This window comes from Dendronephthya gigantea, unplaced genomic scaffold (assembly GCF_004324835.1).
Source record: "Dendronephthya gigantea isolate DGI-Jeju-01 unplaced genomic scaffold, DenGig_1.0 000001F, whole genome shotgun sequence".
NCBI lineage: Eukaryota > Metazoa > Cnidaria > Anthozoa > Malacalcyonacea > Nephtheidae > Dendronephthya > Dendronephthya gigantea.
Window position 1 is genome coordinate 1,821,134 of NW_021163011.1, and position 71,731 is coordinate 1,892,864.

At 36.8% G+C, this 71,731-nt stretch overlaps 8 protein-coding genes across 10 annotated transcripts; 5 read left to right on the top strand and 3 right to left on the bottom strand.

The window, feature by feature from the left end:
* Positions 1-20,534: 20,534 nt before the first annotated feature.
* LOC114524261 (nuclear factor interleukin-3-regulated protein-like) lies at positions 20,535-22,007 on the top strand. The gene has a single exon (XM_028545410.1). The coding sequence runs from the start codon at positions 21,059-21,061 to the stop codon at positions 21,662-21,664; it is 606 nt and encodes a 201-aa protein (XP_028401211.1). The 5' UTR covers positions 20,535-21,058; the 3' UTR covers positions 21,665-22,007.
* Positions 22,008-34,879: 12,872 nt separating this feature from the next.
* On the top strand, positions 34,880-37,058 carry LOC114528631 (collagen triple helix repeat-containing protein 1-like). Of its 2 annotated transcripts, none has more exons than XM_028550304.1 (4): positions 34,880-35,008; positions 35,375-35,518; positions 36,355-36,475; positions 36,561-37,058. In XM_028550304.1, the coding sequence occupies exons 1-4, from the start codon at positions 34,892-34,894 to the stop codon at positions 36,782-36,784; spliced, it is 606 nt and encodes a 201-aa protein (XP_028406105.1). In that variant the 5' UTR covers positions 34,880-34,891; the 3' UTR covers positions 36,785-37,058. The 2 variants fall into 2 exon arrangements, with proteins under 2 accessions (XP_028406105.1, XP_028406113.1); XM_028550312.1 differs by having other exon boundaries at positions 34,927-35,105; positions 36,561-37,057.
* A 1,493-nt stretch (positions 37,059-38,551) lies between these two features.
* Positions 38,552-39,592, bottom strand: LOC114530698 (free fatty acid receptor 3-like). The gene is made up of 2 exons (XM_028552308.1): positions 39,366-39,592; positions 38,552-39,299 (listed from the first exon to the last, which is right to left on the bottom strand). The coding sequence occupies exons 1-2, from the start codon at positions 39,590-39,592 to the stop codon at positions 38,648-38,650; spliced, it is 879 nt and encodes a 292-aa protein (XP_028408109.1). The 3' UTR covers positions 38,552-38,647.
* Positions 39,593-42,068: 2,476 nt separating this feature from the next.
* On the top strand, positions 42,069-43,222 carry LOC114528370 (alpha-1A adrenergic receptor-like). Its single transcript, XM_028549990.1, has one exon. It carries the CDS (start codon positions 42,080-42,082, stop codon positions 43,046-43,048), a length of 969 nt encoding a protein of 322 aa, XP_028405791.1. The 5' UTR covers positions 42,069-42,079; the 3' UTR covers positions 43,049-43,222.
* A 956-nt stretch (positions 43,223-44,178) lies between these two features.
* LOC114527626 (NTF2-related export protein 1-like) lies at positions 44,179-46,233 on the top strand. The gene is made up of 4 exons (XM_028549329.1): positions 44,179-44,210; positions 44,303-44,389; positions 45,141-45,285; positions 45,827-46,233. Exons 1-4 carry the CDS (start codon positions 44,190-44,192, stop codon positions 45,982-45,984), a joined length of 411 nt encoding a protein of 136 aa, XP_028405130.1. The 5' UTR covers positions 44,179-44,189; the 3' UTR covers positions 45,985-46,233.
* Positions 46,234-46,703: 470 nt separating this feature from the next.
* LOC114530056 (histone-lysine N-methyltransferase SETMAR-like) lies at positions 46,704-51,470 on the bottom strand. Its single transcript, XM_028551640.1, has 3 exons — positions 51,423-51,470; positions 47,497-47,668; positions 46,704-47,422 (listed from the first exon to the last, which is right to left on the bottom strand). Exons 1-3 carry the CDS (start codon positions 51,426-51,428, stop codon positions 46,815-46,817), a joined length of 786 nt encoding a protein of 261 aa, XP_028407441.1. The 5' UTR covers positions 51,429-51,470; the 3' UTR covers positions 46,704-46,814.
* LOC114530063 (EF-hand calcium-binding domain-containing protein 10-like) lies at positions 51,227-54,045 on the top strand. Of its 2 annotated transcripts, none has more exons than XR_003687734.1 (4): positions 51,227-51,530; positions 52,487-52,651; positions 53,067-53,163; positions 53,694-54,045. XR_003687734.1 is itself a non-coding variant. In XM_028551652.1 (4 exons), the coding sequence occupies exons 1-4, from the start codon at positions 51,870-51,872 to the stop codon at positions 53,740-53,742; spliced, it is 435 nt and encodes a 144-aa protein (XP_028407453.1). In that variant the 5' UTR covers positions 51,539-51,869; the 3' UTR covers positions 53,743-54,045. The 2 variants fall into 2 exon arrangements, 1 of the variants encoding a protein (XP_028407453.1); XM_028551652.1 differs by lacking the exon at positions 51,227-51,530 and adding an exon at positions 51,539-51,993.
* A 5,560-nt stretch (positions 54,046-59,605) lies between these two features.
* Positions 59,606-68,899, bottom strand: LOC114528118 (zinc metalloproteinase nas-1-like). The gene is made up of 7 exons (XM_028549717.1): positions 68,712-68,899; positions 63,086-63,232; positions 62,629-62,752; positions 62,009-62,184; positions 61,289-61,528; positions 60,717-60,845; positions 59,606-59,877 (listed from the first exon to the last, which is right to left on the bottom strand). Exons 1-7 carry the CDS (start codon positions 68,854-68,856, stop codon positions 59,867-59,869), a joined length of 972 nt encoding a protein of 323 aa, XP_028405518.1. The 5' UTR covers positions 68,857-68,899; the 3' UTR covers positions 59,606-59,866.
* Positions 68,900-71,731: the final 2,832 nt, after the last annotated feature.

Genomic DNA, 71,731 nt, shown 5'->3' on the forward strand with positions numbered 1-71,731 from the left:
ACAGGACTAAGAACGTGAAAGTAATTGATGAAATAATCTAAATACTTCTTTTGATCCTTCACAACGAGTGGTAATATAAATTGTGTATCGCAGCCAGCCATGCAATGATCTGTATTAACAGTATTATTATACATTGTAGTTGGTAAAAGCAACTTGATTGGCTAATAGTTGATTGGCTAAAAGCAACTTGATTGGATAATCTGCTAGCAGATAACTGAGTTATCTGCAAATGAGCCTGCGGTGGTTACCAAGCGGTATTTATTTCCCAAAGAAACAAAGGAAAACAATCGTAGAAAAAGCAAATATGGATAGATTTTCAAGCTTTTCTATGTTTATTATTCTTCAAATGTATAATAAAACAATTATTGAATTCGGATTTGGTTATATACGGAATTATCAACGCTTACCTCGACCTTGATAATTTCACATATCACAAAAACGTCATCCAAAAATTGTTTAGTAGTGATACACCATTTAGATTATGCATTTACAAAATTTTAATTTATTAGACCATTTCTAAAATGTATATATTTATAGTTAACATTTATCATCCCGTTTTCTTACTCTACCTTTTCTCTTCCATGCATTAGTGTTAATTTGATATTATTATTATTATGATATAAACACCGCCCAGAAGCTTTCTGAGTCGACTAACTCGATCAGACTTCTCCAGCGCCGCGATCCAATCCCACGCGCATACTCCACAGACCTGGGAACCTGGGAACGAGACTAATGCCTGTATTTTACTGAAAGCTCACTCACACTCGAACTCATTGAGTGGAAGATCTTAATCTTCTCATAAGTTTTCTATGATGGTATTCTCAGTCAAACAATAGCTTAATTTCCAATGTTTGACCTTAACTCTTTTCATTGACTAAGAAATAACTATCTCATTGATCAGTAAAAGCAAAATTTCTATGTCACACTCAATGAGTGAGAGTGAGAGTGAGCTTTTTCAATACAGGCGTAAGATTCGCCATCTTCAACCTGACTTCGGTATAACTCGGAGATTTATAAACGTAAAAGAAATAACGAATCATTTGATTATATAATATGTAATTGGTTCTGCCCTTAGCTCCTCCTGAAAGAGATAAGAACCACAGCTTTTTTAAAAGTTCCAACACCATTTAAATTTGTTCTGCTTTTGACTTGTCTAATATTACTTTGACTAATTTCATCGGATTCAGCAGAGTTCAGACCATGTATACCGTATACGTTGTTGACCAAAGCATTAAGAATATTTGTAACCAAGCACGAGTTTGCACCGAGTTTGTAACAGAGCAAGAGTCCGACTGTTAGGAGAATTCTTATATCAAAATCTTTGATTTCCAGATTCTTCAGGAAGGAATTCTCCACATCTTCTGAGCATTACCTTCATCGACTAATGAATGCATAATAATACCATATGCAGTCATTATTTTCGCTGTCAATAAATGGTCTTTTTAACGACACGTCGATTGCGTGTGCTGGGAAAGAAATTCCCAGAATTTTCAATTGTTCTTTGCATTGAGAATGTTTGTAATTAACTCCGATAATTACTCCTAATGCGCAGTTAAATCAATCGCAAAAAGCCCGACTATTTTATTTCCATCCATGATTGGAAGCCTCTGGCGGTGTACTAACAGAACCCACAAAGAATACCACCCACATGAGTCAACGTTTTTACTTCAGCATGACAAATAGATGATTCCAGAATTGACCCCCTCGTTGCCCTATAAATATTTGGTGTGACGTCATCAACCAATACCAGGGTACGTCGCGCAAATGTGGGCGGAGCCAATAACTGAGCCAATGACCTGTGGGCGGAGCCAATTAGGTTGGTCATTTATTATATGGTCATTTACAACAATTTACTTGGTGCCACCGAAGAAATAACAAACTATGAAACCCTGTTTGATACAAGTTGCTGGTTGCTATAAGAGAGCTAGTTTACTCTGGCAAAGTTTGTTAGACTGATAAAAGTGTAACCAAAATATTGGCAGGTGCCATATATTAACATTTTAATTCCATTGCGCAATTTTAAAGTATTCATAAAGAGCTACAAGTAGCTCAACACTGAGTATGAATAGATACACTAACCATAGTAGAGCACACAAAATCAAAAAAGGTTTCTTTAAACATATATTTCCCTATCTGGAGAAGCATAAACACATTTTTATTGCAATATAAAACGAAAAATTGAAAGCATGCTTATATTCATGCATCTTTAAAATAACTCAAAACTAATTACTTAGTATGTATTAAGCCAAGTTGAGGAAACTTAAGAAATTTTTGATGGCCTTTCGAGTTCTTTGCCTTTAATACACGTATGTATTAAAGGTACTTATCAATTTTGAAATTTGGCTTTTCTGGATAAGATATAGTTTCTTTCAGCAATTAAGAGAATATATTAAGTTAAAGGAGGCAGCTTTCCTGCGCCACACCGGTATATCACGTTCGATTTTCCCCATGGTATTGACCAGATGTGACAGTCACTTTGAATTCGAAATCCAAAAGAATTTACATGTGTAGGAGCTACAGCTCTAATTTGCAGGTCAACAGTGTGTGCAAAGCAAGTTGGTCGGCGTTTCTCATTCTTAGGGCTGCTTTCCACCGTCGCACGACACGTACACGCACGTACACATACCGAATCATCAACAAAATCCAACCTTTGCATCTACTCAATCGTTGATCTCATAAGTATCATTCAATACATTTTAAATATTTTTACGTGCGTGTACTATGGTACGTGGCGCGACATTGGAAAGCAGCCAAGTTTCCTATACTCAAGTAACAACCAGTATACTGTTACTACGCAACATCTGTGAGTAAAGGACCTACCTATGCGCCTTCTCTCGAAGTGTAATAGGTCACGTTTTTTTCTTTGACCCTCAATAACCTCGCCATGCAGGCTATTGTAAAAGTCTAAATCCTAATACATGTTACCTTTGAAAAAATTAAGTGAATAAATCGAGGGAACTTAGTTTTCTGCATATTTTAGTATGCTTATTTGACCTAGATGTTAAATAATAAAAATTTTAAAGCATTTAAAATTTTCCGTACGTGTACGTGCGTATAAAAAACGCGTAAGCGGTAAGCAGTCTCAAGTGACATTTTAAGGGTAGAGAAAAAATTATAAGTGCTTATACCTTCCTGCAAAAGGCGAGACGCGATGACACGAATATATTATGATTGAATATCAAGCGAACTTCCAACTACATAAAGTTAAATGACAGGGGTGAAAATCATAGTGAACATATAAATCGCATGCAATGTGGGCACTGAAACCTTCCTTTAAAGCACGTCTAGCTCGGACCAAATATGTCGGTTTATCGACAATAATGAACTTCATCAACAATTTTCAGTGGTCAATACAGATCTAGATTGTTGTTCTCTAGCGACCTTTCGCTTAGTGTCAGATTTAGTGTTAATTATGACGGATTTCCATTTAGTGCAAAATATCAGGCAATCGACTTTTTTTGCGGTCGCTTTCTTTTGAAATGTGTTCATTCAAGCCCATCTAGTGGGATCGGTCGGGCCCGCCTGACTGTCCGCATTTCAAAAAAAAAGCGATCGCAAAAAGTTCATCGCGCGACGTTTTGTATGCACTGAATGAAAATTCTCAACGGAACTCAAAATGAGTCTGAACAGCTTACATTTGGATATGCAGATTACGTTCATAAACAATTTCCGTGACATTTTTATGCGACTGTTTTACCTCAAGATGATAAAACAGTCTCACTCCTACATTCCATTTATTTAGTCTGTCAATTAAAATAATATCCAGTACAGATAGTTATTTATGTTGACGAAATCCAGCAACATTCTGACCTCAGTTCAAAACTTCAACCGACAACGGCGATGAGACCCAGGTTTGACGTAGGTTAACCGCGGTTAACATACTGAGGCCTAGACATCATGGCGTATGGACGTGTATTTGACAACTCCGTTATTATTGAAGATCATTTTAGTTTTAATCAAGAAATTGATGAACATAGTATGGTGACATCAACACCTGCTAAACAATCAAATCTTATCGAAATAAATGACGAATTGGTTTGGAATGGTTCGTATGAGAATCTGAAATTGTTTATACAATCCGACTTGGGAATCGAAGGGCAGTGGAAATCTACCGGCGGAGAAGTAAAGAAATTCACAAGTAAAAACTATGTATTGAAGTGGCATAGTAAAACGAAGCAAAAGCTTGTGGTATTTCAAGACGACGAGAATCAAAGCCTTCGACAAAAACTTGTAAAATTCGCTTCGTTAAATAAAGCCAAGAACCGTGACGAAGATTATCATGACGAACATCTATCGTGTAGCAAAGCCGAAGAAAACTCAAACCCGGTCAAAATCACTCAAAATCCATCGACCAATGCCAACGAGCATGAACGCAAAAACTTAAATAATGCGGACAATTTTTCAATCGAAACGCCTCATGCTAAAAGTGGACATAAATTCGACAATTCTCAGTGTTATTGCTGTGACCTAGCGCTACAACTCAAGCGTATCGAAAGTGATATATTACAACTTAAAAATCGAGCAGACGAAGATACACAAGTATGTAAAATTAGCGCGTGTGAAAACGAAAAGGTTCACCTGAGCAGTGTTTCCACATCCAAATTTAAGAAATCCTTCTTTTGATCCCTAAAATTCCTTTTTTTCTGCAGAAATTCCTTGCAGGCACAGATAAAAATTATTGCGCATTTTTCGCGTTTTTAATACACTTTTGTTGACTTTTATTAGTGGATATATGCATTACACATATAACATTTAAAAAAGTTGCATTTATATAGTGCTATATAACTCAAAATAGAATATATATCGCAAAACGTTGACCCAAAAAACAGGTTCCACCTTAGTACCTTACATGCTCAAATTTTACAAATTAACTAAATAGTTCGTCCAAGTATTTCCTTTTTAGGCCTTTTGCTTCTGCATCAGAAGCACTGGATTTCATTTTAGAAATCAGTTCTAGTGCATCCTTCGTGGGAGTAAGGTTGGCTGCATTATATCTGCCATTCTTCATTGCCAACTTACACTGTAACAGAGAAACCAACGATGAAGACTTTAGGCGTGTCCGATCATCGGTCTTGATTCTCTTTAACAAACTGAACAGCCTCTCAACAGCTGCGTTCGAGAATGGAAATGAAGCCACTACTTCAACAAACTTTGTTAGATTTGGATATTTTGGCTCCCCTGACGACACCTTAGCATCTCTAACAATACGCCAGTATTCCTCCCATGTGAGGTCAGCGTTAAGCTTTCCTTCAAACACATGCTCTCTCCATTCCCCGTCAAGCTTCTTTGTATCTAATATGGTATCCAGATACGGTAATTTCTTAACAACATTAGCAAGCGAAGGAGGGGCTCGGGCTGCAGCTCTTTCGGGCAAAGTGCACTGGGCTACATCATGAATTTCAGCGTCTAAATCAAATCTTTGTTGGATCTGTTCTATACTTTCAATGAGAAAGTTCTTGCAATTGACCAAAAAGTTATGCAGGTCAACATCATCTATGCTTGTGTCTTCCTTTATTTCGTTTATGGTTGCAGTGGCTGCCACACCAAGGTAGATTTCATTCAAGGGAACATGGAAACTGACATTTTTTGGATCAATGTCCTTCGGGTTGGTTTGCTTGACATGACGGACCTCCATAAAATCAGCAGAAAGAGTCCTTATAAGTCCTTCTACTTCAACTTTGAGGCTTTGCAAAAGGGGCCTTTCACCTTGAAAAAGGCGATTGAAATCATTAAATCGCGAGAGTTGGAAACTTAAAAATTCAAGGTAAGCCAGGGTGTACTTGTTGTGGAGTAACTTCACAATGCGGTCAGTGGCGTGTGTCGGATCTTCACTAGTAACAAGAATAAAATAGTGTTGTAAAGCCACGTATTGTTCCAAAATGCGATTAACGCATGCCTCCAAGGAAAGCCAACGTGTTTGACCTGGTGATAGCAATTGGAGGGGGTCAACACTAAAAAACTGTTGGAACTGGCGGTAGGTATCTTGTCTTTTCGATGAGCGACTAAAATGCGAGAACACATCTCGACACAAATCTTCTAAGCCTTTCGGCAATTTAAGGGCTGCTTGAGATGATGCCAAATGGATCAAATGACATGAACACTTAACTGTGACCACATTTGGGTAATCTGTTTTCAAAAGTTGGGCAACAGAATTGAATTGTCCGAACATAACATTTGTCGTATCTGAAGAGTAGCCAATTATATTGCTCATTGGAATATGGAGATCAGCGAATGATTGCTTTACTGCTGAGTAGACGCCTTTAGCTGTCCCATCTTCGACTTCAATCATGTCAAGCAAGAACTGCTTTGAATGGAAACCTTCCATATCGAAATAGGTGGCGAGAATTGCAAGCTGTTTAGCTGTACTCTTATCGGTTGTTTCATCGATAATGAAGCTGAACTTTTTAGAGCGCAAGGTAGATACTGCTTCCTTTAAATAATCAAATCCGAGGACCTGTCGTATCACATTCGTTGCCTTCTGCTTTCCGAGAGTAATATTCTTGAGAGTGTTATCAAGTGGGAAAAGTGATCTAAGTAATTCCAGCATATCATCAGACAGAGATATTGGTAAATTATGTTCAGCCAGGAATGCACATAACTTTATTTCCATTGAACTTATTTCCTCTCGATTTGCAGCTTTGGTGAAAAGGCTAGTGATTGTGCCTGTATTTGCAATAGTATTGCTCCGAGTCTGGTGCAAAGAGGTGGCTACGTGTCGCTTCAAAGCCGTCTTTGAGCACGACAAAAATTTATCACAAAACTTGCAGAAAGGCTGGGGAGTGTTATCTCTTCCAATTCTTTTGCACAGCCATACGTGTGAATTGTTTGTCAGTCAACCAGCTGTCAACAAAAGCTTGAACTTGTTTTGGTCGTTTACGTTTGGTCGTTGAATGCAGGGCATCGCTGCTATTTCCTACTTCTTCCAAAGATGAATCGGAATCATCCATATTCATGACATGATTAAATCGTTTGTACTTACAGTGTCAGAGTGTCAGTGAAGTGGGCAGCGAAAGTGAGTGGACTTTGACCGACCCCCCAACACACTGAACTATATTGAACTATATGCAGTTTGCACACGGGAAAACACGGGAATAATCAGTAAGACCAAGTTAGAGTTACGTGTATTGTGCGTATTAGGATTGTGATTCGTGCTTTTGTTCCGAAAGCCGCTCATATTTACAAAAGCCAGTTTATGTTACGTTACTTTTTTACTATTTTACAAGATATTATTAGTATCCTTGCAATATCCCTAAAAAAGATAATTTTTCCTTGCAAATTCCTTGTGTTTTTCAATTCCTTGCATTTTTCCTTACAAAGGGCTAAAATTCCTTTTGCATGGAAAAATCCATGCAAGTGGAAACACTGCACCTGAGAAACAATTTGGAAAAAGTTAACAGTATAATAAAAGACCTTAACACCAAAATTATTAATTTAGAGCAAGAGAAAACCGATCTAGTCACCGCTCTGACGCTTCAACAAAACGATTATCAAGCTTGCCTGAATAATTTAAATCAAAAGAATACTAATTCAGCTGAAATGTCTAACAACTTTCAAGTTGTACAGAAGGACAAAAACTGTAACAGAAAGCAGCAAGCAAGTGAAATCTCATCAACTTCCCACACGCTCAATGTAGATAATCGATTTCAAACCTTAAGCGATATATCGGACAACGAGACGCAAACAGAGATTAGGGCTGGCAATTATCCCAAGGGTAACGAAATAAACCCTACAAATGACCAAGAAGAATCTACCAATGTGCGCCAAAAGAAGGGAAAGAGTCCTGAAACACACGAAATTGGATTGGATATCTTAATTATAGGAGACTCGATAATTAAAAATATCCAACCTAGAAAGCTTTCAAAGAAGAAGGTGCATAAGTTTACTTATCCAGGAAAAACTGCAGATCAGATTGAAATGGAGATCAACTTTGATAAATTAAAAGCAATCCCGTCCCATGTAATTTTGCATGCTGGGACAAATAATCTCCCTTTGGAATCCGCTGCCGAATGCTCTCAAAAAATTGAAAAGCTTGCCACAAAAGTAAAATCGCAATTTCCCTATTCGAAAATTGGTTTATCAGGTCTAACAAGTGCGACACGACCTCGCTTTGTCCAGAAAGATTGACGAAGTCAACAAGGAACTTGAGCTCATTTGTACGAAAAACTAGATATCTCATCATTGACAACTCAACCATTGATGACACATGCCTAAATGGAAGCAAACTTCATCTAAATGCGAAAGGCTCGGCCATTTTAGCCGTTCATCTTATCAATTTTCTTAGGGGAAGCAGTGGACCAGCTTCATCCCAGAAACAACGTTATCAGGATTTTCAGAGTTCCACGATTCAGAAACTTGGAGAATTGTTGAAAATAATCGTACAACCACAGAAGGACATCCGCAGAAGGAAACGTTAACTGATTTAACGTGTGGCACAGCATCAGGTTTTTGATCATCCATTGCATGCAATAAGCAAATTAAAAGGTATTAAATAGCAAGTTTGAATATAAATAGCCTACTAAAACATATAGATGAGCTCCGTGTGCTTTTGACTAATTCTTCTTGGATATTCTTGCAATTAATGAATCAAAGATTGATGATTCAATAGCAGATAATGAAATTAATATAGCTGGATATAACATGATCCGCAATGATAGAAATAGATCTGGGGGTGGCGTAGTCCTTTACATTAGAGAAAATATATCCTTTTCTGAAAGGAAAGATCTCCTTCCAGAAACGCTTGAAATGATATGTATTGAAGTACGTAGACCACATAGAGTGGCTTTCTTAGTAAGTGTTTGGTATAGGCCGCCTAATTCCAATAACGACGCCTTTAATGAACTCGATTTATTTCTGTGTAAATGCGATCTCGAAAATAAAGAACTAATGATTGTTGGAGATATGAACTGTGATCTTGTTAAAGCAGTTCCAGACTCCCATACGCGGAGACTCCAACTGTCATGTTCTTTATACCAATTGGATCAATTAATCACTGAACCAACACGAGTGACCGCAGAATCGGCAACTTTAATCGACCTTTTTTTAACAAACAGATCTGAAAATATAATAAATTCTGGCGTGATCCATCTTGGAATATCGGATCACAGTTTGATTTTTGCAGTTAAAAGTATTAAAGTACCGAAATTAAGGCACACTTATAAAGAAACCCGAGACTACAAAAATTTTGTTGAAAGCGATTTTATAGAAGAAATATCGCAAATCCCTTGGGAAATTGTACACCAATTTGACGATCCTAATGTATCCTGGCATGTTTGGAGATCCCTTTTTCTCGAGATACTTGATAGGCACGCGCCTATTCGGTGCAAGAGATAAGAGGCAGCTCGGTGCCTTGGATAACATCTGACGTTAAACGATTAATGAGAACCAGAGATTTTCATAAAAAGCATGCAATAAAACATTCATCTACGGCACATTGGAATAAGTATAAATCAGAACGGAACAGGGTTAATGCTGCAATGAAAAGCGCTAAAAAAACTTATTTTCGAGACAAAATTAAAGAATGCTCACATAGTAAAGATGTTAAAAAAAGTTGGAATCTGATAAACACCCTATTAAATAGAAGTAAGAAATCACCCAATGTTAACGAACTTCATATCAATAATTCAGTTATCGTAGACGACAAACAAATAGCTGACGCTTTTAATGAATATTTCGTACAAATCGGTCCTAAATTAGCGGCTGAAATGTGTGAACCTACAAACAGTTTAGATTCTCAGGATTGCTCCGATAGTTTTTCTGGCCCTCGATTTGCTTTTTCCTTAATTAGCCCAATCAATGTTGCCATAAGTCTGAGGCAACTCAAAATCTCAAAAGCGACGGGTTTGGATAATATACCTGCTAAAATACTTAGGATATCCGCAGATATAATAGCACCATCATTAACCGCCATCTTTAATTTATCTCTCAACACATGTACTTATATTGATGCATGGAAAATGGCTAGGATAACACCAATTTTTAAATCTGAAAACAGACAAAAGTGTGACAATTACCGACCTATCTCAATTCTACCGATAATAAGTAAGATATTTGAGAAGGAAATTTTTGATCAGTTATATGACCATTTATCTCAAAATCTCTTGCTCTCCAAACATCAATCAGGTTTCCGGCCAAATCACTCAACCATGACAGCACTGATCCAAATGTGCGATCAATGGTTAGAGAATATGGACAATGGCATGCTAAATGGGGTTGTTTTTCTTGATATCAGAAAAGCTTTTGATTCAATTGATCACTCTATTTTACTAAAAAAGATGAAAACGCAATTTGGAATTCATGGAGCTGAGCTAAAATGGTTTGAATCTTATTTGACAAAGAGAGAACAAGTGTGCCTTGTCAATAGTCAGGTTTCGTCACCTAAACAAATAATATGTGGAATTCCACAGGGCTCAATCCTTGGCCCGTTGCTATTTTTATTATATATTAATGATATGCCAAAGTGCCTAAAATCTACAACTCCCTATCTTTATGCTGACGATACTGTAATTTCTGCATCATCACATGACTATGATACTCTTGTCCAAAATCTAAATGAGGACTTAAAAAACTTGCATAGTTGGCTTTTCAAAAATAAGTTACAACACCACCCAACTAAAACCAAATTGATGTTTATTGGATCACCGTATAACCTTAAAAATAAGGTTGGTGAAAATGCTGTAATTTTTGACGACAAACCAGTACCATTAATTCATTCTTTTGAAAGTTTAGGAGTAGTAATTGATGAAAATCTAAGTTGGGTAAAACATATTGATAAAATATGCAAGAAAGCAAGTTCTGGTATCGGAGCTATAAAGCGCGCTAAACCGTACGTCAACACCAATACGTTACAAACCATTTATAAAGCACTGATCCAGCCGCATTTTGACTATTGTTCTACCTTGTGGTCAAACTGCGGTAAATTGCTTCAAGATAAACTGCAGAAATTTCAGTCCCGCGCAGCAAGGGTGATAACTAGTGCCACCTACGATGAAAGGTCACTAGATATTCTTAATACCTTGTCCTGGGAAACACTCGAAAATAGAAGGGAAAAATCCAAGGCTGTATTTATGTACAAAGTATTAAATGGCTACGCCGCCCCAAGTCTAAAAGAATCTTTCTGTAAAAAGAGTGTGAAACAAAATACTTATAATCTTAGAAGCAGTGAAAAGGATTTAATTCTTCCAAAACCCAGAACGGAATATCTAAGAAGAAGTTTTAAGTACAGCGGCGCCATGCTATGGAACAACCTTTCACCTGCAGCTAAATCGGCAGATACTTTAAACTGCTTTAAACGAGAAATAGCAGTAAACTAGTGGAAGATGCTGTGCCACACGTGTCAAATACGTTTATGTATTTTATATTTTTAACTCTATCTTTTTTTAAAGTACTTATACTACATTGTATTATTTGTGTGACGCCCCTCGTGGAAATCAGCTATATATAAATATGCTGTCGAGGCTAGCGTGGGTAAATAAAGTTTTTAATAATAATAATAATATATTTAGTTTGACGTTTTTTCTTCAACCGCTAACTGCAAACCGCGGCTTGACGTCAAAATTTTGCCGTTTGATGTTGGCGGTTCACGCTTTCATGGCGCTGAATTGTCATTGCAATAATGTCTCTTTTCACGTATAAACACTCCTAGTACACATATTGGATATCCAAATCTTCTTTGTGGTAATTTTCTAGCCTATTTACAATCATGCATGAGTTTACCGATTTTTTTATGAAAGCAGCACCAATATTCAATAACACGATTGGCAATAATGCGGTTTACCTTGATATCGTTGGTCGATAGTCAGTTATAAAGGTGGCTCGATACAGTTCCATTGCTCATCACTTCGACACGTTCAAATAACGCATTTTTATGATTTATTCCAGTGATATTGAGGTTTTTATATATTTTGATGTCTCTACTTTTGAATCGTATTAGTTTTAGTAACAGATCGTCCGTTGCGACATACGTGTACAAAATTCACTCCAAAATGACCAATTGCTTCGAATAGTGGGAAAAGAAGCACGGTGACCCCCAATTTTTTTTCGTGCATTATTTTACTTGGAAGAAAAACTAACAATCAGCAAAATATTAAAAATACTATAATGCCACATTTTTTAAAAATGCAAAAATGAAATTTTTTTCGATAATTTTTTTTTGCCATTATAGAATTTTTTATTTTTTGGTATTATGAGAGACATGTTTAGTACAATACAGCATGCAAAATTTCAGCATAGGCCACCGTACGAAATAACGAGCTATAGCGCGCTTTTTGGCCAAAAATGAATTAATGACGTGTGTAATTACACGCGCGGGGTCCAAAACACGCAACACGTGAAACAATGCGCGTGCATGCTGTTCTGATTGTTCTGATTTTGATAGCAGCATTTATGTTTATGTTTTTCGCCTGTTTTGGCAGTGCGTTCGTAAAAGTAGACGGAATATTCAATTTTTCCAGGTGTAAACGACATTTGATTTTAAAAAATTGAAGCATTAGAAATAGCTAGCAGCAATTTAACTGTTTACTGGATGCCAATTTTGAATCGTTCTAACATAAGGTTTAGATAAATGACTTGCAGTCATGGTTTGCAGTTTTGATGTAAACAAGAATATGGTTAATCATGTTGCAGAGGGTGAAGTTACTGTAGCTATTATTAGTACCAGAGAGGCCTAAAAATATATCAGAGGTTAAATTTAAAAGAATACTCGAGTGATCGATACACTGATACACTGATACACAGCTAGTTTACATGCAGCGAAACGTTCAGCTAGTGTCTAAAGACATTCACATGTCCTTGTGATGATTGGCCGATGTAAATCATGCCCTTATTTTTAATGTTTTCTACACATGAAACTGATGAAAGAGAGTTTCTTTGCCAAATTAGTCTCCATCGTTGCTAGCATATATATTAGCCCGCAATCAGGCCTCTCTTTTCGGCAATTGTTTGCATGGTAGTTGTTTTCGGTGATGTCGCGTCAAAAATTATTATTGGACGCTGAGCGCTGAGCACGTCAGTAGCCGTAATGAATACAGAGTATTGAGAAATGACCGGTGCATTCTGACCCATCAGGAACGACAATAAACACGAAATGTATGATAATGTATATTAGCCGTATTTATGATGAATTTAGGTATTATGGTATTAATAACTGTCTGTGTAGACAGTTAGGCGATATTAAATCCACTGTATATTTTGAATATCCTGGATACTTATGTTTATTTCTTTAAATTATGTGGTTATATCCAGCCCACCTCCTGAGTTCTCCCCCGTAATTGATACCACAATACGTACTCAAAAACCACTTCAACTTCCTTGCATTAAATCAAAAGGGTTTGCTGATTAAATTATTCCTAATTGCTAAATATGAACATGTCACCATTAGACTAGCTAGACCACGGTTACTAAACGTTAACCATACATACATATATATAGCATGAATAAAGAATAAAGCCGTTGCAAATGTACGTGCTGCCTGATATAGAGAGAGGCGAAGATAATCAGTAATGATGACAAATATGTATACTGTGTTGCCAAATTATGCAGGCCTGATGAACCTGAACTTATAATCACAGCGATGGATTCGCTTTGTCTCTAACGCAAAATTAAATTTAACCTTTCCTCTTTTCTAAATGCTTTCTCCTGTTTGCTCTCGGGTGCCCTGTAACGCTGCTTAAAAAAACTCTTTCTTAAATAAAAGACTTGTCGACTGATTGAATTAAAAGTTTAAAATAAAAAAGACGAGTTTGGTCACGGATATTTCAGTAGAAAACAACAAATCTTTACCTGGCTAATTTGACTCTCAGCACACGGAAGTTCAAGGTCATACGGAGAATGAATTCTTTATTAGCCAAAATGTCGTTTTCAGCCCGTTTCGATACACGCGTATCACAACAGCCAAATTTACACACGTCCTCTTATCTTCTCATGATCAACAAAGGCGTACGCTATAAGACATACCGATGATAAGATTTTCCCGCTTCTTTCTTCACCCATTCTCACCTCTCCAGCGGTGGCCCGGCTCTGTTGTGAGGATTGCAAAAATTAAAATATTCACCGCTCTAGCGGTGAATACGAGGAAGGCGCTGGCCAAAAGGATGGCAGAATGTAGTATATCTACTAGTAAACACCGTAATACCATTATAAAAATGATCTTCACGTGGCCAAAATAGGGCATTTTCATTGGACAATTTGAATTTGAATATATAAAATTTTTGAATATAAAATAATTTATATAGTTTCCTATATATGTCCCCCTCCCAAAGAAGGCTGGATATAGCGCTATCCACCGAATAGTGATTTTTCCGCCTTTCTAAAAATGCTTGAAAAGCAATAGAATTTTAGCTTTGGAACCAACAGTTATTAAAAAGAGGATCCTCAATTTAGTATTACTATTTACTAAGGTTTAATCAAAGGGCGATTTTAGAGCGATTGAAAAATCCATTATCCGGTGGATAGCGCTATCCGGCTTTCATACAACCGGCCCCAGAACGTCACGAGATCGTAAACATGTATCGCCTAGTTAACCCGCTCTGAAACCAACAAACATAACTCTATCAAGATCTAACTATGAAACTTCGAAGTGGGGACCGAATGGGACAACATCATGGGAAGCCAGATGCTATATACTGCTGCCACAATGAGATAGATTCAGGGAAAGTACGAAACTTATCATCATTTGAATCATATTTTATGTTATACGCGACGCATCCGCTAATTTCGATTCCATAGACAGTCGAACTCATCATTGATGGTCGTTCTCATAATTTAACTCGATCCCAGGTTGCTAGAACACTGCCAATATAAATGACCAACGCATGCAGTCCAGTGGTCAAGGGGCTTGTTCTTGTGCGTTATACTTGTGTTCGACTGAAAACTTCGAATATGCTGCCTATCTAGCCACTTTTTTCGTGTTTGCAAAGTCCCTAATTGAACCGGTGAAAATACCTTTTGAGGGTTTTTTTATTTTCTGTGTATATTTGCCGTTAATAAGAGTGTGAGCGCGTGTTCAAGCAACCTGAGATCGAGTTAAATGATGAGAACGACCATCAGTGATGAGTTCGACTGTCTAAAGTAAAGAATCGAAATTTGCGACGCCTCCATATTCCCTACTTCAAATAGTTCATTCAGCGTTTTGTGATGAACAGTATATCAGTTGTTCTAAATGTAAACCACTTTTTATACTACTCTATTTATATATTTGGGCTTATGTGCTAGCGTGTTCTTACAATATTGTTGATGTTCGATCAACCAAGAAAAAACTATGTAGCCGGAACTTGGAACGAAGAGTGTATGTAGGTCATGTTGGGAAAACCCACTGATATTTTGAAATCTGCTGAAAATACGATTTTAGTGCCATATTCATATATATATTGACAACATGATAAGAGAGAAAAAGACCTAGAACGTTCATGTATCTGTCAATATTACAATCTGTAATCTTACAATCGCCGGTCTGTATCTATAATATTACAATCGTCTATCATTTAATTAGAGAGTCTTTGTTACGGCCCTGCCCAATAATCTAGGAATATTTTATAGTCCTACTGCTGTTGATGGCGTATATTTGCTGTCGGTATCTGGTATATCATTCATCATGATCAGAAATGCATGTATAGATATAATACATGTATAGATAGATGAGCTACATATTACAAATATATAGTGATCAGATTGAATGGAAGTTCAATCCGAAGGTGGAATAAATGGAATGGGTTTAAGAAATCCAGTGATAGGTCGAATTATTTGCCTGTTGTCGACCGATTGGAATTACTCGATTCGATGGAATTAGCAAGTGCCGAATTTTATCGACCCAGGCGTTATTTCCGCGTATCTTGTGACGTCATAGGTATCAGCGGGGGTTAACTGGAAATATCGAGACACAGTAGGTTAATTGCAATGGGTTAGTGCGTATTCTACTTCGTTCTTAATTAACAGAAAATATGTGCAATTATAGACCGGATGACCGTAAACGGAATTGACATCAACAATTTGGATTCAACGTTTCCAAGTCAATCAGCGCAAACAGTTAAATTTCCTTTATAAAACAAGCGTTGAGTTTGAGGAAGAGACTCAGAACTTCCGTCAGGTCGAACATTTGCTTCGTACTTATATATATTTATAATATATACTTTGTTCACTTTTGTGCAGCGTAAAAAAACACAATCAAACATTTGACGCGGACCACGACTCGTATAAATTATTTGATGCTTATAATGAAAGCGGAAAGCCTCACTATATATCTATAGACTATAGCTATTTGCTTTTTATATCACTCTACAAAAATCGTTAATATTCTTGTTTTAGGCTTATTGCTTGTAACTTCCATGTTCCAACCAGTTGCGTATGGTAGGCTAATTACTATTTTTAGATTGAACAGACTCAGAACCATGGTCTATCTGCTAAACACTTCAAGTTCGCTTCCGTGGGGAGTGTTAATTTGAAGTTTGCGTGTTCCTTAACTATGGGAATTCTCTCAAATTATTTAGAAGCCGCTTCGGTTCTTTGCTGGGAACCGGCAGGACAACGATTCTACACAAACAACGCTCTTTCATGTGTTCAATTTGTTTGTGTTATCGACGGACCCCATGCACGCATATATACTTGAACATTTCACAAAGTCAAAAAACACCCATTATACAGTGTGCATTTTATTTGTCGTACAATTTAATTTATAATCTGGATAATACAAATTATTGCAATGCAATGTAATCTCGGAAAAATATAGTAAATGTTCCCGGCTGAAGCCTTGTTCACGGCGAAAACAGTTGGCAGTTGACAACAATCAAGGCTCAGCCCCCAAGTTGAATAAATTCATTACGTGTCACAGCTTGTCCTGTTTAATATGAATTGCGTCGGAAATTCCACGTTGGCGATTTTATACAGTCCACTGATAAAGTTTGTTTGGGCTAAATTGAACCAACGGTGCGCCAAGCAACTTGCTGTCTTTAGCTGTTCTGATAAACACTATTATACATATTACAATATAAGTCAATATTGTTCTGTGTTTAATGATAATCAGTAATACTATTATTTAGCTATGATTATACCCGATTATACCCGTACTCTACACTAAGAACGAACAAAGTTGATAAGTATATTGATATTCTCATGCATGTGACATCAGTTGAATGTTGGCAATGACATTTGGAGATTATAATTACCTCCGACTATGCCCAAGTTGAACCACTTGAACCTCATACATCAGTTAATCGGACTGCATGCAAATGCTCCAACCAAATATTGAAGCTCAGTTAAAGATATTTTTCATTTTAATCGATCGTTGCGTCTATATGCAAAGACAAGTGGTGTAGATTCCAAATAATCTTTGACTGATCTAAGAGATATTATATAATATACGAAAAGGATATGGTATATAGCGAAAAGCGAAGACTAAATAAAGACGACCTTTTTTAAAAATTGACTAAAACCGATCGGCAGTGATTACTTTTCAACCGATCCTATATAACAACAGAGACGTTTCAGAATGGTCGCGCGAAATACGTTAACTACGCAAAATACGGTTAATTTTTGTTGCCTTGAAACATTTAAGTTTTTAAGCTAATAAAATAGAACGTCATTCAAAAGCACTGATTGAACTTGCGATATATCTATATATATATATATATATATATATATATATATATATATATATATATATATATATATATATATATATATATATATATATATATATATATATATATATATATATATATATATATATATATATATATATATATCTATATCTATAGAAATATACCTTATTTCTAGCTTTTTTAAAACGTCCTGTTGCTAGAGCAACGTCTGTTCAGAAGAAAATTGTTTCATGAATTTTGGCTAACGGTGATGTTTCTTGAAAGACACATCGAGTTTAATTTAGACTTGCCGCCATACGTTTACTCGGATGCTGAATTTTCCTATTGAAATATGCGTTTAACAGTTTTAAAAAAAAATTAAAGAACCACCTGAGTTACCTGACGGTAAAGAAAATGATAATATACTTTATATCTGGACTTTATATCAAAAGACGCTGTTTTTACTTGATATAGGACGAATATGGGTATTGTTAACATCATATGACCGGCCTTATTGCGCTGGAGTTATAAAGCGGATGACCGTACACGGACTTGATATCAACAATTTGGATTCAACGTTTCAAAGTCAATCAGCGCAAACAGTTAAATTTCCTTTATAACAAGCGTCGAGTTTGAGGAAGAGACTCAGAACTTCCGTCATGTCGAACATAATACGCCTTTTTGTGTTTTCGAGGCGTCGCCAAATGAGGTAAACATGCACAACGAAGAAACAATATCATTTACGTTGGGGGGGGAAGTTTTTTCTGAGGATTGAGGGGATGTTTTTAGTTTTCACCCGGCCTTATACGGTGCGTCTATCACTGTCATTGCCAACAATTGCACCTCAACCTTGAATTTAGACACAAACGTAATTTAGCTCTGGCCGAAATGATCTCTGAACTAACACCGTCGGTAAAACACGCCTGGAAACTTTTGAAATAGTGCGGAAACGAATCCTATATGATATCGATCGCGCGTGGGAGTCAAAACTTGTTTGGCCAAACAAATTTATATTCTCCTTTTTTGTATACGAGGTCGATCCTTTGATACAAATGAAAAAATCGGAGTGTCGTGAGCCTTGCGCGTTCAGAAGAACTTTGGTCTCTAATATTCAAGCACTGTTGTGTATTTTTATGTAGAATGTGGTAGTAACTCTAATAATGGGAAAGCAGGCTAAGAATTAACCGTGGTTAGATAAATCTCTCTACAAACTGGGAAAGTATTTAGTATTTTTGCTAACTACTTTGGGCGGCAGTATCCCCAAAATTAGAGACGTTTTATGTCAAAATCATCCATTTCTCATACCACCACTCCAGTAATGCTACAAGTATATACCTGGGTTTGCAAGGACTGCCGTTCGGCAGGAGAACGGACAGAAAAGTCTGGAAATTATATTTAAAAATAGGGCACTTACAGACACGAACGGAAATAGTACTAGACCGATGTGACGCGAAACGGAACCGGCGCTTTTAAATACTGGGACCATTGGGCAGTCATTTTTTGTGCAGTTGGCAACAGCCAAACATACGCATATACTTAGAATACTGATTAAGGGGCAGGGCGTGTTGTATGGGTAATAAATGCATGGATATCGATATTCATCGATATTCATACCTTATGCAAGCTAATATCACATTTAATCCTAGTTATACAGTGTGTACCCGATATACGATATGAAGTTGAGTGTTATTTCCCGCCCGGCCTTTTTAGTCGTTTACAAAGATCTCTCTTTGGGGAAGTCATATGGCAGCAATGAGAAACCATTTGTGGCGATTTGCGACAAAACCTTATTTACAGTGATATGAATTACTAATTTGTTCCCTGCACGATCATCTTAATATATATTTTCTATAACAAGTGGGTGAAAATTGACACATAATGCATCAAGAGGTGTTTTTTTTGTTTGTATCACAACACGATTATTAAACTCATATCGCGCATATTTTAAATGCCCAGAACTCCAAGGTAATACGTACTATCGTGACAATAAAAAGCAAAACTGACTGAAGGAAATTTAGAGGAGATATCGTTCTGGCTTTATAGCCGTCGTTCACGTAACTTCAAAATCTCTTCCGTACAAACGTGAACTGATATAGACGTGTTGCTGAGCGCCGCTTTCCGTTGGCACAATCGCAGCACACGTCATTACGGTTTTTCATATGATATTTCTTGTTAAAAAAAATCGAATGAAAACTCGTATCCATCGTACAAGCATTTACTAGCGAGAACTCCGCTTTAATTTGTGACTTTTCGTCACAATTTTTGCCCGCGATATCATGTGAACGCTGCCTGAAACTTTTCAAAGCTTTAGTGAAATATAGGATCTTATTTCTTTAAAAAAAATTTTTAATTGAGTCGGATGGTCAATCTTCAACCTGAGTCACGGAATCTGAGGCTCTTCAATAGATGAGCCTTTGTTTATGAAACATACAGTATACCTCTTCCTACCAACAGTTTGACAACACAACTGTCACAGCAGGTATGGAAGTCTCTGATTTTACGTTGTAGCTCGCGCAATATCGGAGATATATAGCGTATTGCCTCTATAACATCACCGTAAATCGGTAAGTGTCGTTTGTTGCCACACGCAATCGGAAATCCGCTTTTTTGAGGATGTCAAGACTCTGATGCTTTAATGTACCCCCGAATTTCTAATTCATGCAAAATACATGATTGCGACACTGGGTGTATTCGACCCAAAGCCGATACATAACTTTCCAAACTTCGACGCGAAAATGTAATAAATATACATGAAACGAAGTTCAGTCTCGATATTGCTTCATTCAGATAATCCTCGTATCGTTGTTATGCAAATTCTCCCATTTTTAATCGCGGTTAAAAATATCTTGCAATTAGTTTTGTTCAAACCCAGTAACTGTTCAGTCAATCGATCAATCAGCCCACAATCTAAATTGATGTAACCCATTCTAGTCAGCTATATTCTACCGGAGTATGATACCGCAGTTTGCAGAACAGTGCCGACGATAATTCCTGTTCATGCTATGTTCTGTGTAACTTTTGGGATCTGTCAAGAGACGACTGTTTCAATGCGCTATTTACATATCAGGGAAAAGCGAATTTCAATTAGTTTACACGGAGAGATTCGCCCACGCCAGACTTCTGATTGCTTCTTTGTATAAAAAATATTGCACGTATTCCTGCCAGTCACCTTGAGAAACCGGACCCACGACATGCGACAAGCCATTCAAGGAAACGCATCGCGCCGTAATAATCGTATATAAAAGTCTTCATTAGGGATTCGAGTCAATCAATCGCAGATTGTCATCACGAGCGTACAGCTTGTTCATTGGTAACTTTGCTATTCTTTACATATTGAAGAGAAGAGGTATTCCACATAATAGGAAACCCGCTGTGCAGTTATTTATCCTCGGCAATTCGGACACACTATTTGTGTTGGGGAACTCAATCGATATATTTCGTATACGAACAAAGCTCGCAGTAGACACAACGTAAGATATCTCATTGCAGAGATGGAAGAAGAATTCATGCTGATGGGAAATGAATTTTGTGGACTAAGTGAGTCGAACGAATCCACTGACGGTAGCCTGGATGGTAGCGACGGAGATTTTGATATGCTTGCGGCATTCAAAGGTACGGAATTGGACGACCTCTTTAACGCTTGCTCTGGATTCGGAATTCGTTCAGAGATATTCGATCAGAACCAGTGCATGTACGCCAGGGAGGCTTACGCCCCGGAATGCAAACCTAAAACTCGTTCGAGCAACAAAGCGGTCGCAAAGAACGAACCAGGGTACTTAACGGAACGCATTCACTGGAATTACCGACAGAAACGGGTGAATTACGATCCTAGGCCGATCTCAAAGCGCTCGCGAAAGCGTTCAATTCCGGATGAAATGAAAGACGATGCGTACTGGAAGAAACGCTGTCAGAATACAGAACGGGCGAGAAAGAGCCGTGAGGCAAGGCGTTTGAAGGAAATTGAAGTATTACAAAAAGTAAAAACATTAGAAGACGAGAAGTTAGAACTTCAACAACAGGTAGACAGCCTGAAAAGTCAAGTCCAGCTCCTTAACGAGCGGCTTTTAAAACACGAACAACAAGCAAGTTTTATTTAATTACGAGAGCGATTTATAGAGTATACAGATCAGTCCGCATCACCGTTTTGTATGCCTTGTATTTTGTACATATTCGCATAATTTTGCATGTAATTACTGTATATGATATTTAGTTAGCCAATGACATGGCAAATTGTGCATTTCCGACAGGTGTATAGGTCCGCCAACAAAGCACTCGGAGAAGTAAATAAAAATTTATAATCTGTCCAGCTACACTTTGTTCACGTCTAAATGTTTAGAATAAGCATACTGGGGTGTTACGTGACCCTGGTGTGGTGCGCCTACGCGTGCCTGGCTGTCTGACTCTATTCAGATGTTTTAACCTCGTCCTGATTATAAACCTCGCCCTTTCCACGTATAAGCTCTACGTGATGCGCTTAAAAGTCCTAAATAAGACCTACTTGAACGAAAATTTCAACAACGATCGAGTATGTCGATAAAATACATATAGTTACTCCGTGCATAAACTCTTTTTATATTTCTTTTTATATTTTTAACAAAAGCCAAAATTCACTAGATCAACTTTAACAAGAAAGCCCCATTTATGGTGTGTAGAATTTGTGTATTATGACTGAACATTACGGCATGCATGTATAAGGTTGTAGCATTGGATTACATCACAAGTGCATGCCGTCTTGACAACGTTCTCAAAGGCAGAGAGTGGTCTTGTAGTAAACGCTTTTTTAAGTTGTAATGGAATGTGGACTTAAAATTGCATCCTTTAACATCGCCTTATAAACGAAACATATATGATCTAGCGTGCATGCATTGCTATTTTATATATTCCTTTATGAATTGATAGTTCATTCTAATCATCCTTTATGAATTGATAGTTCATTCTAATCATTTGTTAGCTATATTTATCATATTGCTTAATTATTTTACATAAATTTACTTCTTAATCACGTTCAATCTATATCATTGGACTATATATTTATATATATATTATAATTGTATGTAAATGCTTCAAACTTTAACACAGAAGCTTTGTAATTGGCCATATTTTTAGTCTTGGTTTTGTGCAAAATCAATGCTTTGTCTATGTTAAATGACCGTTCAAATGGGAAATTTTAAGTTATAATTTGTTTAACATAAAGCATTAAAAAGATTTTTTCAACATATTTGAAATTGCGTCGCGTCACACCACTCTATTTTGCAGCCTATAGGATTTAAATGAAATATGGGAAAGAAAGAAATTCACCATTATATTTCAGGATTCTATTTCATGTGAGCCCGCGGCTTTTCAGTTCGGCGGGATTCTTGCCCATGATGTTTTACTATCAGTATACTTGGCAAGCATTATGGTTATTTAACAATTACCCATAATTCCGACATAGTATTATGATCTTATGGTATAAACAATGCCACAAAATATAAATACTGGGTCCAAGGTCATTGCATGGTCATGAAACTGAACTGCGGGTCACAAAATGGCGCCTAACCCAGGGAAGCGCGGTGATATTAAAATCATTCACGAAGTATTCGCGACATATCAGTCCCTTCATTCTTTATATAGATGTGCAGTTTATAGCGATTTTTATATATTCTATTGAATACAATGCTGACATTTTCGGACGTTTATACTACCGTAAGGCGTTCAGGATTTTCATTTAGAATGAGATATATACGGTTGCCAAACCAGTATCAGAAAAGTTCAATTGAGCAAATCCCAATTACACCAACAATCTGGACAATATATAGACTATGTCAAAAGTGGCACTGTGGTTTTGAAGCCGGATTATCTCTAGTAACTGACGTATACGTATGGTCGATAATGGTCACTTTTATGTTCAATGGGCTGCCAATTATAAATGATTTTAATTTTATACAAAGTTTACAAAGTCCACAACTGCATGACGACGAATTAATTTCGAATTGCAATTCTTAGTTTAATACAAATAGTTTGTTGCCTCGTTGTCTCATTTAAGTATTAAAATGTTTGCTTTTCACTGATTGAAATAATCACAGCCTTTTTGTCTCATCAGACCTTGCATATATGCATATATCACTTATATAGACCATCCATGGTCATCCATGTAGAAAATGCCTTAATGTTGGCGATAGGACTGAAACAATCCTGGATGAATTCTCGCGACATCAGGGTTCATTATAGAAAGGCGTCTATAAGTTCGAATTATAGCCGCATATACTATTCTGATTTGAATCGTTTATTAGATGAATTCAATGAAATTTTAATTAGATTTAAAAGACTACACTTTATTGTTCACGTAGCTTTGCCTTTGGTGTAAACCAGACCTTTGTTATGTCAACCCGCGTGCACTTATCCCTTGTCATAACTGTCCAAAACAGTATACAGGTAAACAGTCATTTTCAGTTTTCACTTATGCACATTTTCAGCAGTTTTCACTTATTTCACTTGTTTTAAATTTGTCCTTATTGTCTGTATTCAAAGTGTTGACTGTCCACCCATGGAGATAGTCTAATAACACGTCATCAGCCACGTTGACACTTGACATGTCCACGACAATTACCAGGTGATCTGAAATGGCCATGGAATCCATTTCTTGGTGAATTGTAAAATGGAATCCATTTCTTGGTTCATATATTTTAATATATATGCTGTATTTCGGTTTTAAATTGACGTCTGAGCTGATTATAACTAAATATATATAATTACAAAATTTCGAGCGGGTTCCATTAAAAAAATATGTGTAGGCTGTAGCATGGAATACATCACAAGTGCCGTCTTGGCAATGTTCTCAGAGGTCATAATTGGTTTTGTTGTAAACACTTTTTTTATGTTATGTGGAATGTGGACTTGGCAATTGTAAAATGCATCCATTAACATCGCCATATAAGTGAAACATATATAATCTAGCGGGCATTGATACTTTACACTTTCCTTTGTAATTTGTCCTGATAGTTCATTGCAACACAATGCTACTTATCATATTGTTTATTTTAGATAAATTTATTTCTTAATCACGTTCCATCTATATTATAAGATAATTGGTCTCGCGACCTTTGCAATCAACCAAGTCTTGGTTTTGTGCAAAATCATCGCATTGTCTATGCTAAGTGACCGTTTCAACCTAGTGGGAATCTTTTCATCTTACTTTGGTTAAAAGCTTTAAAAAATATGGCAATTTCAAATGTTTTAAAAAGAATAATATTACAGTGCCAAAAATAATCTCACCTGCGTCATACAAATCTATTTTGTAAGCCTTATGACTTAGATAATATGTGGGAAAGATTGACCATTTGACCATTATTCCAAGAGTCTATTAGCGCCATTTACATGAATTTTTGGCACAGGCTGCTTAAAATTGGGCCCGTGGACGCTACTCCCAATTTTTGTCGTGTAAACGCGAAATTCAGAGTATAACCTTGCACTAAAATTGATAAATCATGCAAGAGAACAAGACCATATAGATGACACTGATTTGCATACAATCCACACAAGGCACTTCTAGAAATAAATGGGATAATGTGAAATTGCTGTCAAGTTGGGAATTGTTCTCTTAATTTTCAATTATAAAAAACCCAATCTTGCAGTACGGAACATCATTTGGGAGCAAAGTATAAATGAAAAGCAATGTTTGTTACTTTTCAAGCACAAACACATGGGAGATACATCCACTTGACAGGTGCGAACAAAAAAGCTGTTAACTAGAGAGTAGAGAAGGTTACTATATGATTCCATTAAGTTGCTCTTATGTCTCAGCAATTTATTTAATTAAGGCCTTGTTCAAATTAGCTTCTAAGAATCGGGGATCTATTGTATTACCTTCCGATAGACAAAGCATTTCGTGCACCAGCGATCTCAGACAAAGGGATTCTCAGATTCTTAGTTATTAAAGTACTGTCTGTGACGTCATAGGGTCCGAGTGCACATTGCCGACCGGGGATTGTAACTCAGCAGAACATATCTGAGACAAGGAAGAGTCAGACAAAATGGCGCTCAGTTGATAATGAGTGCCTTGAGTTTGTAAATTAAATATATAAATGAATTATAGAAAATAAAGCGAGTTCTTTACGCAGTCTAATTATATCATGTATTTCTGGTTGAAAAAATAATTTAATAGTTAATGAGTTCACAGCATCATTTATGCCAGTAACTGCACTGATCTAAATGCGCTTCCCAATTATAATAAAATTACGCGAAGCTATTTTAAATCATCAACAAATCCCCCCCCAGAGTGAGCACAGAGAAAAGACCCTGGGTAAGAGGTTGTGGTTGAGGTAGATGTTCTTGATCGCTTGATGGTGATAGAATTTCCTTTCAACTAGATTTTTTATAAGTAATTTAGCTTGTAGGTAGATCACGAATACTGCAAAGCTTTCGGTCCGTTACCCCGGGCCTTCATCAGTGCAATTACCTGAATTACCTGATGAAGGCCCGGGTTAACGGGCCGAAAGCTTTGCAGTACTAAATACTTACGTGGTATACCTACAAGCTAAAGTACTTATCGATTGTCACCATGCAAACATGCAAGAATATTATTAGATTTTTTATGCTTAAATATGGGACCAAATGAATCAATATTGTTAAAATAATTTATCGAAATGCAGAAGTGGCAACAATTATTACATCATCCAAATTAAACAAAAACATACATGCATGACATGAAACTGTTAGATGGAAAAAACTTTGCCTCGTAGAAACTGCCATGGCATGGTCTGTAAACTCCAGTTACTACCAAGTGATCGGAAACAGCTAATCAAATGACGTTCTATTAAAATGCATGACGTTCTCAAAGATAGAAATCGCTCCGTCCCTCGTAGCGCCAATAGAAAAGAATAGTATTACAATATGTATACAGTTTTTTTGTTAATATTTTTGTCCTGGTTGTGGTGCATAAGGTGGTGGTGCAACATGTGAATCGAATGTTGCTGGTGGTGCTGATGGTGGAGGATAAAAAATAGCGTTGTCCTGGCCCTGTTGAAGTGAAGGCTGGTGTGTGCTGTATGGTGACGGGTAATTACCGAAAGCTATATTTGGTTGTAACGGATGATGGTGTTGTTGCTGCGATTGGTTAACTTGTGGCTGAGGACGAGGGGTTAGATGAAATGCTGTTGGCGTGTGAGCGACACCACTTTGAGCTTGTCGTCGAGCAGCTCTGGAGCGAGAGGCGCATTTGGCAACGATGACTGCGGTGACGATGATAAAAACGACGAGAACAATTGCAACTGTTCCCCAAGTACGTAACGCTGTGGTGGAATCTTTTTCTATATAAGACATACATTGTCAGGTACCTTTGCTCGAAGTATAAACTAAGCCTGATTCTCAAAAGTCACCGACAGGCTATTGTTGGTGATTGCTTCTTCGTCACTGGGCACTAATGATACATTGCCGACTGTCTGTGATCAATGAGAATCTGGCCCAATATCATGAATATGAATATTTGCTTCAATATGAACAAAGTACACCGGCATACTGTTACAAAGCTTTTCTTATGCTGGACGGCCGGACCTACATCCATGCATGCATGCATATGAGGACATTCAGCCAAGTTAGCAGATCGAAACTCTGAAATAAGAATTTTACAAATGTTCATACTGCAGTTTCGCACCGTGGAAAACAAAGTGCATAGAAATTATGAATAATTTATAATTTTTTGGTCAGTGAACGTCCTCGTTATTATTAGTAAATCTATAGTGTTTATTAACAACACTAAATCAAGTGGTATTATAATCTTAAATTTAGCATGTTTCCAGTTGCTTTAAATTCTGTCTTCGCCTAGGGTCGAAAAGATTTTGCTGTTAAATAGTCGGATGCACTTTCAGGACTTACTGTTTGTTAAAAAGTCTAAGCCCTGGTTCACACTAGCTCCTAAGAGTCGGGGATCCATTGTATTACTTTCCGATAGACAAGGATTTAATTTGTTCGTTTGGTCCATAAGTTAGCAGTCTGATGGATATATAAGTCTATAACTTATACTCAGTTATTAACTTGTTTAAGTTATAATTATATATATATATATTGCTCTATTCTAAGATTTAACCGAAGTAACAACTTTTTCTTGGAGTTCTTGGATTGATTATAATGTACAGGGTGTACATAAAAAACCCGCAATAGTGAAATATTCATGATAATTGCATTCTATATAGACACTTTCCGAATTTGCTTCCCGAGTGCACGCAGAACAATACCTTGGAAACAAGGCGGGCAATGTAATCTATTGTTTGTGGGATGGTTTTCATCGCCCGAGAAAAAATTCGGGAGGTGTCTATTCGATTACAAAAGATCGAATATTCACGAATATTTAAGTGTAGCGTTTTTTATACACCCTGTTAATTGATATTTTCATGTCACACTTACCTGAAGATGTTGTGGTTGCATATTTCCCTAAGTTGGAATGAATGTAGAAGAATAGATTGTGAGAATGCGAGAGCCTTCGCATTTTGGACGAAAAAGATATGGCAAAATGACATCACAATAATTCTTTCAAATCACAATAATTATTTCGAATTCAGTTGAACATCATAATTGCACTACGAAACATGCGGGTGAAAACAGTCATTATTGCACTCTTCGGCTCAAATCGCCTGTTATGACATCAGTTTGTCGTTTACTAGCGAGTAATTACCTTAAATTACCTTAATTATCGTTTCACAAACAACTTTGCAATACCTACAAAATCAGACCTGGTGTATTCGAGGCATTTGAATTCCATACATACTCAGGACACTCACCTGATTGCTCAATGGTGGGTCTTGTTGTTGTCCCTATATCAATAGAAAATTACGACGATGATGTTAATTTACAAAAAGGCGTGACACTATTCCAACAGTATATTCTGAACAATAAGGTAACATTTAATCAGACAAAAATATAAAATCTAAACAAACGTCATCTAGTGCTAATATAGTTGATCATCCTTGCTAGTCCATATAGTTGGTGTATTTGTACGTACAATTAACACACAAAAAGGCTGCTTGTTAAACTGATTGAAACTTTGCTGTCACTATAGAGATGCCATCTTTAACCTCATTATTTATAGCAGGGGTCGCGGAAGATCGTTATGTGGAGTGCCAAATATTCATAAATTTTTGTTTGCAGACCGTAAAAACAATCAATAATCAATTTCAGTATATGAATGTCTGATTTTACATTAGCTCTGCAAAAATCTCATATTGTTTTGATTTGTCGTAAAGCTCTCAAAAATGTACTTTCGAAAAGGCTTTTTCACCACTCCTGCAAGCATAACTGTCGGCCATTTTTTTTTCTACTGTCGGCCATTTTTTTTTCTACTTCTACTCGCGTATATAGGTGATATACGGTATGAGTATCTCGGCCAATCAGATCGCAGAATAGCTCGTATACAGTTAGTAACTATGTTATATATGTATATATAATTGCTTAATTCCAGATTCTCCCCTTTTTCTTACCTATCACGTATCGGTACCTAGCAAGAAAGCCTCGTTTCGATACGAATGCATCGGTTCTAAAAATTACCGAAATATGCCGGCCAGTGGAAACATATTCGCGTGGTCCGGAACATATTTTAGCAAGCAACGGACTAGAGGTGGATGATAGACCATCGTGAACTACAATATAGTCACAGCTACAATGCTTGCATCTCTCTACCGATATTTCGTCAAATGTAATTGCCACTTTAAAACCGAATTGTGCAGTTATTCTCCATCTGCACCAATAATTTCCAAGATAATTGTCTGGATAGTAAAGGCTTTTGAATTCCTTAGAATCTTTGTCAAGAGGACACACTATTAAAGTAAAAAAAGAGGTAACGTAAAAAGGTAGAGTAAAACGCTCATACATTTTTTATAGGGAAAACAAAAAGAATAAACTCTACTCCGCCACTCTACTCCGTGGTCTCTACAAAACTACAAGCCGATTCATTCACCTTCAGAATATTTTATTGTAGTGTAGGATATCTCAAATCTCTTTCTTGTTACACTCGAGTCTGATCTAAATATCAGATACATGTATCGGCCAGAGGAAATAATTGGCGAAGGTTTACTGCACGATTTTCCAATAACGGTTGAATTCTGGCTCGGGCCATCAAGAATGTATAGGGCGTCGCAGTTACATGAAGAACACACTTGAATATCCACGAAATTTACAGTGAGTATTATGCCATGATCGGTAGGTGCAATGATTCTCCAGTAACAACTGACATCATTTTTATACCCGGCACTGAACGTCACCTTTCCTGCCCGTCCTGTAAACACTTTAGGATGTGTTTTATTTGGGCATGAATGATCTATATTATAAAAAGAAATAAGTCAAATAGCCATGACTCAATAGTTATAATACGAGATATAAAAAACCGTCAAGGAATGTAGTCTACTTACACACAAACTTAATTGAAGTATTCTCTCAAATGATACTTATATAGCTATATATACGTATGAGATTCGCACTAATTAAACAAAAATGGTTATAGCTTATAGTTTCTAATTAAATGACAAACTTTTACATCACAATATTTATGTCTAATTCAGTTGAACTCAAATTGCCTGTTACGACATCTATATATCTTTCCACAAACAACCTTGCAATACCCACAACATCTGACATCTATTCGAGGCTACTGTCGTTGAAATGGAAGTGTTGATAAAATATTGCACCAAATCCTTCTCTCAAGTCGATCAATTCATTTCATAGAAAATTGTTCAAAATTGATCATTAAATTTCGTTCCCGAAGCGATTAACCAATAGGAAACACACAGGAAGCAAATACAAATTTGAATTCACATGAATTGATCGACTTGAGGAAATGAATTGATGCAATATTTTATCAACACTTCCATTACAACGACAGTAACAAAAAATAATATTTATAGCTGGAATGAAAATTCAACTCCAAGTCTTTGTTAAGTATAAACTAATGGAAAACAGTATTCTTATATAATTTGATTTCTAGTTCTTCTTTATCCCAAAGAAACCTTTAAGGATAACGAAAGCACGGGTATATGGCAATATCTTACCGCAATCTCCGGCTTTGATGATTACAAATAAGAGCAATCCTTAAAAAAAATAGAAAAGGGGATACAAAAGCGTTTTATTAAAAGCAGACTGCTACACATCAACTATCAGTAACAGAATGTAATGCCACGCCCAAATGGCATGGTATCAGGAACAGATGTAATACCCCGCCCAAATGGCATGGTATCAGGAACAGATGTAATGCCACGCCCAAATGGCATGGTATCAGGAACAGATGTAATGTCACTCGCCACGACCAGTTTCTTACGTTAAAGTTAATGTTGGTAGTTGATAGTTGATCATGATAGAAGATTGGTTAAAATGAGGGAGATATTCCAGGACACCATTCATGTAAATTAGGTCATGTGGCCTGGGAAACGGGGAAGAAGGGTCTTTTAGGTCATTATTATATTATCATTAAAGAGGCTTGTATACTTCAACATTATCGCAAAATCCAATTTAATTCTAAATCGAATAGCTTCTTGCTGAAGACTGAAACTACTTTTTCCTCTGGTTGTGCACGTAACCCATTGTCCTCAATAAATACAAAATAAACATTTATTGTTCGCTACATCAATAGGCTAAATCTTGTTCGCTAGAGCGATTGTTCGCTCCATCGATAAATTAATCTTGAGAGAATTCATGTGAACAGATGGAAATGCATTAATGTTTGTTAAAGTTCAATGCCATTAATTATTTCTCCAAAAGCATTCGACGCAAAACGTTAATAACCTGAATTCGCATTGAATGGTATTTATAAAAAAAACTTAAAACTGAATATCATTTACTTCCAATGTAAATTTGACAATGCTTTGTGAAACAACCAGTGGCGTAACTAGAACGATAATTGGGGGGGGTGACTATTCATATATTCAGTTCTGCCTGACGGATTTCTATTATAAGCTATTGTAATTACAAAAGAAATCCGTAGGGCAGAACTGGATATATGAATATTCACACCCCCCTCCCCCAATTATCCTTCTAGTTACGCCACTGGAAGCAACGTTCATCAAGTAACAAGTAGCAATTTTTTCGCCGGATTCAAAGCATTTAATTCATTGTCAAACTTTATTGACAACGATAGCTATTCGTTGATGGCCACTTTGCAAAAGAAGTTGAACGCTTTAAAGAGTCTTTTAAAGGGTAGGCTTTCAAAAAGGAGATTCTTATATCTTTATGTTATTAAACTTTGGCACTGCGTTATTTTGAATGCAGTTCGTTTACTTTGATTGAAAGCGGAAAACACTTCCGTAATATATTATGATAAGCCTCGATTTCATTCTGACTCGTTTATATCAGCAACAAGCTTAATTTCGGTTCTTGAAACTCAATTCTTCATTTCTCATCTGGAGAGGAATTTGCTAAACAATCGATTGCTTCGCTTCCTGTCTACAAGGGATTTTTCTCATTTTTTCTCCTTCGTACGAGATCTTGGGTTGGATGTATACAATTCTTAACAACATTCCTAATAGTCAACTCATCAGTTATACGTCTGTCAGTAATACCACGGACGTATCAGTTATGTGTGTAGTCAAAAGCCAACTACATTTTTGCGCAATTGCAAACGGCAGAACTTATGCAAACATATATACTTTATCCGGCTGAAATTGCATTAACGCGCACTGGGTGCCGTTTCTTTACTAGCTAGCATAAGCGTAAAGGAATTTACACGTATCACAGATGATAAAAGTACTTACCGGATGATAAGATCATGTAAACAAACCTCATTGTCTCGTATCTATTTTTCTCGAATGGAGTTGTGATATTTATGCCTTAGAAATCTGGGAAGTTCAACAGGACATCTGATCAGATATTAGGGAGAAACACGTGATGAATATCCATAGAAACCTTTGATGTGAAAGTAAACTATGGCGTTTCATAAGAATTTTAACTGAATTAAAAGAAGCTCTTTTAAAGCGACAATATTTGACCACAAATTAACTCTCCCTAACTTAAATAATCTCTTGCATGGACTATATTTGAGGAATATAACCAGGGAGCAGCGTGGCAGCGTCTTCAAACAACTTAGCATCAAATGTGGTATAACAACTGCCTAAAATGGACAAAACACTTTTCGACGTTTCCACCTGAGGGCCTTTGTAAGGAGAGTTAGTATGAACAGATTCGTCTAAGTATATACACAAGACAAACTATCTAGACGAACCATGTAGACGAATATGTCAGACGACACAGACTCGCGCGTTCAGAAACTGCGCGGGGATTGGGAATGAATGTGCATGATAGGGAGATCCGAATTCGAAATGACGGCAAAAATTTAATTAGTGAAGCATTTATCTGGTGACAGATTAAATTGGGAAAGATTATTTATCTGGCAAGGAGAGTGCACAAGAGCCGTTTTATGACGTAATTTTCCGTAGTTTTCCTTAACCGTATTTATACTAACAGATATTTGATGCAGCAAGACAAACTACCATTCAAATTCGCCTAAATATATACAAACTATGCGGATAATTAGCCTTTCTCACGATAAAATTTTTGGGGTACTTTCAATTTTCGCAATGATAAGATTTGAACGCGTGAAAAGTTAAACAAGCTTTGGTGTATAACTACTCTTATTTGCACATCCCTAATTTATCTTCTCGTTCACATCCAGCAAAAGATGAAAATCGTAGCAAAAATCGCTCGAGTATTAATGGACCCTAAACTAGAATTCAATGTGTTAGCTTTCATTTATTACTTTGCCAAGATTAGTGGGAATAAATTATCAGTTAAGAAGTTTCACTTAAAGGCAAAACTGATGACACTTGCGTTCGATAGTCAGCAAAACAAAACTCTTATCATGTTAATGAACTAAATATCATGATAGTTTTAACATGCACGAAGAGATTTAGCACAAGCAAAAAAAAGCTGGGGAAATATGAACGGAAACGGCGGAAAGTCTCAAACAAAAAGTTTTCATTGGCGTCTTGAGAACTTTGGCGAATGGCGATCCCATACTTTCTACAACCTGAACTGCCCCATTACTCAATTGCAATAGTACATATTAACGTAATCACGGGGAAAAAAATATAAAAGTATATTTTGTGAACTTTGATATTTGATATTTTTTGCATGGTTGCTTCAAAACTTTATTTCATGCGCACACACTGACAGCATGTTAACAGTTATGCCATCCAACAACGACTAACTATTATCACACTGTGCTATTATGTGCTATCCAGTTTCTACATATAAAACCTTTCCGTGAGCGCACTGGGGGAAATAAACTCGCCATAAAAGCTTTTTTAGCAATTTCAAGTGAAAGCGGAACTGATAGCGCAAACCAGTCACTGAGAGGTGGCGTAGGGGGGCAGTTTTATACTTAAATTCCATGCACCGTATTAAATCCGCTGCATTGAAGACTGTAATGGTGCATGTAATTATAAAATATACACAATTTTGCCTTAAAGGCAGAACTGATGATACTTGCGTTCGATGGTCAGCAAAACAAAACTCTTATCATGTTAATTAACAAAATGTATATATAGTTTTAACATGCACCAAAAGATTTAGCACAAAGCATGCCTGTTCGAAAAAAAAAGCTGGGGAAATATAATTTAATATAAGAAAGCGGAAAGTCTCAGACAAAAAGTTCTCATTGGCGTCTTGAGAACTTTGACAATCCCGACTTTCTACAACCTGAACAGCCCCAGTACTTAATTGCAATAGTACATATTAACGTAATCACGGAGAAAAAAATATAAAATTATATTTTGTGAACTTTGGTATTTGATATTTCTTTTGCATAGTTGCTTTAAAACTCTATTCCATGCGCACACAATAACAGCATGTTAATAGCTATGCCATCCAACAACGACTAACTATTATCCGGCACACTGTGCTATTATGTACTATCCAGTTTCTACAGAAAACCTTTCCGTGAGCGCACTGGGGGAAATAAACTCGTCATGAAAGCTTTTTTAGCAATTTTAAGTGAAAGCGGAACTGCCATGCAAACCAGTCACTAGGAGGTGGGGAAGGGGGAGCAGTTTTATATAAATTCTATGCACAGTATTAAATCCGCTGCATTGAAGACTGTTATGGTGCATGTAATATAAAATATACGCAATTTTGCTGACAAAAATATCTGCAAAAGCAAACATAAAGGTTATGACTTCCAAGTCCAACTAGTCGTAACTCTTTTTGACTAGTTTGAACGTTGATTATCGGATGAAACGCCACCCACCATGCACAAAGCGCTTTTTTAAGGATCTTAATCATATGCGTGTCACCAACTTGTCCCAAATGTTTGGCAATATGGCTAACAACATAAAAGCTTCATTGTTTACAAGAGCTTATATGTCAAGATTGCGATGAATGAAAGAGAGCATACCGGAAGGCATTTTTCATTTTTTAACACAAGTACAGAGATTTGGGTTTCAGTTAGGATTTGCTCGGTTGGTCGAAAGTCACAAGGTTCTGCAAGAGAGGTATTACTCGCCGAAAACATTTGACGAAAGGATGAAATTTTCAATTGCACTCTGTTTTGTTATCATTGGCCTTTCTTTTTTTGAAAAGCTAGTTCAGGTGTGACATCAAACGATTCATTGGCAATCGTATCAATATTTTCCTAGATGTAATCCTCGATTCTCGCCAAAATGAGGAGATCGAGAAAGTTGCTTGGCAGTAATTAGCTTGATATGCCTCCGCGGAAGAATCAGGGCGCATTTTGTTACATGGATAACCGTTACGTGCATGTGTGTTGCATGTTATAACTGTCTACGTACAGTTTTTTGGCCTCAAAAAAATACTATATGCCTGATTTACTTATCTTACTAACTAATTTCTTTGAACAGGGAGCGAGCTGCAGTTGTAACTGCAATGATGGAGGCTCAACGTGTCCCGGGGACTCGGGAAATCAAAATACTGTCCCAATGAGGCTAATTAAACAGTGTGTGTTTCCTTCAATGAATGATGACAAAGATGCTGGTCCACTTAAGGTAAATCGGAACTTCTCCAAAGCGATTTTTGGCTAAAAAACATTTTTCGTATAGTTCCGACCCGAGGAAACGTGATAGCTATTTAGTGATAAATTAGAGCAAATATGCTTGCAAAAGTCGTCCGACTTCCCAACATGCACATAATCTACGTTTATGCCAAATAGCCATATATATTGCTATGTGCATGACTTGTGTTAATGAAATGATTAATAATGCAATAAAGTTAGCTATTTCAGAGCACTTGATTTACTACATTCAATGTGAGCAGCAACGTAACCCTATCGTCGTGGGCCCCCGTCAATCATTCACTTGTGGGCCCTATATGATATTCACTATATATATGATGGACTATAAAATAAGCTAAATTTACGGCCTATGTCTACCTATAACGATACAGATAATATAGTTTGTGCTTTATTGCCCATGCAGTTACGCCACTGAATGTGGGTTATTACATACACGAAGAATGCTTTTTAGAATGCATCATTGCAAATCTTTCCATTACAATGAGAAGCTGACGATACTCGCAGTTGTAAGGGCGGACTTGTATATACACGACTCATCGGGAAAACTCTGATAGGGGGGACCTTTTGCAGCTTAAACATGAGCAATGGTCACTAAAAATGGGGCGACAACGGCAATGAGCATAAATGTATTCCGCTGGAACCTCGTGTTTCCATCAATCAAATCATGATTCGTACGACCGCACTCTGCGTTACAATCCATCTCCAAATAAATAGGTTCAATATCGGTTCAATTAGTGTTGAAATCCTTGTCACTTATCTATTTTTCATCCATCATTAATTTTATGTATAATTTTCATGAATGATGAACAGGCGACATGCACGTACACCAAGAGAGAATCACATACGTCTTTACGAGTGACATTCAACGGAGCCATGAGAGTGATTGGATGTTCGGGTGGATGTTGTCGCCGCTGGTTTTTGACAATAAACGGTGAGTGGTTATGAAAAACAAGATAATCGATTGTCGTTAACCTCATGCCGGCCAAATCGTCTGAAATGTTTGCATTCTTTTTCAGGCCAGGAGTGCAGGAACCCAGCTACAATCGACACATCAATATACGCAACTGGCGCTGTTAACCGTCATTCGCCTAAGACTTTAGATGGTTTTTGCAATGAAATACCCAGAGGTCAAGTTACCGTTGGTATTTCTATAGGCACGTGTCCTGGTGCAAAAGCTGGTGACGCTTACACAGGGTGGTACTCTGTGTCGCGTATTATCATCGAAGAAGTCTCTCTGTAAATTTCACGAATTTTCTCAAGATTGTAGTGAATGAGCGTTTAACAAGAATGCATGTATAGTTTTAGATTATGTTGAGTCACTTGTGTCGTGTTTAGTCATATAAAGGCTTGAAAAAACTTGTAGCGCTATTGATTGGGAATTAAATTTATTGTAACGATCAAGATCGTTATGATACAACAGCATGCATTATATGCTGGAACTAATTCCAGGCAATGATACAGCGATTTTGCACGCGAACCAGTTGCTCAAAGTTTGTCGACTTTTGTGACCAAGCTCCGGCCCAACTCCCAATTGTTTCAGATGTTCAATAGGCTGCTGTTCTATTTAATAAAAATAACCTTCTACTGTTTCTCGTTTCGTCGTGATCTGTGACAAATTTGGACAGTTCAAGATGTGGACTGCCTGCGCTGAGGGTTGATTTCTCGCAACTTTGGCAGTGTTAACTGTCTCACGCCTAAGTATGTAGCTATCTATATATTTAGTTTTTGCAATGACATACCCAGGGGTCATGTAACAGTTGATATTTCTGTAGGCACGTGTCCCTGAATAAGAGGTGGCAACGTTTACGCCGGGTGGAATGTTGTGCCGCCTATTAATTATCCGGCATCGTTAATATGTACTGTTCTTTGCTCGACTGACATGAGTTACTTGAGTCGTGTTTAGTCAAACAGGTTTGAAAGTCAATTTCGGTCTTGCAGCGCCATTGTTTGGAATTAAATATTGCAACGATGATATCCTCATGATACATCAGCAGAACTACTGAAGTCTGGGCGATAATAGTCATAAAATAATACATCGGGGATGTATGCGGACCGGTTGCATTCTCAAAGTTTGTCAATTTTTGTGACCAGTTCGCCCCAATTGCTTTTGGATGTTCAATATAGTCGTTGTTCTATCAAGCTGCTGTCTTCTTCGAGCAACGAGGGATTTTTAAGTAATTGATCTCCCAGTTGAGCGATATAATGGCTTCAAAGTTTAATCTTCTAGTGTCTATTTTTTTCAGGATTCATATACATCACAATTTTAGGTTTGTTCAAATATCTATATCTATCTCTCTATGCACTGACAAATTTAGCTCACTCGCATTGCTCTTCTTTCAATACCGACTTAAACAGGCATTCATCCGCAAAATTAGAAATGTCCAAAAAGTACTACTCCAAAAAGCGCGAGTTTTTTATTTGGTTCACCTTTGTGCTTGGCTCAGCTGGATTGTGTACCAGTTTTTCATGGTGACAAGGTGTAATGAATGGACTGAAAATATACAAGTATATAGTGACTGGTAAAAACAGCTAGTTCTCATAAAGTAGTTCTTGCAGTTATTTCAGTTTAGTTAACTTTGTAGTTAATTTTCAGGAATACAATGTGTTATAATTAAAAGCCTTTTAATAATCACTACAGGATTTAATGAATCTCTCTGTCGACTCTGCGTATTTAAAATGCAAATAAGAAACAGAATAATTAGTGAATGAGATAGCATGAATCGCGTATTTAATGAAGCAATGTGACAATTCGTTCCAAACGGTTTCTAATGATTTCTACGGTTAAACTATATTATACATTAGCAAATTGTTTGATTAGATGTGATTCAATGTTGGGATCTGTGGACACTATTGTTGTTTAGGATTGCAGTTTTGGCCATTCAGGCGGCACATGTGCAAATATACAGACAGCTGAATCATGTATCGTAAACACACAGACGACACAGTCTATGTAAATTTTCAATTTCTATGATTTAAACTAAGCCGGCCAGCCTCGGTAGTAGTGCAGTTTTACTCTTTGCAGTAGTGCCAGTGTCCTAAATGACGCGTTTGTCATTTGCACAAGTATAATAATACAGGTTTAGTCCTCCGTTTACATAACTATTCAGTAATCTGTTTTGACCTCAATTGTCGATGAAACTTTGTTTGTCGACACGAAGAGTTTCGCGTTTACATCAATTCGTCTCCTTCTGCTCATCAAATGAATTAAGGCAATCCTGAATCTTCGCATACGGAAAAAATAGATAAAAGGATTGATGCATGCATTGATATAGATAAATGAAAATAGTTTTCGCCATGTCATGAAGTCTGAATTAGACATCATTTGGAGAATAGCGTACGGCAAGTACGTCGCGTAAAATAGACACACGACAATGAATGTGTTCAACGCAGATTTGACAAAAATACTTTCTACCCTCTCTCGTTTCGCGCTGATCTGTGACGAATTTGGGTAGTTGAAGATGCGGCTAGCCTGCGCTGTTAGTTGATTTCTTACAGCTTTAAAAACCACTGCATAGAGGGCGGCAACAAATAGCATTTTTGTTAAAACAAGAGCACTGAGTGCTTTATCCAATATATCATGATGTTGCCGTGAGGATAGGGCGTCAAAGAAATGAGCAATGACCAACGCGGTAGCCGCGAGCCATGATCCAAGTATCATCAACAAGGTCCTCGCTCGGGTTACAATCGTTGCATACCTTAATGGGTAAACCACCGCGACGAATTTGTCCACAGCCACCATCAATACAGCCGTTCCGCTTAAAAACAAGCAAAACGTATTCAAAGATGTATAGTATTCACTATATTCGCTTCTTCCTACATACGTGAGGTTAATATTCCAAGGTAAAAAGGCCGAGAGGGATATGAAATCTGCCAAAGCCAGGTGAAGTATTAGCAAATCTGAGTTTTTGCGACGTAACTGGCTCCGTGTTGCGAACAAGATGATAACAAGAAGATTTGCCGTCGAGCCTACAATAACTTGCAATGATGCAAAGGAGATGAGAAGTTTTATTTCAATATCGTTTACCACGTTTGATGTGATGTTGTTCATCTTTAAAGCATATATTGGTGAGTGGAATTCAATCAAAATTTATACTGACCAAACTATTAGGGACTGACATAGTCGCAGTTTACCCCTCATCACCTTCGGAGCGGTGAATAAATATACATTAAATTTTATCTACTATGAATATTAAAAGCGGGTGTTACGTTTGCTAATTTTGTTTGTTCACATAATGATAATGAATTAAAATATAGAATACTAAGATTACAAGCTAGTAGCTCTGAAAACACTGCTAAGTTACATTTCTATTGTAACGCGTTACCATTTGTATATATGACAAAGTTAGTCTAAAAAGTCCATCTTTAATCAAAACACTTGGCGGTGCAGGTCAGCAGGTGTTCATTAAAGTCGCGAATGTATAATTTGAAATGGTTTAATAACAGATATGATTACATTATATATATTACGATCTTTCTTTTCTAAATTAACCTTACATTTGGCATGGGAAAATAATAATTTTTACAAAAGTGGACATGTAGACTGTATACTATTACACATAGGCTCGTTTGAAAAGAGACAACAGATTGCTTAGAGTTTCAAAAATTTGCATAGGAGACGGCATTGACAGGCGTCATACATATAATTAAAAGATTAGAAATGCAACGAATCAGTATCAACCTTTTATATTTTAAAGAATTGAATGTCTACTTTTTCATTTTGAATGAATTTATTTAGTATTTTCTACAACAGGTATGGGTTTGCACGACTATACCAAATATTCTAGGAACACCAAAGTAACTAAAACATAAAATATATAATGTTAAAAATTTAAGCGCGTTTATAGGCACGTGAACAGACACACCAAACGTTTAAATTATAGGATTTACGAGGCCAAATAACTCTACACGATCTGTGCATGCAGTCAATGCCCCCTCCTGCATGGTATTTCAGTACATATAAAATACTTTTGAGGTTGTTTCAAAAACTCTAATTCAATTATAACCTTATTTACATCTGCCTAGCACGAAAAAAAGGAGGAGGTTGATCAACAATATCAAGCATTTGAAGCGAATCTCAAATACTAAATTTCTCATTTTCTCACAATTATAATATCATAACATCATTACTGACATTAGATCTCTGCTTTCTACGAATATACATGATCATATTTTAAGGTGAATTTTTTGGACCCTACTAAACTTTGACAAACAAAATAAAATCGAAAAGCGATTAATTCACACGCATTGCTCTAAAGTCTTTCTTGCACAAGTGAAATTTTCATCACAAATTACGTAACACGACCTTCTTTATAGCGACATTAAAGTAACTTCAGTGCCGGCATTATTCGCCACTAAAAAATATTCACCAAGTGTTGACATAGGCTAAGTATATTTTCCTCCAAACTCCTACTTCCAACTTATACAGTGCAACAGTTTGCCTTTTGTCTAAATTATGTTGGCAAAGCAATGATAAGACTGATTTGATTTACTCAACAATTGTTAGGTCACTTTTTATACAATCGTACAGTAAATTAGTTAAATATAGGAAGGAAAAGTTGAAAAAAACCTGGTCGGATCGACTTCAAATGCGGTGTTAAGATTTTCTTGTTTTATAGTGGAGGTCTTATCCGCGGGCCAAGGAGGTAGTGAATGTTGTTGGAACCAAAGATCTTGAAACAGAATGCATGTGGTCACTTTAGTTGCCAGTCTTTTGCCTCGAAACAGGACGCGGTAACGCAATCAAAATATAGCGACGCTTTAAATCATCTTAACAAGCACATAATCAACCAGACTATATTGATATCGCCAACTTAACAAGATCCATGTGTCATAATTTATACGAGGTAAGTTATAAAGGAAGATAAAATTCAATAAATTCACAGCTAAATTGGATATGATAAACAATAAAAAATGAACGGCACCGGCTTTGCATGATCCCTTAAAGTTCAAAATCCATTAAAACTGTTTATCCACTGAAAACGCTTGGCACTTTGGCAAAAAGACCTGTCGTAAATTGATTTATTAATTTCTGTAAATCCCTTTAAAAGAACAAGTTTCTTTCGCTGTTAAACAGAAATCTGCAGCCGCATATTTAGTGCGCTTTGTTCTTATTCTTGCGTATAACTCATATGCATGCTTAGCCTTTTCTTCCTATGCCATAGGACGCTGACCTGCTGAAAATCTTTATAAATTGTTTTAATTTTTTTAATTACTGCAATTTCAAACAAGAAGCAACCTTCGACAAAGTTCCATTCATGCATAATCCAATAACAATGCAATGCAGTATGATTGGGATCCGCTTGGCCCTTTGAATATTTTTTAGCATGCAATTACGACAAACGCAAACATATAATGACTCCAGACACGTTCCCTTTGGTAGGTTTACATTGGATAATTTTTTCTGTCTATCATTCATGTGCCACATGTCACATATGAAAAATTGGCATGGATTGATATAATTAAAAAATACGTTAATGAATTTTCGCGTACGGTACGACTGAATACGAATGTAATTCGTCCCGGCGTTGGTTTAACGATGAGCAATCTTACATCAAAATTGATAAATGATATAGAGTTGGATTTCCTAACGAGTTTTGCCTCGTTGCAAGTTGTCATTGGTTCGACAGCGAACTTTCTTGTGATCATTTTGTTCGCGACAACGACCGAACTACGGCGCAAAAACTCCGACTTACTAATTCTTCATCTTTCCGTGGCGGATTTCATATCGCTCTCGACGTTTTTACCATGGAATATATATCTTACAAATATAGGAAGAGGCGAATACAGCGAGTACTACACGTCTTTGAACACGTTTTGTTTGTTTTTAAGCGGCACGGCCGTGTTAACGGTTGCTGTGGACAAGTTTGTCGCGGTGATCTATCCGTTAAGGTATCCGACACTCATAACTAGAGCGAGGACATTGTTGATGATACTCGGGTCCTGGCTCGTCGCAACAGCGTTGGTCATCGCTCATTTTTTCGACTATTTATCAGCAGGCGAACATCATCATATATTGGATAAGTCTCTGAGTGCACTTGTTTTGGCAAAAATGCTTTTCGTCGCTGTTATGTATGCTGTGGTGTTCAAAGCTGTTAGAAATCAATTGTCAGCACGTAATGGACGCAAAGTGCACGTACAAAACTCGTCGCAGATTACCTCGAAACGAGAAAAGGCCGAGAGGGTTTTTCTAAAATCCGCGTTGAACACATTTATCGTTGTTTGCCTATTTTATGCGACGTACCTGCCGTACGCCATTCTTCAAATGATGTCCGTTACAGACTTCGTGGCATGGCGAAGATTATTTTCATTTATCTACATTAACGCATGCATCAATCCTTTCATCTATTTCTTTCGTATGCGTAGATTTAGGATTGCCTTACTTGCTGTTATCAACAAAAGAAAACGTTTCCGCGATATAAACGCTGGAAACTACATGTCAACGAACAAGGTTTCGTCGACAATCGACGGCGAGATAGGCCTTAGGCCGGATGGGCCGCCATTTTAGGTTTCATTATAGGAGCGCTGATGAGTCAGCAAGTATACAATTAGCAAGATATTCTTATCGAATATACAACCCGTGCAAAGTAAAAGAAGAAGACCTTAATAGACAATTCAAACATCTCTCGTGCGGCAATAAAAACCTCATACTTAACAATAGATTACACTTTCCGCCTCGTTTAAGTTGTATATGTATGTTTGGTTAAGCATATCCAGGACCAGGAAGTTAATCAAAATTATTTTTATTTCAATTTTCTTTTCTGCACAGACAACAATAGTGAACCTAAAACGCTGAGACGCAGTTCAATCTCACTGAATGTCTTATTATTTAATCACCTGCCACAACACCAAAATCGATTATGTATGATATATTTAGTGTATAATAATACATCTCTAGTCAATCAGTAGCATATTGTCACCTTTTTCAATATATTAACCTGCTATTTTGAGTGAACGGTTGTTCAGTAAGAGATGCTAGATTCATTGTCTGGGTATAACCGCCATCTTTTCTTTTGGTAAAGGATCACGAATATTGTTGAAATGGCCAATGGGTAAGTTATGTGAGGACTGGACCTATATTCACGTTAACTCTATCGCTCAAGTTTCTCCAGTCCTATCATCAGACGAGACCGATTTTAATACTAATCGGTGATCAGTTAAGGCACCACGAACGAAAATTACACTCCCTTCTGAAGGTCAAGAAAGTGCATGTGCCAAAGTGTGACAAAAAGTTTTTTCCACGTAAAGACTTCAATTTTAAATAACCAACTGTGGTTTTCTGTGTGGTAGTCGTTGTAATTCACTTGATAACTGCAAAATATGGAGGGATAACAGCTTGATAACTGCAAAATATGGAGGCCGGATATTGCAAAACTGATAAATTTTGCAATCGCGCGACTGACTTGACATTACCCAAGATTCGCCCTTGATAGTTAATTGATAGATGGAGACATAATATAAGGATGCATTTTTGTATGACAATCATAGCTGTCAATAGGTCTATTTTATGTGTTCGTGGCAAAGTATATATATATTTTTATGGAGCAATTTATTAATGAAAAATCTTACCCTCTCGTCCTTATCGAACGAGTTCTTATCCCCCCTGGTTTAAAGCTGACCAATCGAGGAAGAAAACTGTCAAATCCAATATGGCGGCTTCAAAACAGGAGGTAAATATACAAAGTATACAATATTTTATTTTAATCATTGCTGCAAATAGCGCTTATTGCTTTTCTTGAATGTGAAACTCTTTCCCACTTAGAACAAAAAGCTTCTGGCCGAGCAAGCTTCGAAATCAGGGGAGGAATTCATTCAACTTTACTATGAGACGTTTGACAAACGCAGACATGTAAGTGGACTAGAACAGTTTGAATTTTAATAAAATTATAGCAGTTTATATGGATTTTAGCCATAAGCGTGTCGCAAAAGATCTGTTGTAAGTGCTATATCTTCTCACGTGGTATTTGCTGAAAAGTTTGCTTTCCTCCCAGAATGTTGATTATGTTGGTTAATGGTTATTTTGCCAGAAAATTAATGAGAGAAAATCTGAATCCTGGACAACTGGATTAAACTCTGAACACTAAGGGACAGCAAAGATAGGACATTTCATGTGTTTCAGTAATTACTAATTAGCACTTGTAAAAATAAGATTTGGTTTTCTCATATGAGTAACACATGATTGACTTCACAATTGAGTTTTACCCAATTTTTCTTTCTAAGGTTAGAGTTAGGATTGAGGTTAGGGTGAGGATTGGGGTTAGAACTAAATAGCCGGTTGCCTGCTATTTAGCAATTCCTATTATATACCTTTCAACCTAAAAAGCTTTTCCAAGAAAATTAGTATGACAAGGTCATGAGAATTTTTTGTTTATTTTAAGCAGTTGTTATAAATAAGATTGTATTTGACGGATTTAGAATTGACTATTGTCAAAAAAGAACGGCAATCAGCAACAAGAATTGTCTATATATATATGGTAATCTTGGCAATTGTCTTCAGTCAGCATAAGACACTTGCCTACAATTTATAACCCACCTCCCCAGAAAGGAAAAAGGAAATAAATTATCCTAATATATATAGTTTATTTCATTATTTGCTCCAGGTTTTATCAAAGTTATATTCAGACACTTCAAGTTTGGTGTGGAATGGCCATCATATAAAAGGGAGTGATAAATTAAATGAATTCCTTGTCTCCCTACCTACAACTGTGCACAACATCTATTCCATGGATTGTCAGCCAGTCCCAGGTAATATGGATAAGTGAATTTTGATATTCAAGGCACTACCTCCTATACAGCAATTACTTTATTTACTTATTCTGGTGATATGCAGAACAATTGTCATAAAATTACACAAACATTTTTACAATATTTGTTGTGTTTGTTTAATAAGCAATATATCAAGTAAGTTCAATATGTCAGAGTTGCCTATGGTCAAAATATTAAATTCAAATCAGTGTTTGAAACCACTTGTCATGTGTGAAAAAATTAAGTGCTTAATTAATAATATAATAAATATATAGATGATTACAAGACACAAAAAATGAATACATGACTGATATTAATGCTTGGCAATACTATTAATGCTGGAAATATAAATGAATACATGATTAATACTAATGCATCTCGATCTATTCTATCACTCCAGAAAGTTGATAGCAATAAGAACTAGAGCTTTGCCTACCTGTTTTTCACCCCAATATACCTTGTACCATGGTAATGAAGAATATCGCATGTTAATACATATGACAATTGTTGCTTATTTTAATATTTATTTAATTCTCTTTAGAGAAAGCTGTACCAGGAGGCAGAACTATTGCAGTCTTTGTTAGTGGGAATGTTGAGTATGAAGATACTAAAGCTAAAATTTTTTCTCAGAATTTTGTGCTTACCGCAGAAGGAAAAGTATGGAAGGTTGTTAGCGATTGTTTTCGAACAACTACTTAACACAAACTTTAAAAGTCCCGAATCTGGCTGATAAAATTTTTCTCTTTTTGGCATAACTGTCAACCCAGTGAAACCTTTTTGGAGGCATATTGGTAGAGCCTTTAGAGTATAAGGAATGAGTATATGTTGGATATGAACGCACCTTACATTGGTAAATACTCGTATATTGGGCTACAGCTGAAAAATCTAAATTGAAGTTCAGAGGTACTACCACTACATATGCGTAGATTTTAAGGAGCGATGTGATGAAACGTGCTAACGCTGCATACTATAACCTGTAAAGTAGTAATGTAGTTCTATGTACATATCATGTACAAAAACTGAAGGACACTTTAAAGCAAAACTTTTTCTGTAACCAATGTTAACTGCGGTTACAGATTTTGCCCTGTGATTAAAAGGTTGGTCTCAAATCTATGAAGCGAAAGGCAATGGCAATTCCACCCTTTCTAACTTTATCGATAAAACTATTTCGTTGCTTATCAACGAACCTAAACTTGTCCGACGAAGCTAAAATAACCTGCCAAAATCAATATATATACCCAGACAGCTTGTTCAGGAAACAGTGTATGTTACATACGTAGGATAACGTAGGACAAATTCTCATCAAGGCCAGAGTGGTTATTTGAGGGATTTGTTTGATCATTTAATATTCCATCAGTCGATTTGCAAAGCAAATGAAAGAATTTTCAAAGCAAAAGAAAATAATTTTCTCTAATCGTCTCAAGCAGTCAAAACGACCCTCGTTTTCAAATGAGGACGATATGAGGACTGAGGTTCGTGCACTTCTATCGAAAAAACTCACTCAAAATAATGTACAAGTACAAATTACATTACTTATTATACAAGCAATCATCGAAAGGCAAAAATCCTGCACACTGATCTGCTTCGCATAAACATTTCGTCCGCAAAGTTTCAAAATTCAGATGCAAGTTTTTCTCAACTTCACCATAATCCGCCGACGTACACGAAGCATCACCGTAACTAAATGTAAGTTCTTCACCATTGACGATATCTCGAGAAGAGAATAAACAAAGTCTAGGGACGGGAGAGTTAATCCTTACTGGAAACATCGTCATATTTGGTTGACATGAATGGTTCATGAATCTCGCTACATTGCCGACGTCCGTGGCATCGATGTGTGTCCTGAGAACGTTCCCTTCTGATATATGTTCTTTAAGAACCAACAAGTAGTTCGATTCCGTCTTACCAGTTCTTGACGCGGTGCGCCTCTTAGCTTCTTTATAACTTATGATTTCTCCACAGTACTCGGCGATGAAATTTTGCTTGGGGATTGGTTCTAAAGTTCTTACCCCTAGCCCTCTTTTGCTCGTCTGAATAATTTCAAGTCTGACCGTGATGCCTTGCTGCGTTACTCGGTTTCTGCACGTTGCAGAACAGCCACAGTTTCTGTTGCACTCGAATATCGGCAAACAGTACCCTAAAAGAAAAGCGGCTGCTCTTATGTAACGTTCTAGATTTAGTGCATCTGAAGTTAATATGGGTGAAACATACCAGCATTATTTTCCATCTTCAATAAACGATGTCGATTATCATAGTTGGGCCCGTATCTAACTATGCACGCGCAACTCGTCTCATCACACTCATTCGCGCAGTCACACCCAGGGTACATCGACGTATCCAAGTCTATATGAACTTCTGGTCCACACGTGGCTCTCGTGACATACTAAAATCAGAAAATTTAGATTTTTCGAATGAGATCGAAGAACATGAATACCTTGCACGTTCAGTCAAAAGGCTTTTCAGTGTTTTGTGTTTTTCTTTTAAATCCTGTTTCTTACAAATACCAGAAGAACTCCAATTCAAACACACTAAATTTTATGTCCACAAAAAATTCCTTTGCATCGTAGCGTAATTACGCTAAAATCCCTTTGTCGTAATCGCACCTTTTGCTTTCTACCGCCATATAGCAGCCTCATACCCAGGCGCTTTAGTAGTAAAAAATATAACGTTGCATTCAGCTATTTCATGGAAGTCAGCTAAAAAGTGGGAGCGCACGGGGGTGTTCACCACAAGCACCACCGTGCACTCGATTTTAGTCAGCTGGCCTCTATATAATAACTGAATGTAACGTTATATGTTTTCCACTAAAGAGCCTGGGTACGGGGTTGGCCATATGGGGTGAAAATTAAACTAAAATATCGCAAATTAAAAGCAAACAAACATAGAATGCAATACTAAGAAATTGTAGTACTGTGGCAGGCTTACTTAGAAGACTTGTGAAGATTTGTAGTAATCGGCTGAATAAAAGACTTATGCCACCCAAGATGGCGGAATATAAGCTATTTAATTTTTATACTGTACTTTTTATTGATTTTTTTAAAAAATGGACTTCATTTATAGTAGTGTGCAGATGCAGACGAGTGAATATTTATATAAATGTTTTGCGCCTTTATTTCAACTTATGGAAGGAATCACATCTATCATAAAAAATAACAGCCTCCAAATTACGGACTTATAATCAATTCTTTGGCAAGTTACTCCGCAAACAAAGTTATTATTTAATTGTACAAATCAGTGTACATAGATAGCAGCGCCGTGCATACAATTAGCGATACCATGTTGCAATTGCGCAAGCAACGATTTCTGGTGTTAGATTTCATTTCTTGCCATTGTTGGCGTTGCGTAAAACAGAGCCAGTGGCCAGACATGGCTATTTGGAAAATTTTACTGTGCGCGTTTATTCTGATCGCGTTAGTTGTAGGGATCGAATCAAGAGATTGCCGTTATATTAAAACAAAATTAAAATGCGAGAAACAGTGCTGCGGAAAAGGGCCTACTTACATGTGCATAGACGACTGTGAAGGCATCGCGTGCGATAGCGACAGTGACTGTGGAGATGGATGTTGCCGTGATGACAGGTGCAAAGATTGTCCGCTGTCTACGCTTATCATTGGAGTTATAGCTGGATCTGCCGTGATTTTTCTCGCGATTATCATTGTCGCAGCTATATTTTGTTGCCGCGATAAACCAAAGCCTATCGTTGTTGGACAATGGTCCCAACTTCATACCGTCAATAACACGACAGTGGTAAACCCCGGGGCTACCGTGGTAAATGCCAATTCCAATACTCATATGTATTGACGAATGTATAAGAAGATGCTGCAGTACTTGTAACAGATGAACATATAAATAATATAATCCGCAGTCGTATGGATGTAGTATTGTTGTAAATGTAATACAGATGCTAGGATGAATGAAACTTTATACGCGAGACGATATTACTTGAGATTTGTGTGAGTCGTATATATACTCCCCTTAGTGTTAGCTTAGCTTAACCTTTTAGAATTTTTGTTTATATATATGATTTTAGATTTTTAATGTCATAGACATAATAATAAATCGCATGCCACAATGGTAACGAACGAAATAATAATTCATGCAGTATACATAAAGTGCATGTGGAAACCATTACGCGATTCCTTGTTTCTGATTAGACAACATATACTATTGTAAGTTAGACAACATATACTATTATATTACATATCGCAAACTTATTATTTGCACGAGTTGCATGTAGTCTGTGACTGTATCCAAGCTGACGACGGTTCGGCCGTAGGCCCGTAAGTGTTATGGCTTATTTCCACATTTATTGTTTAAAATTTTATCTTTTTTCATGTGTCAAAGTGGAATGTTTTGTATCTTTGCACATGTCTCATGAGAGCAAAATTAAAGTCCATTTCATTTAAGGTGGTTCTAAATTGAAAACGATAATTTAAATTTGTCATGTAATTATGAAAAGGGTATTTTAGATTAAATGTTGGCATCAATAGACCTTTTCGGTAATCACGTCACAACATTATCGTTTTAAATTTAGAGTCACTTTAAATGAGATGGATTTCAAGTTTTACTCTCACAAGTTATGTGCAAAGATGCAAAACATCCTTTTATAACCCGTGCATGAAAAAGATTTTTTAATTTTGACAAATAAGTATGGAAATAAGCCCTAACGCGAGAACGAGGCTCGCGGTCTTGGCCCCTGAGGCTCGTTTTCATGTTATTGCTATTTTCTACATTTATTGGTCAACATGAAAAATCTTTTTCATGCATGTGTTGAAGAAGGATGCTTTGCGTCTTTGCACGTGGCTCGTTAGAGTAGAACTTGAAATCCATTTCATTCATCCATCTCATTCATCCATCTCGCATTCATTCATGACATTCACGTGTTACCGTAAAAGGCTGTCATGTTCAACACGATTCGTTTAGAATATGCAAGGGGTTTCGATTAAATCAGTCCTAAACAGTTCACAACTTCGGCACTACGCGTAATCTTTCTCAGTTTGAAAATCATTTTGGCCATACGAAACTGAGAGTCCGTGTGCTTAGCCTTACGTCTGAACCACTGCCATGTATAGTGTTCATCAAGGATCGACTCTAGAGAATCATCTCTCTATGAAATAACCTTTTGGGCGATGTCACTTGGCATCGTCGCCATGTGTTACATCTGAACCACACTTTATGCTGTCTGGTGTTCCTCAGGGATCGATTCTAGGTCCGCTTTTATGCTTGCATACTCAATAGGTATTTACAATAGTTCTAATAGGATTCCGGAACCAATATACCTTTACAGAAGTGTTGACAAGCATTTAGAGGAGAGGATGAACCTTTTTCATTGTAGACATTCGAAATTTTTCATGGTAGACATTCGGCTTTGCCCCTACATGGCTTTCTTTGGTCACACACGTAACATTGCTGTTTCTACAGGCTTCTTATATTGCATGTAACAAAATAGAATAGCAGTGTCACATGTGTGAGACCAGAGAATCACCCTTCAATTATCCATATCACCCTGCCTGGGGGCAGTTGTTCTGAAGGTGGATAGTGCTACTGCTATCTGCAGATTTTTTTTAATTAATTTTTCTGGCAATAATATGCTGATAGAGTATATTGTGGGTGACCCAACTAAAAGTACACTGAGTACAATAGTAAGCTATAGGCACTGTGTGTGCCATGTGGTATAGATACTGTGTGTAGGGTTGGCAAGTATACACTGGTACCTACTTCAGGTTATAACTTTACTATTGAATAAACTATTTCATTACTTAAGTTGAATTAATTTAACTAACTTCAGCCAGTAATTACTGAACGTCAACCATAATTTTTTTCCTGCCTAACACAACTTACACCCTAGCTTAAATAAAGATAAAGAAAAATCAAGAGTAGAAATATGTATGAAGAGTAGAAATATATATGTAATCCATTCATAGTGAATAGTGGCCTGTGATTGAAGTTTTATAACATATTGTTTGAATAAAAACCCATTGGTGGAGGAACAAGACTCAACGAGTTGGTGGTTTGTCAAAAAAAAATAAGTAAAATTTGACCGAAAATTCACTTCCGAATCCGGTGCGACTTATATTATGCTAATTATATTCTGAATTATACTATCAGAAGCGGACATAAATATTACCAGTAATTACCCACATAAACCGTCGACAACCGACATTTAACGACAATGAGTGGCTGGTCGGTTTAGCGGTTTGTCCTTCGTGGATCTATGAAAGTATAATTATTCGCCAATGTAAGCGGTACGTTTTCCAATTCAAATTTTAACATTCAGTTATCGACTTGTCTCAATTCTCAAACATATTAAATTTATACATATAAAATAAAACCATCTTCACGTAAGAAATACCTGAAACGATTTCTTTATTTGGATGGCATTTTGAAATCGTATTGGAATTGCTTCTAGACCTTGAGAAATATCACTTTCTGCGCAGTTGGCAGAGGGGATTGTATTATAAAATTTGAAGTTCGAAGTTTCTTTGAATTCGGCCGCCATATTTGTTTCATTTTGTCAACCGCTGGAATATAGTACCGACATACTCTACCACTCAGTAGCCTAGCAACAATTGCGCAAAGTAAAGATGGACGGAAAGAAAGAAAAGGAAGAGAGGAAAATGGAAGATATAGCTGAACAGTATTTGAAAAAGCACAAAATTTTAGCATTGTTTGAAAATATAACTGCACGATTGGTGTTCGAACGGCCCGGTAGGTGGTGTTTCTTAGCATGCTCGGTAACAGATCGGTGGTTGATTATAATCTCTTCCTTCACCTGGAAATCAAGGAACCTTCGCGTAAATTCTCTGAACCTTTTCACTATTACCTTATAATTGCAAAATGCTACCAGCTACCAGGTTTGTGCAGATTTTTCAAAAAAGTGCGTCGCACGAATGAAGCGAGAAAATATTTTCCCACCGTTCCCGAAAGCCTCGGATCATCCCTTGTGAATGGGGCCAAAAAGTGCAGGAGGCCTAGCCAGCGAACGCCCACCAAGCCTACTGGCAAGTCAAACTCTGGGAACGATGTTACACTTTCGAGTCAAAATTATTCCATAAATTTGAAGAAGGCTTTCTGGCGATGTAGAAGCTGGTTTGGAATGACTTATTCGATGAATCACTAGTCTCGTCATTTGTTAAGCTTGAATTACTGATCTTTTATCAGGGCATACGTCATATGGTAAAGTATTATTCTTTGCACGTAGAAAACCCAAGGACGTTGATGAGAGATCACATAAGAAACCTGATGGAATCCAGAGAATTTGATCTAGATTTCCCATGCCTTTTTGATTCGAGTAATATAAAATGTTTGTTTGGAATACTAGACGCGTCTTGTGGTGGTCATATTATACCTGAACAATTCAGATCAGGTGAGCACCTTTTAATTACAGAATACTGAAAACTCTGATCACGCTAGTGATTCAATTCCTTTTTGTATTAGTAAATAGTCAATTCGGTAGAAAAATGTAGGAAAAAAGGGCTATTCAGAACCTAAGAGACTGAATTCAAGTATCATCGAATTCAAGTATTAACGTACACCAGTGTATGTTTGAGCCTCATAAGCGTGGTAATTGTCAGTCATTCCTCGATTGTTCTCTCAGTCACTTTATAATCAAGTTACCACGCTCACTATCATTATATGGCATATATATATAGGCAAGCATAGGGAGCCCTCTTTTAGAGATCAAGATTTCGAGTTTCTCCTCCATCGCCCCCTTCTTCACATCAAGTGACCGATCCCTAAATTCACACTGTGTTATTTAAATGACACCGTGTGATTTGTAGCGTTAGAGGTTGTCGGCGCCAGCATCATCCAGGAAGATGACGTTCCAGATCTATTAGACAACGATGGCATTCCTTTCGACGTTTTCCTCACCAAAATGTTAGTATGAAGTCAAGATACACTGCCACTTTTAAAAGCATACATTCACGTTCACCTGAATTGAAAATCTATATAAATGAAGAAAAGTCAGTATACCAGCCGACAATTTTGAATGATATAATATAAAACGAAAATTACAACCTTTAAACATTATTCATTATTATAAAAATTAGGACTAAATCAATTATGCAAGACGAAAATCGATTCTATTCCAAATCATTACCAGGCCACGTTTACACTTTACCGGATTCACTTGTCACAATATCTTCATTTGGCTTTTACTATCGTTTAATAACTACAAAATTTGACGACCCACTCCGGAAGCAATCCAGTATAAGGTGAACGGGTTCCCAGGAATATTATTTCGTTTGGGGGGAACTGAATTTGAACAAAATTCATTGTTTTGTCTAACCGGCCCTTAAATTAATTAAAAATTGTTATCCTAGCATTTAGACATAATAATTGAGATTTAATGGTCTATACTTCCAGTTGGATTTAGAACAGACATTTTTTTATTATTTTTTATTTAGGAGAGAAGGGATATCGAATTCATCGGCTACGTTTGCACCTGATTTTTGAGGTCAGTATAGAAACCAGATGCTAGCTACATGAAGGCGAATATTTTGTTTGTTTTAATTTTTCTTCCAAACGAACGGAAATAGAAGTATTTTAACCGTCACTCAGTGTAATAAAATACAATTAACGGGTAACTCTCAGTTTTGAGTTGGTTGAAATATAGGTCACTCTAGCTGCAAAGCTTCCAATTAGTAGACAAAATGTGCGGCTTTGGTCAAGCATTTTTTAGGTTATGGCGATGTTTTTTAACCCAAAGTAGTAGACTCGGTCAAGCCTCGTGAGTTTTTCGCAAACAGCTGCTGCATATACCTGCATATGTTCCGCTTGGCCGCATAATGCCATGGCCTTTTTATTTTTTTTTCTCTGCATGCTGCCATATAGCATTCTCGATTGTGTAGTTTGTGTAGCGGAACTTTTGAAATCACATTGAAACAGTAGCGTAGCCAGCCTGACGATTTGTCCCGCTAAGCTAATATTTTAGTGTTCATTGACTGTGAAAACAATAAATTTCTAAGGAAATGAATAATTATAAGAACACGAAATTTATATAGCTAGTGGGACAAAATCGTCAGGCTGGCTACGCCACTGCATTGGAAGCACCAAGAGAGTTAACGAATATTCGTTTTGGAACCGAAAATGGGGGCAGATATTTTACGCTTGACCGTAAAGGTTATAGTCTTGATCATTTTAGCGACTCTGAACAATAGCAGCACGTGTTAGTGACGCTATACTGTCTTTATATATATATATATATATATATATATATATATATATATATATATATATATATATATATATATATATATATATAACTGAAAATAATAAAGCCTTGTGTAACAAATGAGAAGTCCGACATATAGCAAATGAATTACGAGACACCACACACAATCAAAACAGACACAAAAGCGGCGTGCACCCACGTGAGCAATATCGAAACACGAGCACGTTGTGGTAACAGGTGCCTATTAGGTGTCATGAATTCGTTAATTCGTCGTAATCAATAACTTCTTATTAACCGAGCGCGAGGTCTTTATACGAGAAATATCGGACCGAGAAATGCATGTATTCGTATTAGTACCCTGCTACGCATTTGACAGAAAAAACATTGACAACTAAACTGACAAACCAGTTGAAGTGGTGAATGTAAACAGCGCTTTAATCGAAATTGAATTCGAAGGGGTAAGGGAAGAATGGCATTTTTCAAAGCCTTAATGCTCTGTGCTGTTTCCACTTGTGCACTGGTTTGTGTTCTTGGTGATTCAAGAAAATGTGTTCATAAGGGCCCATCCGGAAGATTAGTTACTTGTACAAAATTTTGTTGTGGAAATGTAGAGCACATAAGTTGCAGAGATAAAGATGACTGTGCAGGTATTCCTTGCGATAAGAATGAAGACTGCGGCAGTGGATGTTGTGTTAAAGGCAAGTGTACAAACTGTTCTTTACCAAAGCTTTACGTCGTACTCATTGTTATTGGAGTTTTATTGGTCCTCGCTGCTATCACGTTTGCGGTATGTTGTTGTCGTTGTCAAAGAAAGAAGCCAACTGTTTCAAGGTGGAATCATCTCGTCCAAGATACCAGAGCCTAAGCATTCGCTTTTGGATACAAGATCCAATTTTAACGATTTACACAATCACAATAGCGACTGCTAGGTAGCTAATTCAAAATTTATATATGTAGTTGTAATAAACTATATATAGCAATATATAATTTGTGTGATTCGAGATGCCAAAATCACATTATACTGCACATTTATGATGATAAAGTTAGCTTCTTCATTACTTTACACGCGGTTTTATAGCATTCCAAGTTATCCTAGAATTATCGTAAAATTCGTGCAAACATCTCACCACAATATATCATGTAGGAAACTAGAAATGATTTCTCCGAGTATTTCTGCATGGAGATCTTTTCAGTGAAAAAAAAACACTTTATTTATTGATATGATTTAGCTTGTGTACCCAGTTGCTACTTGAGATAGCGAATTTGAGATAAACCCGAAATAAAACGCGGGTTCGTCATCTAAGAGGTGCTTAAGTTTTTTTTATATACCTATATATCTTTCAAAATAGTGTTCTATTGAGGAATTTCTGGAGTCCTAGAAGTTTGGTCAATATTCGGAAAACAAAGTAATTTGATCCATGAAGGAATAATCCTTAATTAAGTTTTGAGTATCGCTCGGGGGCAAAACGTCACAAAATAAACTGTTTGTGAAACGGGATGAAAGACAAGCTTTGATTACAATTCAAGCCGTTGTTCTTAATGAGTTTAAAAACATGATGTTCATATGCCAATTTATTTTTATGTGTCCTAAAAGACCTGTGTTCTGTTGATCACAGCCTCAACTATATACTCTTCTTTAAATTTCACTAATCTTACAGCTATGCATAGACTGATGTTGTAGTAAAATAACTTTTCCTAACCAAAACTTACTGGGTGTCACAACATATTCAGTTCCACTCAGTTTTGTGGAAACACCACTCTAAGTGACAATACCAAATCTAAGAATTTCTAGACCTGCATGCCAATATATAATAGGAAAATAAGACCTGCATGCATGAATGCCAATATAATAGGAATAAAGCAATATAATAGGAATATGGGAAGTGAGAGCTCTGCATGTACATAACAGTAAGCTAAGTACCAAATGTATGCTATACGTATTAGCAAGATTTGCTTTTCTGAATGAAAGTACTGAAGCTAAGAGAGCAATACTCAGCTGCAAAAGAGAGCATCCATGGTGAAGGGCATGATTAATAAATTAAACTAGAAAAGAAAAACGGTTGTTTATAGTTGCCAGGGTCGCAAGAATGGATGAATAAAGTGACCACATGCATAAATGCATGGCTTCCTTTCATCTTTGTTTTTTCCTCTTGTGATCTTTGTTTTCTTAAAAGCACTGATGAAGATGATGGCTAATTTTTCAGCTTATTTTGCCAGTGCTAATAGCCAATATGTAACAATTATTATAAAGACTGGTTTTCATACGACATAATTCGTCTTTTAAAATTTCCTCGTAATTCACATGCCGTAATTCGTTGTTATGCGAAATCTCACATATAAAACCGAAACTGTAATTGATTAGGCCATTCCGTCTTATTGTGTCCTAATTTAGGCGATATTTTGGGGGGGAATGGTTTGGCCCTGACCAGTAAATTAAAATAAGACTGGAACGCTCACTTTGTCGGAAGCATAGAGATTATAAATAACACTAGAGGGGGCATCGAGGAGTAATTGGGGAGCGCGTTAATGGGGGGCAAATCCAAGTTCCGGATGTTCACTCATACACGATGTCCGAAGCCAAAATATGTCGTTTTTAACGAGTTTTTCTCTCTAAATGTTTTTTCCCAAAAATATCATTTCAGGATGTCTAAGGTAGTAAAACCAGTTCAAAAAAAACGCTGTTTCTCCTCAAAAACCGGCAAGGCGACCTAAAAAACGAATATAAATTTTTAAATACAAATTTTACTTGTTGATAACGTGGTTGCTAAGGAGAGGCATTGATGTAGCCAATAGGCGCTTGGCTTAGCACCCGGGATTTGAATTTGCCCCCCATTAACGCGCTCTCTTTTTTGACTGATGTCCAATACCAATGCCTCCTCTAGTGTTATTTATAATCTCTTTGGCGTAAGTTTGAAGCCAAGATGGCGGACACTGAAGCCTTTTTTGAAGGTATGACCCAGGCCTCCACACGGAAATTTCGTAGGTAAAATGGCGGCAATTAAAATTTTTCCGCGTCAGAGGCCTGGATCATACCTAGAAGATGTGAGCGCGAGTGCGCGTTCCAGTCTTATTTGAGTTCACTGGCCCTAAACACTAAATACTATGGATGCCATGTTTTGCGAATTAGCAATGGGGACCAGACACTAAACAGTGAAACGTAAATGTGATTGTTGTAAGACGACCATAATCGTTGTGAAAAATAATATAAGAAGATATGAAAATATATTTGGTTGGAAATAAAATCTTCATAGATAAACCTAAGAAGATATAAGAATTACTGTCAGAAGATTTGCCACCTCTGTAACCACCCCAGATACATTCCTCGATACGACCCTGTCTGGATTTGAAAGCATACAACCCTGTTAGTGATTGCAAAGAAGAAACAGGTCACGGTCAGTTCATATGTATTTTTTGAATAATTAAGACATTTGAATATAGATGGAATCTTTTTCATTAAACCTTTTTAACTTTTAAACATAGTTTGCGACAGGATTGCATGCACCAGGGTTTACTGCGATTTAACTACCAAATGTGGTTATAAGGGAAGAAGTCAAGTACGTATGTAAACAAACGGTTTGTTTACTTATATTACTTATACAATGCACGTCCTCTCTAAATATCTAACGCCATTTAGGTTCCCTACGGATGCCTCTGAAAGAATATTAACCAAAGTTATATGTTTAGAAGAAATCCAAAAAATGCTAGTATTAGAGGGGCCTAGCTCACATTTTTAGGAGCAGAACCTATGCGCAGAACAGACTTAACTTCATACAACCGCGTTTATATAAGATCTGTGGTTTAGTGAGATTGGGTCGAAAGAAGGTATTAAAACCCCCGATTAAAAGGTGATGCCCAGTCGGTAATGTAAACAAATACTTTGTTTATGTTTCTTAAAAAATGGCAAACTTTCTGCATGTCTAACACCATATTGTTTTGCTATGGTTTTAAACTGATGTTGGTGTGAGCAGAACCGATGCGCAGACCCGATTGGACACTAGATAATGTGTCATTCCCAGCATGGACTCGCTGATTTATTGACAGTTAAACTCTATCTCTCAGTTTATATACCCTGTCATTTCATTCGTTTTTATCTTGTCATCTTTGAGTTTTATAACTCTGTCAACTCGTCTCAAATCACCAAATACATCATGCATGTAGCAACATGCACTTAGTCATTTCCAACGTAGTTTATATGACTGCATGTTATTTCTAGCACTATTTTGCCTCTCAAATGCATGACTGTTACTTATTTCATCATTTCATCAAAGAAACACATCGCAAATTCAACGAGTGCAAGCAATTCATATATAGCCATATATCGAGCTTCCAATTGAAATTCGTATAATTTCCAAAAAATTACAACAGCTAATGTGCAAAGTACCGTAAGTATTTTACCTCGCTTTTCTATATAACCGTTCGCATTTTAATCTTTTAAGGGCTTTAAAAAGTGTCAACTTTTTGGATTGGTTTCTGAAAGCCGATCATGCGGTATCCGTGTGCACGCGACGATGCGCGTGTTTTTTTTTAACGTGTTTTTTTTTTCATTGTATTCTACAATTTTTTTTTCTTTGAACTTTTAATATCAAGAAATGGATTCAGTGAATGCAATGTTCCTGTATAGTCAGTCGCTTGTGTAGCGCTGCCGCTGGAAGGAATATATAATCGAATTCATTATAAAAAGCCGACTCGTCGAGCGGAATGAAGGATAATATCGGATAACGTGGACCACTGCATCCTCACGTACAAGTTATAATTTTAATTAACTCTATGTTTTATTTACAACACAAAATTTAATTGGTATAGCACAGAATAAATAACTTGCGGCTATAAAATTTTATAAAAGCCGCAAGAAGTATAATACATGCAATTAATAAATACTTCATATAGATATGATACGAAGAACTTGCTGCTAGGAAGTGAAAAAAATTCAAATGTGCTTTTTCCCACTGGCCACCCCTAATGTAGAGTGTGCTGTTAAATGTAAAAGGTTTCGCGTAAGTTTCTTAGTTTCGTTTTATAAGTTTCTCAGGCTATGTGCACACAAGAATAGTTTTCGAGCGTTTTAAAAATCTTTTTTGTCTATTTCATTGTTTAGACTGATTTAATATGTTAAATTAGCTTCAACTTCTATTGTAAATTGTCTGTGTTTGAAACCGTTTTGGTATGAAAACGAATGTGAAAACGCCCGAAACTGGTTACCGTGTGCACATAACCTCAGTCAATAGATCTTAGAAATACTCCCGTAACACAGATATCAATCTGCATGCTTTCGAGCGAGCTTATTCTGCAGACATTTTGTACCACAATGCATTGCGTCTCACTGTTGACTCTCCTGTGACGTGAGCACTTTTAGGGTCTATTGAGATATCAGAGCATTTCTTCGTTCCTTTTTATTTTTGGATACCTTTAACCATCACCTGAAAACAAAGAGTGGTTGCGTTAATAACATTTTTTTGCCAAACCAACATCAGGGGACTGCTCTGGGGACAGTGTGTAGTAAATAATACTAAGACAGTATAGTTTCCCTTTTGTCGTCCATGCAGTCTTCTTTTAATTTTTATTTAAAATTTAGGCCTTTATCATTTCAAAAATTTAGCATAATCGCAAAGCACCTAATGAGTAATGAGATTCGTCCAGAAACACTCAGAAATATATGCATTGCATGATATATCAAATACAGTGGCGTAGCTAGCCCGACAATTTAGTCATGCTATGAATATTTTGGTGTTCATTGACTGCCAAAACAATGATCTTCTAAAAAATGAGTAATGATAATAACTTGCATAGCATGACAAAATCGTCAGACTGGCTACGCCATTGATAAAATAAACTAGGGACAATTTAAATTAAATTCCCTGTTCAAAAAGGGATGGAATCATTTTTTTTTGTGGAGAGGAACATAAATTGTCGTATATATTCCGTTTGCTCTACGCGGATTCCACAAAAATATTGAGCTGGTAACGCCATTGCAAATAATTTTTAATTCTTTATTTTATTTTCAACTTTAAAACTGAAACCACCAGATATTCATTGCCGGATGATATCAGCGTAGCCTATGGCGCATGCTCATGTTTAATTAGCGTGTATTCTGTCTCAAGCCAGACGTTATACATAAAAGGCACTCGTTTCAACAAGAGTGGAAAAAAACAGAGTGCGAAAACTGATGTCTTCTTTCATTGCTATCTTTTCCGGCGACCACGGAGTTTTTCATCATTTATCTTACAGTACCGCGGGGTGTTTTAAATTTGTAACCTACCGCAAAATCCACAGGACTGTTGGCACATCAAATTCATGAACTCATAATTATTTTCACAGGGTCCGCCTTGCTCTGTGTAGGCTCTGCAACCCGTAATCTTGTCCTTACACACATGATCCTGGTCCGCGCCTGTCGGACGAAATCGTGAACGTGAGAAACAACCACATGCAATTATTCCAATTTACACAACTGCAATAACATTAGCAACGCCTCAAAAACAACAACGGCTATATACTCGTAAGCACTGATGCATGGGACAAAAAAAACACAATATATAGAGACAGAGGCGACGCTGATGCAAGTGGACATTATTTCCATTAGTCGCAAGTCTCGTGAACATGTCGGGCTGGTGATGAGATAGAGAATTTCTAAGTGTGTACAGTCTCCATCAAAGACCGATTTGAATACAAAAATAAAGATTTAGATCTGGACTATTTCTCATCGGTTAAAACGACAATTACGGTAAAAATGGAAACCGTAACTATAACTGCTTAACTTAAGTATACACCACAGGAATTGCTGAAACATGCACTATAGCGAGTGCAGTGGTAGCTGCATGTCACTTAACATACCATTAGATTTCGCATTTCGTCGTTCACACTTGTAAAGTTTTCGTATACTTCGTATATCTCCATTGCTGAGATGCTTTGCGTGGCCAAATCGTCGAGCGGGGTCTTTCAAGGCTTGGATTGTGTCTTGTCCATTTTTTGAGAAAGCTTTGTTGTCATAATGTAATATGCTATTAAAATCATACGGCTCTGAGAGAGTGTCGACATCTTCGTTCGAGTACGAGTTAAAATTGCGTTCTCCAGCTAAAAAGGACGAAATGATTGTGTCAGGATCTGACGAGTCGTGTTTTTTTGGCAGATTCAACCCCGTTCACACGATGCCGGCATGCAATACTGCCAGGAGAAAAAATCACGGTTTCGACTGTTCAGAGACGGGATGAATATGTCGTTACGCTTTGGCGTTATGTTCACACGTTGCTGATTTCAATGTCTTTAATTTTTCTAATGGAGCCGAAGTAGTAGGTGAGGACAACTATTTGAATTCATTTTTTCGAAAATTGAATTCGCGTCAAAACATTTCGCCCTACCGTAATGAAACTCCAACACATATAGTCTGACAATAAAATTTTGTTACGGATTCCGATTCTTACGGTTGCATGGTAACACTCGACCGGCCGCTTCAAAATTCAACTCTTATTACATGCAGGTATCTCTCATACATATATCGTGTGAACGCAACCCCTAAACGTATATATAATAGTTTTGCACGTTTTTCAATCAAACCTTCGTCTACATTCCAGTGAAGTATCTTTACGTAATTATCACGATCTGGCCGAGAGTGTTCGTGCAAGAAACCGAGTGCGTGCATCATTTCATGAAGGACGAAGTTCCGTTTCTCGCACACTGGACTAAGGGTAATATTCTGTCCTCCCTCTTTTCTTCCGATTCCAGAATTACATCTGTGAAAGACAGAAAAATCCTTTTAGCAAACCACTGACGTGTATTCATCAAACGGTCCATTTCAATACGCCTAGACCTAGTATGCTTATAAATATGTACGACGTACGTCACATCACATGCAGCAGCTAGGATAAAATCTTGTGCATGCATATATTAGGACTGATTATTACAAAAATTCATGGAGTATATTAAATTATACAAATTACCAGAAATTTTTGGTGAAATGCCAATTTTGTAAAATACATGTCGTTCTGAATGCATTTTTGAAGGCTTTCAAACCCACAAAAATTAGATGCACGCGTAAACCAAATTACATATAACATGCACCAGGAACGCCATTTATGACACCATCAATCATTTCAACAGTATGATATATATATATTATAGTGATGAAAGATTTATCCCAAATTTCTGGCAATGATGAGTACCTAAAATAAACTTACCTTGTTCCTTTTCTGAAGTGAATAAAATGTTTGTCCGTCGTCTTGTTTCTCGGAATAAAGCGAATGCACGTTTTTGCAGCCAGTCTTCTGAATGCCCTTCTTACGGCCTTGTGAAAATCGTTAGCTACAATTGTAAGTTAGAGAAGCTTGTGACAAAAGGAACCCAAAAACCCTTTGTGGGGCTTTACTTTTCAGATGCATGCACAAAAAATGGCGATGGTGAGTCGTCGACCAATAAACATGTTTTCTTGCGTGATCGACAATAAAAGTAATCGGGTTCAATTATCAAGTCTGTGGGACAGCTATATTGACAGCTAACTGTGGTCGAAGAAAAAATTACAAAATTTTCTTAACTGAGAAAATATATGGTACGCAAGAAGACTTCACGAAACGTTGAGATTCCAAGGAATGACCTAAATACTTGTTGATAGCTGGTAGTGTATATGTATGTACTTACACACATCGGGCGCTATGCTATAAGGAATCAAGCCACCGTCCCATAAGTGAGCAGTTCTTAGTGCAGCTCGCCTCTGTCGATTTCCCTCTTTCTTTTGAATTATTCTTAGCAGGTTTTTGTCTGCCAAAATATCACCTTCGATGATAGCTAAAAAAAAACAAATCATACCAAATCCTTCAGAACGAAGGTCACTATAGATCACTATATATAGATTGGGAACTAAGACGATGTAATTTTTCATTTTCAAAGTCGGTGGCCCGGTGGCGTTGCCATGCATGCAGGATTTAAATTCATTTCTGGGCTGCCTATATATGATCATATATCATATCCCCATCGAAACGCCTTTATACAGATTCAAAATTTTTGCAAGTCATCTTGAATGAGATTAGAATATATACGTAACTTATAACCCTAGAATTTATCACCTTAATGACCCTATGCTTATGGAGATGGAGGATGAACAAATTCATGGAATGTATGTTTTTGTCTCATTCAATTTGATCCTAATTCTCACTGAATTCACCGTGCCGTGGACATTATAGTAGCCGTTCGTCATGCATTTGCATGGTGTTCTTTTAATATATCGAACATATCCGGAATTTTTTTGCAGTATATAGTCGCGTAAACAACATAACTCGTTTGTCATGCTGAAGAGTGAAGTACGTTACCGAGAGAGGACTTAATCAAATTAGAACAACTTCCTTTTCATGTGGTGGTATTTTTGTCGACTAGGAAGTATGTATATTGGCAAGATTTTTCTGCATTAAATTGTGTCCATCTCATCTTCTATATATATACTATGTTTGTTTATGTAGTAGTAATCCGGAACAGCAAAGTCAAAGGAAATAGCCAAATAGATCATTCAAGTGGTGCATGCATGGACGTTCGAAATATCGATGTTCCACTTCCAGTACATATTTTGTAAATAGTTCCATCATTCATCGGTCTCTCAACAGTTGTCTCTCTTATTCGTGTTTTGGTCGTTTTCTAAACAATCTAGATTAGAAGTTCTACAATACAAACATATGGTTAGCAAAGCCAATCAAATGATCAGGTATCAAAATCAAAATATCTCGCTTAAAATCCCTTCACGACTCAAGCCATGCACGCGTGATTTAAACGATTATATAAGTTTTAGATTCGGTCTTACTTGTCGTGGTTTCGACAGTGTGAAGATGTTATATTTTCTGGTTTCCTTTGTTGACAGGTTAAATTATCGTATCGCATTCTCAATCGTGTATATGCTGTCCCAAGAGGTCAAGTATATGAAAACAAAATCGGTTCATTTATGGTAACTCAAGACAGATTATCAAAAACATATGAGAAAGAAAACAAATTGAACTTGAAATTGTGCATGTAAATACTGACATGTGACAACCGCAGACTCGTCGCCGCCTACAGAGTTATATATATACATATATAGCCTAATATAGAAAAAAAGGACGCTATGACTGTGTCAACGTCCGAAATTTTGACGAACGTTGTTCTCTACGTTTTTTTAATTCTTAATGAGTTATAGTTCTATATATAAGTCCACATAAAATAATTATTGTTTTTCATCACTTATATACTCGTATATGTTATCATTAATTAATTAAAATAGTTCTTAACGTTTGATCTCACTGCATGCAGTACCAGGATTGCGTATATTATGAACTGGCAAAATAACATGATAAACTGATAACATATCATTCATGACATAAGACATTATTGTCATTATTGTCATTTCCAACAGTATATCTTCACAAACCTTTCTCTTTGTACAATCAATGTGACTGCCAAACAAATTTGTGTTTTTTTTAAATGTAGGCAGTGTGGGATGACAATAAAATCTACAGCTGAAATGTTTATTGGCATATCAGTAATATTTTATAATGATATACAGAGAAGTCAATGAAGCACTCAAAGTATACAGTCGTGTGAACAGTAATGAGAAGCAAGGAATGAAATTCCATGTGGTTTAATTTACTTTGTAATTGGAAATCGAATTAAAACTAAAAATACTCCTCACGAGTTAGGTATAAAATCCGAAGAATGCACTCGATATGAATATATATAGCCACTATACATTTCATAGAACGAAAAAAGAACCCAAGCTGCAATTTAAATCATCAATCTCTCGTCCACCTGTACAGCCGGCAATATACAGCGTGAATCGCCATTGCATATCTATATTATACAGGCCGCTCTTCTAAAAAATTGCAACTTTAGACCAACAACATTTATAATCAGCACGCGCAATATTATATATATATATATATAGATAGATAGATAGATATAGATAGATATAGATAGATATATATAGAACAGTGTTATAACTGTTATTGTTATTTTTAATCTTTACGGTCGCGGAACTAGAAGCTTGGCTGAAATTCGATAGTTACACCTATATATGCTCAAACGAAGGCACGTGCACGTCACGATTAATACCCGCGATTTTTGCAGTTTGGCTGCGATTTTATTTTTATGTGCCATTTTCCTCTTTTGACAGATGTGAATGAGTAATTACTTAGTTACGAATGTTCTGAACATCAGCACAGAGGACCTATACTTGGACAGCCGAGTCTCACTCCGCCAAAAAAGTGTAACGCGCTGCCAAAAGCTTAGCCAGTGCACGTTTGAGAGGCATTCACTGCGTTGATTACTTTTCTTCATGCACTTCGGGACAGTTAAAACAATAAAACATGCAAAAAAACGTTAAAAGAGCAGCTGAAATAATAGCCGTTATGAAATCAGGTCTGCTGACGTTCTTCGGACTATCCTATATATCCTTTAATCACCCCAATCATATTCCTCTCGAAATTCGCCTGTATTCGTTTATGCATATATATACGTTCTTCAGTTTAAATTTTATAAATTTTTGTTGTGCTTGTATACCCTTTCAGAATTCAACAATTTCAATTTAATTTTCACGTACACGACATAAAATATAGCGAAGTATTGCGGACTCATTGCCAGATAAAAAAGGGGGAAAAGTGGGTGACTGTTGTATGATTAACTAATTACCAATTTGCAGTCATTAAGTGGCGGGTTTCTAATCTGCGTAGAATGCGAAAAAGCAAACAAGCTTAAGAGGATAAAGCTCTAAATATTTCAAAATCCAGGAAAAAAATATAAAATTCCTTGAACATCGCGTGTGCGTGTGGGCTGCTTTACAGAAATAAATATTTTCCTCGACGTGAGTGAATAGGCGTTGCTATTTTTAAGGATGTGCTTTTAAGGCTTTTAATGAATAGCATGTCTACCTCCGTTCATAATTATTCCAACTATTTCACTGAATACGTTATCAGATTGACAAATTAACACGTCAGTGATAAGATTTTCAGTCAACAACACTGAGTAATTAAGCCTGAGTTGTCAGAGAACATGAACTTGGCTAAGTTGACTAAATCGCTTCTCCGACCAAAACTAAGGGGGGGGGGACGATATGTCAGCACAATATTGGTATAATGTGTAGGGTGTACCCAGAGAGAATAATCTTATTTCCTTTTGTATTTCAAACCATACTGATATATGTTCAAGAGGGAAAGGAGCTCAATCCTATTGTAAGCATCATACGTTCACAAACATAAATCAAGGAAGTATTATCGAGCGTCTCGTGTCGAAGCTACCGATAACTTTACACTACACACCATCTCTCAAATTACTATAACCTGACGCACGTGCCAAAAATTGTCATGTCAATAATAATCAAACGTCAACAATTAGACTTTTACTACAATAAACAGTTTCCGACAATATATCCTGTTGGCCATTGACTGTATTGGACTAATGTGACAGCTGCATTCATTGAAAATCTTTTCGTCGCAATGGTTGCACTCGCGAATTCGTACAACACAAGGTTATGACTAATTGAAATCTCATAAAGACCTTTTTATATACAGAGTGTGTTTTATACACAGTGCGTAGTTTTAACGGATGATGCCTTTGTATATACATATAAACTTACTAATTTACGATTGTAGTTCTGCATAATCAAATTAAATTAAATCAAATTAAAATCTAAAAGTATATATTTTACGAGAAATGGCTTCTTTTAGAAAATAAAATAAAAGTAATAAATTAAGGAGAAAACAGAAAGGGAAATTAGCAAAAAATAAACGACAGAGTCATGGTTTTCGGATAATTAACTCTTCAATTTCACTAACCACTGTCATGCAAGTGATGCAACAAAGAAACCTTGCACACTGCAGTCCCAAGCACATCAAGTGGGAGATTAACAAAAAACTCCAACGTGCGAAACCGGACAGAGAAAATGCCGCTTATCCTTCAAAAAAAAGCTACTTATTTTAAAGCGACGGTAAAAGAACGTTTTAAATCAACGATCCGAGCTTTTAGGCAAATGCCGTCATGTAAATTAACACCATCCATGGGTTTTTAAATATCTTTGTGCATATCCCAATATAATCTATCAATTGCCTGATAATCGCCCGAGTGCACAGACTAGCGAGTAGTATATGTACATAAGAATATATACTATATATTATATATTTCCCTTTCCATGTGCAATCATCGTTTACATAACGTACATATATGCAGCCGGAAGATGTGTCGAACCCTTAACTAATCTAGTTTATCGATCGAAATGAACGTGGAGACAGATAAATACATAAGCATGGTATATAGTTTCGAGTACAATCAGGGATATTTCAAACTTTTTCCTTCTCATTTTTTCTTCTTATCTATTGTATTAACTGCATTTGGCGACTGACGCCGGTGGCTGAATTCAATGCATACACGACTTTTTGTTCCACAGGGATGACAAGTCTTCGGAAGTTCTTAACCGGTCAACTTGTCCATAAAATTTGCAATTTAAGGATGGCGTATCTCAGACCTTTCTCGTGTAATTTTCTTACGAGATCTATTATCTCGATAGATTAATCAACGTTATCGTTATTATCATTTATCGTGAACAATGGAATACAATAATCTCTGATCACCAGTTTCAACTATCGAAAGAGTTTTGACTTTTGTATTAATGATGTTCGCCGTGCTCCAACTGAGTTTTTATATAAATGAGGAAATTAAAAATCGTGCGCAAATTTTGTCGGAATCACAACATATGTCAAGAGACGCAGCTAGATGACAGCGGGAAAAGAAGGAAAATTATTTTTTTCATAAACGTTGATGTAATGATCGACAAGTTTTTGTTTGGATTGATAAGGTATATAATGAAGAGATTGAATGAGATGTCGACACGCGGTACGTATGTTGCTTAGAGAATTACCTAAAAAACGCAATCGATGTACCTTTCGGACAAAGGTCTTCCGTCTGGAGGTTAGGCAGACGAAGGCGTTTATTTGCTTGAAACGTTGAACTTTCGCTGTATTTTTCAGATTGACTCCGCAATGTAACTACACAATGCAACATATGTTTTGCAAGGTGTCTGCAGCGATTACTGCCTGGGTTATGACCTACAAGTACAAATACCGAGATACTTCCCGATTGAAACTGTATGTTCGTGAGCGTGGTTATACAGTTACCGTTTATTTGCTACTGAGGAAATATAGACGCTTTAGTTTTACCGCGAAGGCACGTAACTAAAAAGTATACGACGCATATCACGTTACAGCTTTCAGAAGGTCTACAACTCGTATAGTTCCGTTTCTTGTAATGCTAAACTTACTTTGCTTTGAATGTTCCTCAGCGTCTTTTGACTGCCTCCTATATTGATCCGGTATCTTCCCTGCCCGAACGCTGTTTAACAGTAACACCAAAATACATGACGCGAGCAAAAGCTTGCTTAGAGACATTCCGCCAGCAAAATCCATCGCCTCTGTTTTACGACGCACAAAATATTCCGAAGATAGCCGCGTAATGAAATGATTGCTATAATGCGGTTGACCTGTGAGCGCGTCGTCTTATATGGGTGACTGGCGTTCATTAAAGCTATGTTAGGCTCGTGACGTGTGATGACAGATTGATGATAAAAAAGTCATTCTATTTAAACACTTGTAATTAATAATCGCTCCGAACGATCCGCCCTCGCTTGCGTGGCCACATTCAGTTATCGTTCTGCGGATATGGCCCGTGCGACATGGCCATTGTCAAAACTGGACTATGGACGACGGACTCGAACTCTTTAAATCCTGACGACTTATTTTGAAATTCTCCCAGTGAGTCTGCACTTCACTTCAAACCCTTTATTATAGGAAGAAAATATCATATTGTTGTTTAATAATTATAACCGTTGACAAATGACAAATGATTGCAAGGTCAAGTTTAGTTTACTGCCACGTTCAAAAATGATAAGCAAAATTTACTATAAAACAGAATATATAACTCGGCCAACATTCATAAAGACGTCGTTTTGCAGCATTTTTTCATGTAATAACCTTACGAGATCTATTATCCAGGTAGATTAATTACATTTTACTGGTTATTATCAACAATGGAATAATCTGTGATACTCTTTGAATTATGCAAAGAGTTCCTTATTCGTTGCGTCATGCGTCATTTTTTTCTTAAATCGGAAGTGAAAAATTGTGCGCAACCCCAATTATTCCCATCATGACGCGCCAAAAGACGCAGGAGTAAATGACAGAGGGGAAACTGATTATTCTTTTATAAACAGACATGCATACATGTGATAATTCACAGGTTTTGTGTGGTTCGATTACGTAAATCCTGTGCCGAAGACTTCGAAGAGATTGAATGAATCGCCCGAAAAAGCTGTGCATGATAAGAAAAACTACTTTGACGCAGAAAACAGAAGTGAAGAGCTTTTTGCCTAGAGGTGAATAAGAACCATTGTTTCATAATTAACCGTTGACAAATCACTGAAAAGTCACGTTCACTCTTCTGCCACACACCGATATGCACATTACGATGTTGAATGAAAGGCGCCGAATGTAATATTATTCAACACAAAGAGAATAAATATGCCCCTCTCAAATCACCGGTTTTGCAGTCTCAAATATTCTCTAGAACTTACTGAGGGTTTTGTTTTTTGTTCTGCGTGCTAAAACAATCGGAACACCGCCATTTGGTGAAAAAAGAAGGGATGTCCTTGGTTGCCATTGACATTGAATACCATTGACAGCCAAGCAATATAATGATGGTGCCAATAAAGGTTCTTTCTAACCTTGTGAAGAGAATGCTAAATGTGTAGGCACAGTTAGCTGAAAATTGTATTCAAATGTAATTATATGAGTCGCCTGGCTTCGAACGAAGCAATATATCTATTTGATCATACCGTGTTACTTCCGGCTGCGCCTTTTCTCGAATTCATGGAACTGTGGGAACACTCGATCCTTCACTGATGACTGTGTTACGACTATTGGTTACGACCGTTAATGAAATTGAAATTGACTAAAAGGAGCTGATGAGTAATTATATCTATATCTGTTAGTGTTTGGCATTGCTATTTTTTTTTCATTAATTTAAAATTGCAATTTTGAAATTCTTATAGCTACTTGTTATATGACAAATTTGTAAATCAAAATACGTGTGTGCATATAGAGCCACAAATCTTCCCATAACCACATTGCAGCACTGGAATACTTAGGTTCAAAATTCGATGCTTTCGTCCGATCATTCATTCCGTAGCCGTATTCATTATATAAATTCAATGATTTTCAAAACAAACTATGCAAATAGCGCACCCCGCATATAAATGAAGCTGATATATATTTGATAGCCAACCTTTGAGCCCTTTGCTGCGTCGCGGGAGATGTTTTGAGAGCCTAATTTTGAGAGCACTTCTATGTGCGTTTCTGGCTACCGGTCAGGAAAGAGCAAATGACCTAGGTAACAATTTGCATCAGAAAAGTCTGTCTTTGTTTTCATTATAAATTGCTGGTAAATGGGCACAAAAGGATGTGTCTGCGAATCTGCCATAATGTCTCATGTTGCGGATGTTGGAAAACGTAATATGTGGGTAGAAGGCTAGATTCGCGAGTTAAAACAATTGATTTTCGATTTATAGCGTGAGAAAATAACCGTTGGAGAAATCGAAAGAAATCATACAAGGTCTAGTTTCATTGGCAAATTCCAGCTTCGAAATTGAATCGCTGCTCAATTAAGATTCGCTATTAAGACCTTTGTTCTCTTATCAGTATTTCTCAGTTCTCGAATGCATATTACTGATATACATGATAGAAGCATTAATTTAGTTCAGTCAACAAACCTAGCTGTAAACACGATCAGAAATCTTAGTGAGAGATATTGCAATCAAATTAAGCACGTCCTTGTGTGGAATTTAAAAAATCAAGATCATCGCTCGTACTATACTGTAGATTAGATGTAAATCATCTAATCACTCCGCAGATAAGAACGTGCAGGAAGGCAGGTAAACACTATAGCTAGAGTCAGTAGAGTGGAAGACACTGTATTAATGATAGTTTTTTTCTGGTAGATTTAAAAAAACCAACTTGAAAACGGCTAAAACTTGACGGTATTTGGTAGAAAATCTCGAAATTTTTGTCTCGAAATTATCACATGCATAGTATTGGGTTTCAATCTCAGCTTCAATCTTTCAAACCGGAAAAGCGGAAAAGTGTCACTAGGTAAAGGTTTGGGTGGCTTGCGTATTCATTATGATAACAAAAGGCGATGCACGCGGTATATAGTTTAAGGACAGGGAGGAAGAAGATGGTATTCTACGCGGTATTATCAATAAAAGGACGTTTCTTTTGCCAATTTTCT

Coding starts and splice junctions, on each gene's coding strand:
- LOC114527626 (XM_028549329.1), top strand. CDS start 44,190: ATGGCGGCTTCAAAACAGGAG. Junction 44,211..44,302: donor TGGCGGCTTCAAAACAGGAG/GTAAATATACAA, acceptor TTTCCCACTTAG/AACAAAAAGCTTCTGGCCGA. Junction 44,390..45,140: donor CGTTTGACAAACGCAGACAT/GTAAGTGGACTA, acceptor TATTTGCTCCAG/GTTTTATCAAAGTTATATTC.
- LOC114524261 (XM_028545410.1), top strand. CDS start 21,059: ATGGAAGAAGAATTCATGCTGATGGGAAATGAATTTTGTGGACTAAGT.
- LOC114528631 (XM_028550304.1), top strand. CDS start 34,892: ATGAATGAAAGAGAGCATACCGGAAGGCATTTTTCATTTTTTAACACA. Junction 35,519..36,354: donor AAGATGCTGGTCCACTTAAG/GTAAATCGGAAC, acceptor AATGATGAACAG/GCGACATGCACGTACACCAA. Junction 36,476..36,560: donor CTGGTTTTTGACAATAAACG/GTGAGTGGTTAT, acceptor ATTCTTTTTCAG/GCCAGGAGTGCAGGAACCCA.
- LOC114528370 (XM_028549990.1), top strand. CDS start 42,080: ATGAGCAATCTTACATCAAAATTGATAAATGATATAGAGTTGGATTTC.
- LOC114530063 (XM_028551652.1), top strand. CDS start 51,870: ATGGACGGAAAGAAAGAAAAGGAAGAGAGGAAAATGGAAGATATAGCT. Junction 51,994..52,486: donor ATTGGTGTTCGAACGGCCCG/GTAGGTGGTGTT, acceptor CTTTGCACGTAG/AAAACCCAAGGACGTTGATG. Junction 53,164..53,693: donor GACGTTTTCCTCACCAAAAT/GTTAGTATGAAG, acceptor TTTTTTATTTAG/GAGAGAAGGGATATCGAATT.
- LOC114530698 (XM_028552308.1), bottom strand. CDS start 39,592: ATGAACAACATCACATCAAACGTGGTAAACGATATTGAAATAAAACTT. Junction 39,300..39,365: donor CCTTGGAATATTAACCTCAC/GTATGTAGGAAG, acceptor CTTGTTTTTAAG/CGGAACGGCTGTATTGATGG.
- LOC114528118 (XM_028549717.1), bottom strand. CDS start 68,856: ATGGATTTTGCTGGCGGAATGTCTCTAAGCAAGCTTTTGCTCGCGTCA. Junction 62,753..63,085: donor TAGCATAGCGCCCGATGTGT/GTAAGTACATAC, acceptor TTACAATTGTAG/CTAACGATTTTCACAAGGCC. Junction 62,185..62,628: donor CACTTCAGAAAAGGAACAAG/GTAAGTTTATTT, acceptor TGTCTTTCACAG/ATGTAATTCTGGAATCGGAA.
- LOC114530056 (XM_028551640.1), bottom strand. Junction 47,423..47,496: donor GAAGATGGAAAATAATGCTG/GTATGTTTCACC, acceptor CTTTTCTTTTAG/GGTACTGTTTGCCGATATTC.